At 37.6% G+C, this 72,089-nt stretch overlaps 1 pseudogene across 1 annotated transcript; it reads right to left on the bottom strand.

Moving 5' to 3' along the window:
- Window positions 1-31,457: 31,457 nt before the first annotated feature.
- LOC307102865 (small ribosomal subunit protein uS2-like) lies at window positions 31,458-67,171 on the bottom strand (annotated as a pseudogene). Its single transcript has 3 exons — window positions 67,156-67,171; window positions 32,316-32,945; window positions 31,458-31,668 (listed from the first exon to the last, which is right to left on the bottom strand). The product of its transcript is annotated as a small ribosomal subunit protein uS2-like (transcript).
- Between the last annotated feature and the right edge of the window lie 4,918 nt (window positions 67,172-72,089).

Below are 72,089 nucleotides of genomic sequence, written 5' to 3'. Positions count from 1 at the left end.
AAAAAAATTATTGAAAAAAGAAACAATTTAGCACCCAACTGCAGATGATAAGCTTTCTTTCCTGCTTTTGGAGCATACTTAGGGAAAGGGGGAAACATCCATGAATCCTCAAGTGACAAGAGGCCTTAGTGTTTTCAATAATTAATAACTTCTGGAAAAATACAAAATCATCATGTGGTACAAGTGATGTTGTGCAAACATGTCATGTTTAAAATACACTAAATAGAATACAAAAGTTTCCAGGCTTCCAGATTGAGGAGTCACGTCTTATCTCCAAATCCAGTTACGTGTAGCTTTCTGCTGGACTGATCAGGGAGAACAATAAAGCTGAAGGAATTTCCTGAATTAAAAAGAACAAATGGCAACTGTGTTATAATACCAAAAGTGAAAAATAATTAACTTAATGGGAGCTTTGGTATTGTGGAAGATGTAAAAGTATTAGGCTTGCTTTGAGCATGTTGGTGAAATTTTATTTGAATTAGTAATTTCCTGGAACTCTGCATTTGCATATAGAACATTTTAAATGTCAAAATAGTGCTTCACACAATGCCTTAAACATGGAGAGCCTTCAATAAATAATTATCAAATAAATGAAAGAATAAAAAACAATTCAGTGAATCTTTCTTATCTTTTGATTAAGAAATACGTTTCAGACTATATTATGTGTTTCTGATGAGTTCTTTTTTTCCTAGGACATGTTTTGAATGCTTTTCTTTCTTTTGTGGCATAGAGATCATTTTAATTTGTTCTGTTTTGTTTTGTGTCTGAAGTTTGCACATGTTGAACATCTGGATGTTGTAGCATCAAAGTCGGTTGACACGGCAAGCCAATACACACTATTTTTGCTCATAACCAAATGAGATGCATGATTGCCTTTTATCAAGCTTCTTCTTAACTCAGTAGAATCAGTCTCTGATCAATAAATAACAAATCATCTGTTTCATAAATCAGACCTGTCAAAGCAAAGCAGTGCCTCGTGCTGGGTACACTCTTCTGTGTTTGTTCTGGCCTGGTAGCATCTGGTTAATAAAAAACACTTCTTATACATTTGACAGTTGTTTGGATATTCTATTGCAGCACTGTTCAAGTTTACTAGCTATTTAGTCCTATTATCTTTCATCCCCCTTTCTCTCTCTTTAAATACCTCTGAACAGAGATTCTCATCTCATGTGAAGGGAAAAGAACTGGAATGGAGTGAATGAAAAGTGCATAAATGGTTATTAGTTTGATATTTTTTAGGTTGATCTTTGTTACAATTTCTGTATTTCTTCAAGTTCATTACAGTTTCCATTGTATGACCATGAATTTCCTGATATTTATGAAATTACTAATAATGAATGAAGTGTTAAAAACTTGTAAATCCATCTCATAATTTTCTTTCTCTCATAGTTATTCCTCTGTAAATAATAATATTAACAGCTAACATTCAATAATACCCTCTTGCCAGTCACTCCGTATTAAATTGGCCTCTTTTAAATTTTATAAAAATCATTTGAAACTGGTGCTGTTATTACCTCTACTCAGAAGTTGAGAAACAGAAGTTAAATTACTTGCTCAAGTTAGTGTATATCGTGTTAAAACCCAGAAAGTCAAATTCCAGAGCCCACACTGTGAATTGTTATCTCACATATTTACTCTTTCCATCTTGCCCCTCATCCTTTCTCACTCAAATTCAATACTTCCTCCAATGCCTAGATTATTTTTTTAAGAGACAATTCCATTCATTCTAGATGTGCCAAAATTCCTGCAGGCTTTATGGATACTATTTACACCAAACTACATCTTACTCTTGAATTGTACCCTACTTTATTCATGCATGAATTCTGACATATTGTGCTGTAAGTTTTTATTTTATTTTATTTTTGAGCAAGAACTACATTCATTAACTCCTTCAGTAATCTCAAAGCACCAAACAGTGAGCACTTCATTGAGTGTGTGATGAATATGTGTTTATGTGACACTTGTATCTCCTGTTACTGCCACGAAAGATCCTGAATATTATGGGTAGTTTGTTTCTTTTTTCACAGTGTGTCATTTCTGGAATATTCAGTGTGTTTTTTACTCCATATGCCTGACTTTTCAAGCATTTTTAGATTAGGATTATAGTAATAAGTAATTTTTAAAAATAATAGCATTAATTCAGTGGTTGAGAATGGAATGTGATGAAGCCCTCTACCACACACTTCATTTCCATTATTATAAATGTTTGATATCATTCACCATGGCAGAAGATGACCTAAGCTTTTGTTCTTTTTCCCCTTCTTTAAAGTCATTGCATTCATTTTTCAGCCTTACATTAAAAACTTTTAGAGATGACAGTTGGGCATCTTTCTTCTTTGATTTATTTTTCTAAAAATAAACTATTGCAAAAATTCTAGAAGAAGGAATCATTTCTTTTTTTTCTCTCTAGGATATCTATCTTTTGTTTTTCTCTTTTTCTTCTTTTTTAAAAATAAATCTTTATTGCTGAAAGTATTACATATGTCCTTTTTTTCCTCCATTGCCCTCTCCCACCCTTTCTCCCCCCAAGCCTTCACCAGCCTATTGTCTGTATTTATGGGTTATGCATATATGCATATGAGTTCATTGGTTGATCTCCCCCCAAAACCCCTTTTCACCCTCCCTTGCCTTCCCTCTGAGGTTTGACAGTCGGTTCAATGTTTCTAGGTCTCTGGGTCTATTTTTGTTCATCAATTTATGTTCGTTAGATTCCACATATGAGTGAGATCATATGATACTAATCTTTCTCTGACTGGCTTATTTCACTTAGAATAATGCTCTCTAGGTCCATCCATGCTGTTGCAAATGGTAAGAGTTCTTTCTTTTTTACAGCAGCATAGTATTCCATTGTATAGATGCACCACAGCTTTTTAATCCATTCATCTGCTGATGGACACTTAGGCTGTTTCCAAATCTTAGCTATTGTAAATTGTGCTGCTATGAACATAAGGGTACATATATTCTTTCTGATGGGTGTTTCTGGATTCTTGGGATATATTCCTAGAAGTGGGATCACTGGGTCAAATGGTAGTTCTTCCATTTTTAATTTTTTTGAGGAAATTCCAAATTGTTTTCCATAGAGGCTGAACTAGTTTGCATTCCTACCAGCAGTGTAAGAGGATTCCCTTTTCTCCATATCCTTGCCAAGACTTGTCCTTTGTTGATTTGTTATGATAGCCATTCTAACAGGTGTATGTGGTACCTCATTGTCACTTTGATTTTCATCTCTCTGATGACTAGTGACTTTGAGCATTTTTTTCATATGTCTTTTGGCCTTCTGTATGTCCATTTTGGAGAAGTGTCTATTGAGGTCCTTTGCCCATTTTTTAATTGGAAACCATTGGCATAAAAATCTCAGACACCTCTCCTAGCAAGATGTCCTTATGGATACAACTCCTAGGACAGTGGTTGGCAAACTCATTAGTCAACAGAGCCAAATATCAACAGTACAACGATTGAAATTTCTTTTGAGAGCCAAATTTTTTAAACTTAAACTTCTTCTAATGCCACTTCTTCAAAATAGACTTTCCCAGGCTGTGGTATTTTGTGGAAGAGCCACACTCAAGGGGCCAAAGAGCCGCATGTGGCTCGTGAGCCACGATTTGCAGACCACTGTCCTAGGATAATGGAAATTAAGGAGAAAATAAACAAATGAGACTACATCAAAAAGAAGAGCTTCTGCACAGCAAAAGAAATCATCAACAAAACAACAAGAGAGCTCACTCCATGGGAGAACATATTTGCCAATGATACATCCAATAAGGGGTTAACCTCCAAAATCTACAAGGAACTCAAACAACTTAACAAAAGGAAGATAAACAGATAAACAATTCAATCTTTTGTTTTTCATCTGTCTAGTACATCTCTACCCATTTCTCTCTCTTTTTATTATATAAATTTTAATTGATTTCAGAGAGGAGAGGAGAGGGAGAGAGAGATAGAAACACCAATGATGAGAGAGAATCATCAACCGGATGCCCCCTCTACAACCCCTATCAGAGATTGAGCCTGCAACCTGGGCATGTGCCCTACCCAGGATTCAAACTGTGATATCCTGGTTCATGGGTCAATGCTCAACTACTGAGCTACCCTTGCTGGTCTCTACCCATTTTTCATATGATTTCCTTTCAAAACTAAGAGAGAGAGAGGAGGTTAGAGTCATGAATTTGGATAATTCTGCCTGTTCAGCTATGTGACTTTGGACAAGCTACTTAAGCCTATTTTACCTCAGTTTTCCTCTATCAGGTGAGAATTATAATATCTGCCTAAAAACGTTGTGATAAGAATTAGGCAAACAAATATTTTTATAGCATTTACATCAGAACCTGGAACATCTTACCTAATAATAGACAAATATGTAAATTGACCGTACCTTCGCCATGCCCATAGCCAATCAGAGTGCGTGAGTATGCAAATTAACCCACAAAAGATGGTGGTTAATTTGCATACAAAGGCAGGGCGGGCAGCACCATGGCCTGCTTCCGGGGGTTCATCGGGGGCAGAGGAGGCCCTGTGGGCAGCGCCAGACACCGCCCACAAGGTACCAGTCCATCTGCCAGAGAGGCAGTGGGGTGGGCAGTGCCAGATGGCACAGGAGGGGTCTGGGTTCATTGCAGGCCCCAGGAGGGGCAGTGGCCTGCCTAGCCAATCCCTGGGGTCCCTGGGAACATCGCTGCCCCAGGGAGGTGAGGCCAGACTGCCTAGCCGCTCCCGGGGGTCCCTGGGAAGATTGCCGCCCCGGGGAGGTGGAGGCAAGGCCTGACCTGCCTAGCTGCTCCCGGGGGTCCCTGGGAACAGCGCCGCCAGGGGAGGTGAAGCCGGACCTGCCAAGCCGCTCCCCGGGGGTCCCTGGGAAGATCGCCGCCCCGGGGAGGCGAGGCCTGACCTGCCTAGCTGCTTCCGGGGGTCCCTGGGAAGATTGCAGGCATGTGGTTGCTGAGACTCAGACCTGGCCTCTGGCCACAGATTCATAGCTTTGCGGAGACCTAGGGCAGGGATCTGTCTCATCTGCAGAGAGACAGAGTTTCTGCAGTGGCCCCAAGATGCGGGTGGGCCCAGCCAGGGATCAAGGAGCATGGAAGGACTCCTGGCAGAGGGGCAAGGACCCTCACCCCTGAGGCGGGGGGGTTGAGGGGTGGTGCCACCTCAGTGGAGGATGCTGCACTGCAGGGTACTGGGAATTCAGAGAAGCTCCCAGTGCTAACGGGCCTCGCTCAGGCGGCCTTCACACTTCAGAGGCAGTAACTCCTGCTCCTGCCTTGACCCACTTAAAGACAAGATAATTATTCCCTCCACTATTCAAAGAAAGGAAATCTTGGTGTCTGGTCCTAATGATTCAATCATCAAGCCCTTATTGTAAAGCAGGGTTAGTAAAATTTCCTGTGCAGGGTCATACCGGGTGAGCCTGGGTCCAGGGTCCAGGTGAGGCCGTGGGCCCCTGGATCCGGGTGAGCCTGGGTCCCGGGTCTGGGTGAGGCTGTGGGCCCCTGGATCTGGGTGAGGCCACGCGACCCTGGGTCTGGGAGAGGCCACGCGCCCCTGGGTCCGGGTGAGGCCACGTGCCCCTGGGTCCGGGGGAAGCTAGATCCCGGGTCTGGGCCAGGCCGTGTGCCCCTGGATCCGGGTGAGGCTGGGTCCCGGGTCCGGGTGAGGCCGTAGATCCCCTGGATCCGGGTGAGCCTGGGTCCCAGGTCCGGGTGAGGCCGTGGGGCCTGGATCCGGGTGAGCCTGGCGCCGGGTCCGGGTGAGACCGTGGGCCCCTGGATCCGGATGAGCCTGGGTCCCGGGTCCGGGTGAGGCCGTGGGCCCCTGGATCTGGGTGAGCCTGGGTCCCGGGTCCAGGTGAGGCCGTGGGCCCCTGGATCCGGGTGAGCCTGGGCCCCGGGTCCGGGTGAGGCCGTGGGCCCCTGGATCCGGGTGAGGCCACGCGACCTTGGGTCTGGGAGAGGCCACGCACCCCTGGGTATGGGTGAGGCCACGTGCCCCTGGGTCCGGGGGAAGCTAGATCCCGGGTCCGGGCGAGGCCGTGTGCCCCTGGATCCGGTGAGCCTGGGTCCCGGGTCCGGTGAGGCCGTGGGCCCCTGCATCCGGGTGAGGCTGGGTCCCGGGTCCGGGTGAGGCCATGGGCCCCTGGATCCGGGTGAGCCTGGGTCCCGGGTCTGGGTGAGGCCGTGGGCCCCTGGATCCGGGTGAGCCTGGGTCCCGGGTCCGGGTGAGGCCGTGGGCCCCTGGATCCGGGTGAGCCTGGGTCCCGGGTCTGGGTGAGGCCATGGGCCCCTGGATCCGGGTGAGCCTGGTTCCCGGGTCCGGGTGAGGCCGTGGGCCCCTGGATCCGGGTGAGGCCACGTGACCCGGGGTCTGGGAGAGGCCACGCGCCCCTGGGACCGGGTGAGGCCACGTGCTCCTGGGTCCGGGGGAAACTAGATCCCGGGTCCGGGCGAGGCCGTGTGCCCCTGGATCCGGGTGAAGCTGGGACCCAGGCCTGGGAGAGGCCACACGCCACTGGGTCCGGGTGAGGCCATGCGCCCCTGGGTCCAGGTGAAGCTGAATCCTGGGTCTGGGCGAGGCCGTGTGCCCCTGGATCCGGGTGAGGCTGGGTCCCGGGTCCGGGTGAGGCCGTGAGCCCCTGGATCCGGGTGAGCCTGGTCCCGGGTCCGGGTGAGGCCGTGGGCCCCTGGATCCAGGTGAGCCTGGGTCCCGGGTCCGGGTGAGGCCGTGGGCCCCTGGATCCGGGTGAGGCCACGCGACCCTGGGTCTGGGAGAGTCCACACGCCCCTGGGTCCGGGTGAGGCCAAGTGCCCCTGGGTCCGTATAAAGCTAGATCCCGGGTCCGGGCGAGGCCATGTGCCCCTGGGTCCGGGTGAAGCTGAATCCTGGGTCTGGGTGAGGCCGTGTGCCCCTGGATCCGGGTGAGGCTGGGTCCCGGGTCCGGGTGAGGTCGTGGGCCCCTGGATCCGGGTGAAGCCGTGCCCCTGGGTCCGGCCGAGACCAAACCAGAGGGAGTCGGACCTGCATTACCACCATTTGTCCACCATCCAGAGCTGAGGGGTCAGTGCCGACATGTACTCATAAGGAACTTGTGGACATTGATATTGGGTCTCAAAAGAACTGTTGGTCCAGAAAGAAACTCACTACAGACTGATTCATTTGCCTGTCAGCATAACTATTATTGCTTGTCGCACATTCATTTCTTATAAGTATATCTCTAGTGACACATGATTTCGCTCATCTAGGGGAGATGATGAACAACATAGACTGATGAACAAGAACAGAACCAGAAACAAGAAGGCATCGATCGGACTATCGGGCCTCAGAGGGAGGATAGGGGAGGGTGGGGGGAGGGGGGAGAGATCAACCAAAGGTCTTGTGTGCATGCATATGAGCCGAACCAATGGTTAAGTTCAACAGGGGGTTGGGGCATCCATGGGGAGGGGTGTGGGATGGGAATGGGGGGATGAGGACAAATATGTGACACCTTAATCAATAAAGAAATTAAAAAAAGAAAAAAAAAGCCTTGGGGGTGATCAGGCCAGCAGGTGGGGGTATTTGGGGGGCAATCAGGCCCGCAGAGGAGCAGTTAGGTGTCAATCAGGCCAACAAGGGAGCAGTTAGGGGGCAATCAGGCAGGCAGGTGAGCGGTTAGGAGCCAGCGGTCCCGGATTGTGAGAGGGATGTCCAACTGCAGGTTTAGGCCCGATTCGGGCCTAAACCTGCAGTTGGACATCCCCCGAGGGGTCCCATATTGGAGAGGGTGCAGGCTGGGCTGAGGGACACCCTCCCCAGTGCACAAATTTCATGCACCGGGCCTCTAGTCCTATATAATAAAAGGCTAATATGCAAATTGTCCCCATGGGCAGAATTTTGACGGACCAGGAGTTAGGGGTGCGCTGATCATCAAGGGGCAGTGCGGAACATGGCAGGCATCGACAACGTGGCGCTGGCAGCGGGCAGCAGTGGAGGCACTGCCAGCCACGATGTGTCCCGACGAGAGCGGGACTGCAGCAGGGTGGTGGAGCAGGTGAGCAGGCGGCACCAGGCCAAAGCAGGTGCAAAGAGAGGCCCCGGCCAGCAGCCGGCAGCCTCTAGGACTCTACCCATGCATGAATTTTGTGCACTGGGCCTCTAGTTGTAAAATAAAAGTATTTTATAAATGAATAAATAATGTTACCTTTTGTTGAGAATTTATTCAAAGCCTTCTATGCACTTATAAACTAAGCTCCACAATGCCACTACAAAGTGTTTATATTGCTTTATATTTATTTCACAGTAGTTGTAAAAGCATAAGTCTCAAAGGGGACTTAGAAAACATTTCTGGTTTTTCACTGTCATTCCTATTCTCCAATATTTTCACTGCACAATTAAAGAGTTATTTTCTTGGGATATAGGACAAATCATATTTCATTGATATTTTCAACTGGTCTTCTACATCAAAACAAGCAGCTAAGGTCCGTAATACATGTGTTTCTGAACTTTAGGATGTTGGTTGCCTGTGAGTCTTGATTCCCTCAATTTCCTTTTTAAGAACAGAGCTCATTAGGGCTTTGGGGTCAAACACTGTATATTCCATGAACTCTGACAAACAGCTAATTGTATCTGGCACATGCCTCCTGTCTTCTTAGCTTTCTGATTTGGGCATCATTGCTATTGCCTGTCCTTTTTCTCTTGAATTTAATCCATCTTTAGAGACAACACATTACAATTATTTCCTGCTACTCATTGTGTTCTTTGAACTTAATTTATTTCTTATTAAATTTGGCTTCTGCCTCATTCACTCCATTCATTAACTCTCCAAGTAATAAGTCACTTTAAGCAACATCATATATACTCTTTTTAGATTATCAAACTTGATAGTTTCCCCTTTTAAGTCATAGAAGGGTTCATATATATATGAACTTCAGCATTAAAGCTGATTCCAAATGACATTCACAGAACAGTCTCACACAAATGACTCATGGCAGGTGCATAAATATGCACTCTCTTCATCCCGTTCAATGTGCCATGGCCTATTTTTCTTATCACTTACAGTGATGCTTTTCTACCAAGCCAATTTGTTCAGTATATCTTCATTTGGTCAGAGACTCAAATATTCCCCTGAATTGTCTAGGTCAATGTTTTTCAAAGGATAATACATTTTTAATCTCCTCAAGTATATTGTACATTTTTAAATCTACATTTGAAAACCTTCAAATATCTCATTAATCCCTGTAAGCTATAAAGGGGCATGTTACTACAACATTCCAGTCATTTGAGGCATGGCAAGTTTGATGTCTATAAAACCAGATTTTGCATGTTTTTTACAAGTGTATGGAAGTCTAGAAACCAGTAACAATGCGAGAGTTTGGATCATGTTCTGAAAGAATAATATAGCTAAACTAAGAAATTAAGGTTAGAACTAGAAAAATAGTAAGATCATATAAAATTCAAAAAAGTTATTATTCATTTAAGTTTTATTTTTTGGTGGGGGCTGGGGAGAAGATGTTCATCTTAAACATTGCAACTATATTACTTGGTATTTTAAAATCCTTGTATATCCTTATTGCTGCTTTTCTTTTCACCTCAAAGCCTCAAGTTCATCTCATCTTTTTTCTACTTTTACAATAGAAAACTTCAAAACACCAAAAAGTGTAAATAATGATTTAATAAATGTTAGTATTTCAATAGTTAGCTTTGTACAATTTTAATATTTGTCTTGTTTTCTCCAGATCTTCTTTTTCAGAAATAAAAACATTGCAGGTATATTTGGAAACTCCATATGCATCTCTTTGCAATCCCATTTTGCCTTCCTTTCTTCCTCTATCACACCCACCATCCTGACTTTGGTGTATTCCATTCACACATGTATGTTTCTACCTTTACCATATATTTCTATAGCCATAATATGCATATTATTGATTTGCATCTTCTCAAATTTAGATAAAATTTTTATTACACTAAATGTATTATTTTATATTAGAGGCCTGGTGCATGGATTTGTGCACTGGTGGGGTCCTTTGTTGTAATCTGTGGGGATCGGGCCGAAACCAGCATCCAACACCACATGCTGCTCCTGCCTGCCACTCCTGCCTGCCGCTCCTGCTCATCCAAGCTCCGCTGCACCTGTCGCTGCTGCTCTGTAGGCTCCTCCGCTGTGGTCTCTGGGAGCACACTGACCACCAGGGGGCGGTTCCTGCATTGAGCCTCTGCCCCCTGGTGGTCAGTGCGCATCAGAGCAGCTAGTTGTTCAGTCGTTTGGTCGTTTGGTTGTTTGGTCATTTGGGTACTTAGGCTTTTATATATATAGATAAGTTTATTTTCCATTCAGCTTTGTATTTGTGAAACTTATCCATATGGATATGCACAGTTCTAGTTTCTTTGGTTTAATAGTTTTATGGTATTTAATTATATGCAGTTGTCACAATTTACATATTCATTTTTTTCTTGAGGGATCATTGTCCCACTTTTGACCATTTTGTGTACAATGTTGTAATGAATGGTCTTGTTCATGTTTCCTTGTAGAAATGCTGCCCTGAGTTTCTAGGAGTAAGGCTATTGGGTTGAAGTGTATAATCTGGTTTTTCTGCATATTGCCAAATTCCTTACTACGCTAAGTGGAATATATGGCTCTGTCTACAGACATGTCTACTCTCTGGGTAGATAAGTCTGTGTTTATCCCATCCTCTCCATACGATCTGTGTTCTTTTCCAAAATGATGAATATAATATTGTACTTTTAACTTTGCATTTCCCTAATAATAAGAGAAGTCAACATTATCTGTAAAATACCCTTCAAATCCTTTGCCCATTGTTTTAATTAGATTGTCTTTTGCTTTTGATTTATAGAAGTGCTTTATATAGTCTGGATATTGTTCTTTGTTGATTATCTAATGTGGAAATATTTTCTCCCAGGCTATATCCATGATTATGGTGCATTAACATAACTTTTCTTTTGGTTACTATTGTTTTATTTAAATGCCGTCAAATATATCAACCATTTCTTTTATAGCAGTGGTTTCTGATTGTTTCAAAATCACTTTTATATGATCAGTTTAAAAAGATATCCCCTAGGTTATTTTAAAAGTTTAAAATTTTGCTTTTTACTTTACAATTAAAATTCATTTTCCCTTTATGATTTGTGATACAGATAACCAATTGATCCAGAACCACTTACTGAATAGTTGCTGTTTTCTCCTGTGCTATCACCATCACAACCTGATTTTGTATGTGCAAAATAAATCTTTTAAAGTTCTACCAGTCTGACCATCTAATTCAAAATAAATACCATACTGTCTTAATTTTTAAGGCCTTAAATTGTTTCGCTACTTATAAGGAATTCACTGTATAATTATTAAAAGTCTTTCTTGTTATTCATTATTTTTTCTCTTTGGTATATACATTTTAGAATTGGCTTATAAAGTTTCACAAAACATTTACAGAAATTTTGATTGAGATTGCATTAAATTTATGGACTAACTTGAACAAATCTGGTATCTTTAAAATTTTTTACTTTTCTATTCCCTGACTTGAAATATCTCTTCTTATATTTAGATTTTTTTATTCCACTCTATAATCTTTTATTTTATAAATAGAAAATATATTTTAGAATTAGTACTATATAAAGAAAAACATATTTTAGAATTAGTCCAATATATGTTTCATTGATGTTGTGAATGTAATTTCTTTTTGTCCATCAGTTCCTATACATTTATTGACAATATAGGAATGCTATTCACATGTATTTGCTAATTTTGACAAACTCACTTGTTAGATTTATTTATTTTTCTATTGATTCTCTAAGATTGTCTTGGTAAACAATCATAGCAATTGAAAATATTTTTTCTTTCATTTTCTAATTATCACATTCTTTTTAATTTTTATTCTCCTTTTCTCCTTTATTATTGGATGGGCAGGACATTGATGGAAATTCACCAGAAGAAAGGATAGTGAATCTCACTCAGGATTTTAATAGGATTACATTTACATTTCATGCTTAAAGGGAAATTTGGGAAATTCTTCCCTTTTGAAGAAGCTGGATGATCACTTCTGCTAATAGCCTTCTTATAATTATTTTCCTACAGCTTGTGTTGTGACATCTCTGGTGCTGGGTAACTGGAAATTGTGGCTTTTACCAAGGGCAGTAGGAAATCTGTGTGATTAATTTTAAATTATACTAATAACTTGGTACTTTTTAAAGTCATTATGCCTCTAAAAACACATAAAGTAGGTGGCATTATAATAAAATTTTACATGTGTAATAATGATTGCTTACTAGGGTAAGTGACGTGACTGTGGACACATATTAGGTGATGGACTTAGAACTCAAACTGTGTTACAACCTAGAACCAAATTATACTTTACATAACAAATATGTCCACTGCATAACTAACTTATTTTTGCTGCATAATGCTAAGTTATTAAAGGGTGATCTTTCTCTCCCAAAACTGGACAGTTAACTTTTCCTTCATGTTCTTTTCTCCAGTCTCTTCTGTAGGTCACTAATGGATATGTCCCACTCTCTCAAAAGATCAACTGATGGCAGTGATTTATGATACTATACAGACCCAACATTTCATGATACATTTTCCTCTTCCTGTCTTTTTATTTAAAAAAGTGGATGCCTGTAGCTCTTGCTTTGCAATTAGATTATTCTTATAACTTATTAACAAAGAAGGCATTTTTCTCTAGGCGTCTAGTTTTTCCACCTTATGACTGTCAACCCATTTTTCATATTTAATTCTATAATTAGTATCTTTATTCAATGTTTTGCCAAATTAGACTACTCACTTTCTATAAAGAATCCCTTTATTTAGTAATCTCCATACCTTGCCATCCTAATCTCCTCACCCTTATAAAATATTTTTACCTTTCTTCTCTGAATATCAAAATTTATCAGTCTTACAGGAATTTTACAAGACCCAATGAAATATGACTCCTTCAATAAAAATGTCTCATCTCACAAAACTTTCCTCCTAATGCACCCTTCTCCCATTAATTTCATTAATATTTCACTTAAGGATCCTATTACATTTTGCCCAATGTTAATCATTAGGTGTGCTTATTCCCCTTTTGTGACTAGATAAAATAATCCAGTTTTCATAGGACAGAGCAGTTACACCGGTTTTTTTAAGAGTTTATTGAGATACCATACCATTCAATTCACCCATTTAAAGAGTACATTTCAATGGCGCATATTCCTATAGTTGTGCAAGCATTACGAAAATATAATTTGGGAACATATTATCACATCAAAAAGAAACTTTATACCTATTGGCAGTCATTTCCTATTTTTCCAATTGCCATGCTCCAGGCAACTACTAACCTATTTTCTGTCTCTATAAATGTTCCCAATCAGGACATTTTCTATAAATGGAGTCATATAATATCTCAATGGTTTCTTTCATGTAGTATATCTTTAGGGTTCATCCATGTTATGGCAAGTATTAGTATTTTATTCATTTTTATTGACAATATTTCATTGTATAGATATGCAACAATTTGTTTTATTGAGATTTGGGTTGTTTTCACCCTTTGGCTATTCTAAATTGCCACTATGAACATTTGTGTACAAGCTTTTGTGTAGATATATACTTTCAATTTATTTGAGGATATAGTTAAAAGTTGAAATGCAAGATCATGTGGTAACTCTATGTTTAACATTCTAAGAAACTGCTAAACTATTTTCCCAAGAGGCTGCAAAAGTTTACGGTCTCATGAGCAATGTGTTAGAGTTCCATTTTCCCCTCATCCTCAGCAGCATTTGTATTGTCTATGCTTTGTTTTGTTTTGTTTTAATCCTCACTCAAGGAGTGAGGATATGTTTTCCCATTGATTTTTAGAGAGAGTGAAATGGAGAGGGGAAGGGGAGAAAGGAAGAGGGAAATATCGATGTGTCTATCACATCTATTGGTTGCCTCCCACACATGTCCCGACTAGGAACAGGGATTAGACTTGCAACCCAGGTGCGTGTCCTTGACCAGGAATTGAACCCAAGACCCTCTGGGACACAAGCTCTAACTACTGAGTGACATCAGCCAGGGCTGTCTGTGCTCTGTTTTTTGTGTGTGTGTGTGTGTTTTTTTTTCAGTGTAATCTTCCTAGTGGGTATAAAATGGTATGTTCCAGTTTTAATATGCATTTCAATAATGAATAATGATGTTGAAGATTTTTTTCATGAGGCTCCTAGCAAATTACATATCTTCTTTGGAAAAATGTCTACTCACATATTTGCCCTTTTATTAATTGTGCTTTGTTTTAATATTGAGTTTTTTTTATTATTGAGTATATATATAAAATAATATATAAAGTGTTCTTTCTACATCCTAAATACACGTCCCTTATCAAACATACAATTGGTTAATATTTTCTCTCATTTTCTGGGTTGTCTTTTTAACTTTTTTATTGTGACATTTAAAGCACAGAAATATTTAATTCTAATGAAATCCAATTATTCTATCTGTGTTCTGTCACTTGCACTTTCGGTCTCATATCTAAGAAACTATTAGTTATCCAAGTTCATAAAGTTTTACCCCTGTGTTTTCCTCTAAGATTTATTTTATAATTTTAGTTCTTACATATATTTCCATAATCCATTTTGAGTTCAGTGTTATGTGTGATGTAAAGTATGAGTCCAAATTCATTTTTTTTCCTGGAGATAATCACTTGTCCGGGCACCATTTGTTAAAAAGACTATTCTTTTCACATTAAAATGTCTTAAAATTGTCAAAATTCAATTCATCATAAATGAAAGAGTTTATTTCTGGACTTCAAATTATATTCCATTGATCTCTATATTTATTCTTAGACCAGTTATTGCAACATTTTGGTAAGTTTTGAAATTAGAAGCAGCCTAGGTAACTGCCATGTAAATAATTGCAGAATGTTTTCCAAAAACTCTCAGGGGATAGGTCTTTTCCTGCAGAGGAAGCTCCCAACCAGATACACTAATGACAACACAATATGAATGGGACTTTTCCAGGAAGAGGTCAGACAGGTCAAATGGTGACAATACTCTACAGATGAACCTATTTGAAAACTTGGTCTTCCCTTTGCAATATTTGCATAACTTCTGGTTTTGACAGCTGCTATGGTTGCAAGGCTTTTGGTTTTTAAGGGTTCTATAGAGCTGGGAATGGGAAGACATAAAGTTATAATGCAATAAAACCTGTTGTTCTTACCAGTATGAGCAGTTTTTCTTGAATAAATACTCCTCATATTTTACAAATCTTTGGCTCATTTCTGGAGTTTAAAAAAGTTGATTTTGACCATTTTGCCAGTGTTTCCATTGTTTTTAAGGAGGAGATTTATGAAGGATCTTTCTTTGTCATTCCAGAAGTGCTATTTCCAACTCTAGGGTTTTAAGAGTAATAAAGATATTCTATAGTTAAACTGTTCATAGTAGGCACTGGCCACTTTAAAAAGCTTTTGTTCTGAGACTAACAATACATAAAAATATAACAGCAGAGTCACAGCCTATAGCAAACTTATTGTTTAATTGGCAAAAACATAGCCTAAATATAAATTGTTAAATACTAATGTAAGGCAACATGAGCCCTGTAAAAAACAAAAAACAAAAAACAAAAAACAAAATAAAACAAAACAAAACAAAAAACAAAACACACACCCCTAGTCTTGTATGGTTAAGCTGGACAAACATGGATACATAAGTACAGGTTATAGTAGTGTTCTTTAGGGAAAATGCTGATCAAGAGTCAATTGGATTTAGAAGAAAATAAGTGTCAATTTATCACCTTGTTGTTAGAGTCAGGATACCATAGACCTACGAATTGTTAAGAATAGAACTGGCTCTGTGGGCAACTTATAAACACCAGCATTCTGAATAAATATTCCTGAATTTATACACTAAGTCATATAATTTCACCTCACTTACTTCATTGTTTCTGGTTTGTAACATAACAGCCCCTGGGCAGCCCAGAGAACATCAGGAAGTATAAAAGCAATTTTCAATGGAAATCACAAAGGAATTTTGTTTCAGGTCACAGAATGAGATTTTACTAAGTAGGCTATAATTCTGGTCTAATGCTATTTATTAGTCTTAGATATGACATTGGAATATTTTACAGGAGAAGTAATAGTCAAGATATAAGTATTAGTTATATAAAAATACTTTAAAACTTTTCAGCTAATATTAATCTTCCTGGAGCCCAATGTGCCATATTCCTTGAATGGCATAGCTCCTTATGTTTACTACAAATTTCCTTTTCATGTACAACCAGTTTTTAAGTGAAATTATTTCTTAAATAAAATGCCCTTTTTTAAGGTTTTTGGCCAATCAACAGACCAAAATTTGCTCAATATGTATATTTTAAAGAAATGAATGCTGGATATAAACACAACATTGTGTTCAAAATGATTATTCAGTTGAAATTAATCAAAATTAATAGTAACCAAATAATTGGTCTTTATCCTATATGAATGAATTTTATACCTGCTTTGCTGAAATTGATCATGTATTGATTCTATAGTTCTTGATGGCCTTCCTTTAATTGTTTCAGAACTTCTCATTAATGATCTTCAAAACATTTGGTAGTAACTTTGAATATATATATATATATATATATATATAAAAGCCTAAGTGACAGTTCAACCATTCGACCAGAAACTATGACGTGCACTGACCACCAGGGGGCAGACGCTCAATGCACAGGCATGGAAACATGGAACAGACTAATGAATATCAGAGCGAAGGGGGGAGGGGAAGGGCGGGAAGAGATTAACCAAAGATCTTATATGCATACTAGAGGCCCAGTGCACAAGTTTGTGCACTAGTGGGGTCCCTTGGCCTGGGCTTAAACTGGCAGTCCAACATCACTTGAGGAGTCCTGAATTGGAAAGGGCACAGGCCAGGCCAAAGGACCCCACCAGTGCACAAATCCATGCACCAGGCCTCTAGTCCTATCTAATAAAAGAGTAATATGCAAATTGACCATCACTCCAACACACAAGATGGCTGACCCTATGTGGTCAAAGATCCTGCCCTCATGTGGACACAAGATGGCCACCACAAGATGGCCAGCAGGGGAGGGCAGTTGGGAGGGACTAGGCCTGCAAGGGAGGGCAGTTAGGGGCAATCAGGCTGGCAGGGGAATGGTTAGGGGGTGATCAGGCTGACAGGCAGAAGTGGTTAGGGACAATCAGGAGCAGTTGGGAGCCAGCAGTCCTGGATTGTGAGAGGGATGTCCGACTGCCCGTTTGAGCCCGATCCTACCGGGATCAGGCCTAAATGGGCAGTCAGACATCACTCGAGGGGTCCCATATTGGAGAGGGTGCAGGCTGGGCTGAGGGACACACACCCCCGTGCACGAATTTTGTGCACTGGGCCTCTAGTAATAATATAATTAAGAAGGCTTAGATAACATGAGGAATATGAGTTTTCACTTTTCTACTTTATCCAATGTTTTTACAGAAAGTTCTGATAAAGTAGGACCAACAGCAGTGCAATTTTCTAAAGCAATGCTTGGGCCACAGAAGAGACTTTGGCATGCCTTGACCCCATTCTCTGTAGGCCACTTGAGTCAGGACTAGTGCATATGTCTTGCTCTGAGCTGTTGACTCAGAATACATTCAAGAGTCGGACAGGGTCAGAGCAACATTTTTAGCCTTTAAGATGTGACATTTTCAAATGTTTGAGTATGAGGATCATTTTGTCGAAAGAGCTAATTTGTGCATTTCAAATTATTCATACTTCAATGAAAACATATCTCCCTCCATAAAAATGTACAAAGAGTTATAAGAAATAGGAATGTTGTAAAATCTCCTAACATGAGATGTCCTTCTCTACTCTTGTTTAACAAGGAGGGTAAACAGTGAACAACTATATTGACTCATGCCCTAAGTGGGGAATGGTATGGCACTGTATGCCAAGCTATTAAGCTCCTTCAGTTTCTTTTGATCTATTTTTCCATCTTTCTTGTAACCTTTATGAAGAGTTGGATGTGTGGAAATTGAGTGCATCCCCAAATCAATGCCATTGAGTATGTTATGTGATCTTTCAAATTTATATTAATAAAAGGGTAATATGCTAATTAGACCAGGAGACCTGCCAGGAGACCTTCCGGACATCCTTCCGGACAAAGCCATGGTGGCAGGGCCGAGGCAGAGGCGGTTAGGGGCGATCAGGCCAGGAGGGGAGGGCAGTTGGGGGTAATCAGGCTGGCGCGGGGGGGGGGGGGGGCAGTTGGGAGTGAGCAGGCTGGCGGGGGGGCAGTTGGGGGCAAGCATGCTGGCAGGCAGAGTGGTTAGGGGCGATCAAGCAGGCAGGCAGGTGAGCGGTTAGGAGCCAGCGGTCCCAGATGGCAAGAAGGTGCAGGCGGGCTGAGGGATACCCCCCTCCGGGACACCCCCCTAGTATCATATAAAAAGAAGAAATCTAAGAGCCTTATTACCACCACAGCTGTATATATCATGTTTAAGAGTATTTAGATTGAATCTTAATTTTAGTGCAAAATTAAATGCAGCTAAAAGTTATGATTTAGCCTACCAAATTGTTAAATATTACAGAATTGGAATAATTGCATTGCTTTTTCCCAATAACTACAATAATACTTCAGATACCCATGTCATTTTTTACCAAGGGGTTTCAGAGTTCTTTATAAATGTTTATTTGCATATCTCACTCCCTGCCCGGTGTCTTTAACATATGCGAACTGATGGTGAAATTGAGGTATTGCATTAATATTGTTTTAATAGTGAGTTGGTAGATGAGCTAAAATATGAAGTGACTCAACACTCAAATCCAAAGCAATTCACATATTTACTGTTGAGTTTTAAGGAGACTTTGTCACACACACACACACACACACACACACACACACAAATTAGTTATACATTTGATTGCTTGTTTTTAACTTGTTGTTCTCTTTTATCCATCTGCAGAGCAGGGAGATATATTTGGCACTAGAAAGGGGAGCTTGAGTAACATTCTAACTAGAATGTGGGGGTTGGGGGCATGAGAAGAGATAGAAAGTGCTAAGCAATTTGAAAAAGCCATGCTTTGCATTTTTGAAATTAAAATTATAACTTTCCTTCCACCCTCTCCACAATTCTATATACCTTCTATGCACCAAGGTCTAAAACTTCAGTACAAGATAAGCCAATTATAGAAGGCTTTGTTATTTGTATTTAGTGATCTACTTTCATAGACATTGATATTTTGGGCCCATTCAATCATCAAAATGTTGAAATAGATATATATCTGTCTTCACACTGTTATTGAATTGCACTGATCAAATGAAACTAAAATTGAGTGCTTTTATAGAGAGAAAGTTTGAATTGGCCATGAGATATTGACTAGGTTTTTCTGGAAACTTGCTTACCATTAAATTTCAGATTCACATATTTTTGTGTTTTAAGGATTTTTTGTTGTTGTTTGTGGGTTTTCTTTTCCTTTTCTTTCGTTCTTTTTTTCCTTTGGTTTACTCAAGAGAGGGGCCCCATCAATATGTGGAACAAAAGATATTGAGTAGAGCCTGGCCAGCGTGACTCAGTGGTTGAGAATCGACCTATAAACCAGAAGTTCACAGTTCAATTCCCAGTTAGGGCATATGCCTGGGTTATGGGTTTGATTCCCAGTGTGGGGTGTGCAAGAGGCAGTTGATCAATGATTTTCTCTCATTGCTGATGTTTCTCTCTCTCTCTCTCTCTCTCTCTCTCTCTCTCTCTCTCATCATCATCATCTCTGAAATCAATAAAATATATTTTTTTTAGAAAAGGTGTTGAGTAGAAGTAGAAAACCTCTATGGTTTTGCCTACTAATTCTAGGTTTATTTCTGTTTGCTTTGTTTTGGTTTTCAATTGATTTCACTTTTCACTTCATGGATTGCAATTTAGTTTAGTAATGTTGTCATGATTAGCAGACTAATTTGAGTTTTAAATCCAAATCCTTCAATTCTCATATCTCATAGTTTTTTATCTTATTCTAGGATAATTCTGTTTTTCTTGTTTAAATTTGCTACCTAAAATAAACTGTAACTTAGAAAGTTGGTTGAGCATGCATTGATTTCCTGTTTACACACTTTTTTGAAGAAGGTTTTATTTTCTCAGCACTGAAGATGAATGGAACACTTGTTTTTGTATTTTGGCTCCTTGTGAGTAATCACCTGTTGATCACTAAAAAGATAAATAAGGCATGGAAGTAAAATAAGCAAAAATTCCTCCAAATTTATTTCTTAATATAAATCAGTAAACCAGAATCCAGGGTTTCTTTTTCTTACAAGTGTAAGATATATCTCTCTCAAAGAATAATAAGTTATAATGAAAAGAAAGAATATTTCATCCTTATTGTTATGAGTAGTCAAATCTGAAATTCCTATATGTCACAGACTATTATGGAAAAGGTGCTAGGGCATTTTTTAATGGTTTAGTCACCAAACATATGGTGTTTTATTGGTCTCCTTACTGCACACAACTCAAGTTAACATTTTATGAGGTTCAAGCAAACTAATGGGCAAGAGTTCAAGGAATGGTGCAAGTGTGAGTACCCAAATACTTTCATTACCAAAATTGGAAAAGTTACTGAGAGTGAAATGTTCTACAGCAATGGAGTCAAAGAAACCCAAATCCTGTTAGAAATTGATCTAAGGAGAATTTCCACTAATAAAATAAGTAATCAAAATATTATGCTAAGCTTATTATCTTGTGTTCAATTGTGAGACCACACTTTGGAAAATAAAACTACCATACTTACTGGAATTTCTATCATCATTTATTATGATGATTTCACCATAAATATGTTTTCACTTATATTAGGTTAAATGTCACTGGGCAAAGGTGTGTAGCAAAACTGTCAGCTTTTAGTTTCATGTCACAATATGCCTTTGGAAATGCAGCATGAAATCCAGAATTCTTTTTTTATTCTCAGATAACTTAAAAAATATGGAAGTAAATAAATGGAGCTACTAAAGAGACTTTTCAAGATGCTATTGGTAGTCACTAAATGTACAAATAATGCTTATGTTTTGAGAAGATAGGTACCATTCGCCTGATTCTAATCAAAATAAATCTCAATAACATGGAAGTCTCAGGTAAGGGGAGATATTTTTAGTATAAATTATCTATGCAATTACTTCAATTATAAATTTCACTTGAGAGCATCAAGCTGAATTTTGTGACTGAAAATATTATTATTAAAATAGAAAATGGAAGCATAGGGCAATGTTGTGATTGCTGTGGTGGTTTTTATTGTAGGTGTCTAGGAGTGGATAGCTAAGTTCAATATTTTCCTTATGAAATTCAACCTAAAATTTAAAAAATGGTCTTTTTCATATATATATTTGGAATTTTCTTCTCCTACAAATATGCAAAATCTTTAATAGGAGTGTAGACATGGGCACATTTCTTTAATATTTCTGAATTTGAATATCTGTCAGTGAATTTAAATATGTCTTTATATATTTACAGTGACCTATTTCTAATACAAAAAATAAATCTTGGCTTTGTCCACAACGAACACTGAAATATTTTTGTTTTATCACTCCTTAGGCTCATCATCTTCCAAGGTAGGAAGGCTGTCACTTTTTCTTCCATGATTTGCTGTGAAAAACTTGTGTTGGAGAAGAAAGTCTAGTTTGACAGATATTTCCCAATGTCTGATCCTAGTATTTTCATAAATCATGAAAGTGGGTTCTACTCCAATATTTATGCTCTTAGCATGCTGGACGAAGTTAAAGCATTCTCAGCACCACCATTCAATCTGCAAATGTGATCCTTGAAACTGCAGATTCTAATAACAAAACTTACAAGAACCTGTCTTCTGCAGAACATCAAACATATACCACATACTGTATTACTGGTGATCTAATTGTTTTCAGTTTTATTTAACCTTTCATTTTGGCCAAAGTGTCTCAGCTTTCAGAAGAAAAAATCTTTAATAGGGATGTAGACATGGGTGAATTTCTTTAGATGAGACTTTCTCATAACCTAAAAAGTAAAGCGCTTGGTACAGGGCATGCTGGGACAGATGTCAGTTCCCAATAAACTAATCACTTTTATTTTTTCAAACTGATATTTCTTAAATGCTTGCTCACCACGACTTTGGAACAATGGCTGGATTCTGTGCGGGGCTAGCAGTGGAGTCTGCTCCCTTGTCCTGCATATTTTAACCATGGTTCCACGTTTGCACACCCCATTCTTGAAAGCACTGCAAATGGCCTATCAAGTATTTCTTCCAACAACATGCCTTGCTATCCTTGACAGGAAATCTGTGAAATAGAATTTTCTCCATCTTTCTAATGTTACCTTAGCAATAAATTAATATTTTCAACCCTTATAAATTATCCTTAGAGGCAGTTGGCTATATTTCTTGTCTCTTCATGAGCTTTTGGCAGTATAACAAAGTGAAGAGAGCATGTAGTTTGGAATCATGCTTTGGTTGAAAATCATGTTCTTTCATATAATAGATGATTAATCTTAGAAAAGTTCTAAACTTTCATAGCCTTATGTTGACACTTGCAGAGAAATCCTTAGTAAGGTTTTTATGGAGAGATCACTCAATTTGACAATTGATAACAATACTAAAAACAAATATGGAACACCATGCCATGCCTTTGTATAGAAAATTAAGTATTTCTAGAATCAAGAAGGTAAAATCAAGGTAGAAAACCAAGACTTATTAGGGGAAAATCTAGACAATAAAATCATAGTCCGATTATAAATCAAATTATGGAACATTTAATCTTGCTATAAAATGTAATTTTGAAATCCTACTTTTTTAAGCTAAGCAAAAGAGAATGATATACTAAACAGTGGAGAAAGGAGGAGAGGATAGCATAGTAGAATAAGTAAAAGAAGTTTTTGACCAACCAAGGTTATGAAAGAAAGAAGTTGTTGATAAAACTAAATCTGGGTGAATACTGATCAAACACTGAGCAAGTAGACTTAGTGTAAAAAGCAATAGCATTTCATCTAACCTAAATGGTTAGGCTGCATATGTGATCCTTTTCCCTTCACAGCTGCACAAATGACTCCCAAGCCCAGATTTAAATGAGTCATAGTCAAGACAACCAATATTTTCATTAATTTGGTCAAAATGAATCTTGTTTTCTCTTTCCCCCAAATCCCAAAATGTTTTAGTGTCCATAGCTTAGTAAAAAAAAAATGTTTTGGACCCATAGAACCTATGATATAATTAAGTATAGACCTGGAGCTCAGCACAAGCTCCTAGGACTTAAGGGCTTGGAGTTTACTGGCCAGGCACCAGGAAATTGGCCAGGGTTTAAGACAGTGCAGAAGTGCTGGGTCTCTGGAAGTGTAGCTGAAGTCAGTTTTGACTGAATCTAAATGAAGCCATGGACATCTGGTAAAAAGGGGGGTTGGGAAAAGACTGTCAAAGGTCAATGGTTTTTAGAAAATGGGCTGAAGAAGGGGTCATTAATGGAAAGAAAGGGGAAGTTGGAGGGAGATATTTCAGTATTAGGAAAATATTTAACTTAGTGAAAAGCATTGTCCATAAACAAATGAGTAATATTGTAGAAGTTTTAAACAATGAAATATGAAATATTTTAAAGCTACCACATAGAGTTAAGGCACTCTTATTAGTTGGCATATTCATATTTTTTTTTCATTCAAAAAACAAGTACTGGGAATACTATAATGAACTAAACTTGCCTGGTCAAGTAGAGTTCTATGACAATAACCAACTAAGAAGACTTCTGCAGATACTTTGCCAAAAATTTAAAAAGATAATTGAGATGGCATGGATTGTTGATTGATAGCCTGAAGGGTCTCCATTAAGCCAATACATGCATATGGAGAAACCAGCCATCCAAAGGGGTAAAAGAGCCAGGCAAAAGTGAGATAGTATAAGTAAAATGCAGATTGGTGCTTAGCATTCAATAAATCTTAGCGATTATAAACCCCACAGTTCTACATACCCAAATCCAGCAAACCACTTATAAAGGATATTAGTAATCTTGTTCTTAATGTTTCCATTTCCTTACTAGTATTCAAAAGGCAAATGTGTCTGCATATGCAAACATGTTTAAGCATGAACTATTTGCTTGAAATTGTAACCTGTTCATGATTCCCGCATCCCACTTTCCCTGCTCTAAATTTTTCCTACAGTACATGTAACTTTCTAACATGTTCCATATATGTCATTGTTGCTCTCCCCCTTCTCAAATGTAACTTTAGTAAAAGCTGAGATCAGTGTTTCATTCACTGATATACCTAGAACAGGATCTGACACTTAGCATTGTACAATACATATTTGTTAAATGTTAAATAAATAATAATAAAATATTTTAAAACTCACATTGAAAAATAAACAACCCAATTATAAAATGGGCAATAGACATGCACAGAATACACAGATGGTAAATAAGCATATGAAATGATCCCCAACAAAGTTAAATTTGCATGAACTATCACTACACACCTATCACAATGGCTAAAATAAAAACTAGTAAAAACACCATGCTGCTGGAAAGAATGTGGAGAAACTGGATCACTCATTCATTGCTTTGGGACTTTCAAAAGTTAAAGCCACTCTGGAAAACATTTTGGCAGTATCTAAAAAACTAAATATGAAATTACAACATGACCCAACCATTGTACTCCTGGGCATTTATCCCAAAGAAATGAAAAGTTATGTTTACAGAAAAATCTGTACACAAATGTTTTTAAAATCTTAATTTAGAATAGCCAAGTACTAGAAATAAACCAGATATTTTTTAGTGAATAGTGAATGGCTAAAGAAACTGTGGAATAACCATATAATGGAATTCTTCTCAGCAATTAGAATTAATGAACTATTAATATACACAACAATCTGAATGACTCTCCAGAGAATTATGCTGCATAAAAAAATAAAGTCAATCCCAGAATGTTATATACAGTATGACTTCATTTATATAGCATTCTTAAAATGACTGAATTACAGTAATGGAGAACAGATTGGTGATAGTCAGGGATAAGGAGGGGGATAGAAGTGGTGTAGTTAGAAAAGGAAAATGTGAGGGATCTTTGAAGTAATGGAAATATTCTGAATCTTGATTGTATTAATATTAATATCCTGGTTGTGATATTTTACTATAGTTGTGCAAGATGTTACCATTGGGAGAAACTGGGTAATAAATACAGATTTCTCATTTTTACAGCTACATGTGAACCCACAATTATCCCCAAATAAAAAGTTTAATTTAAAAAGTGGACATGAAATGGAGAAAAATTTTGAGTTAGTATTTATGCTAGATCTTTAATGAGACAGGCAATAGTCTATGTGCATTAGTTACATCTATTAACTTATTTAGCTTTTGAAACAACAGATAACTTATTTTCTCTCTTTATTAGTGATGAACTGAGTATTAAATAGCTTGTATAAAGTCACAGAGCACTTATATGGTGAAACAAATTTTGTTTTGTTTCTCTTTAATTTTATAGAATTAAAAAGTAGAGAGAATAATAATATGAACTCATTGTCTGGTTTTAATAATTATCTGTTCATTCACCAATCTTATTTTATCCAAATCCCTACACTCTCACCATCCTTTGGCTTATTTTGAAGCAAATTCCCCTAGCATATATTTTAACTGTAAATATTTTAGAATCTAGCTCTAAGAGATAAGGACCCTTTAAAAATATATAACCCTATTACTTTTACCACACCTATAAAAATAAACAATAATTTATTAATATTATCTAATATCCTGAACAGATGTTTTAACCCAAACCATATGACTGCAGAATATTTTAACTAACAGGTCTTCTTTGATAAAAGTAAAGATCTAATACCTTATAGCCACCTAGGCTTAGATAGAAAAATGAACATTGGCTCTTATAATAAAATAGTATGGCACAGCATTGTCTGACACAAAAATAACTTTAATTTACATCACCTTATTGATAAGCTAGAGTATAATCATGAATTTAAATCCAATCCTGCTCTGATCATTGATTTTTTATGCTGTTCCATCTACCATTATTTTCCTAGTTAGATTAAAATAGTTTACTTAGTAATGATTTCTCTTTGTTCCTCTTTCACTTTCTCTTCCTCTTTCTCTTTCTGTACTTTCTCTTTCTTTTTAAAAATTTATCTTTATTGTTAAAAGTATTACAGATGCCCCCACTTTCCCCCTCATTGACTCCCACCACCACGCTCTTGCCTCCTCTCCAAGCCTTCCCCTCACTATTGTCTGTGTCCATGGGTTATGCATGTATGCATATAAGTTCTTTGGTTAATGTCTTCCTGCCTCCACCCCTTCCCTCAGATTCTTTAGTCCATTGCATACTTCCATGTCTCTGGATCTATTTTGTACATTATTTTATTTTCTTCATTAGATTACACATATAAGTGAGGTCATGCATGTTATATTTGTCTTTCTCTGACTGGCTTATTTTGTTTAGCATAATACTCTCCAGGTCCCTCTATCCTGTCTTAAAGGGTAAGTTTTACTGCTGCATAGTATTTCATTTTATAAATGTACCACATTTTTTTATCCACTCATCTACTGATGGGCACTTGGGCTGTTTCAGATCTTAGCTATTGTAAATAGTGCTGCTATGACCATATTCTTTCAGGTGTTCTGGGATTCTTTAGTTTATATTCCTAGAAGTGGGATCACTGGGTCAAAATTTATTTCTCTAAGTGATCTCTTTCAGGTCTCTGTTGTCTGCTTTTTGAGATTCCATGCTGCTCCCTAGTTATTGATCTTAAAGCATGTCACTCCAGTATTTTGTTTTTCTCTTAAACTTAGATCACTGCTAGACCTTCCTATCGTTACATGGTAAATAAAATAGAAAAATGTCTGGGGTACTTGTGCAGAATAACAGACTGGAATTTTGAAAATCTATGCCCTCAATTTTTTGTTTATATTCAAATTTACACACTCAGAAATAGCACCATATTCTAAAAGACCAACAGTTAAAAATAAGAAACTCACACTTAAAGGCTTTATGACATGATGTATTATTAGGAAAGTAAAAATGACAAATGTTTTTACTCACATTTCACAGAAACTGTAGTTCAGAGTGTCAAAGAGACTGACTAACTTCCTAATCTAAGAGTTCTGAGAATGAGTACAGTGTTTTAAAGCATATTCTTAAAAACAAATTAAATTTTAAAACTGGTGACAGTAATATAAAACATTAAAATACAATTCAAAGAGGAAGAGAAATTGGTAGTTAAGATTTAAATATGATTTGATTGAGCTGTACTCAGAAGTTCAGAATGTTTCCTACAATCCAATAATTTAAAATATCTATGTTTTATTAAAGTCAACCAATGAGCTGAATTTGGAGTGCCCTCTATAGTTAGCCTTTCTATAAAATGAAAGTCTCAGGCATCTACAAATCCTCGTCCAAAGGTGTAACTTGTATAACATGTATATACTTTTAAAGTTAAGTTACAAATTTAGATAAGGGAGACTTGAGTACTATTTGTTTTTATGTACAAAAAAAGTAGTTGGCTACTGAATTATGATTTAGCTAAGCAAATTAATACTATTTTAGGTTCAACAATTTCAACTGAGATTTCCTTTTCTAGGGAGCTCAAGAGACATAATCAATTGCTAATTGTTCTGATTATGACCTAGCTATCTTCTGACTCACCATGCCCTTTTCAAAGTCCATTTTCAACTTAAGGAGCCAAACTAGTGCAGTTTACACTGTCCTTTTGATAAGGATTTCTAGGATGTCTTTATGAATTAAGAAATGTTTCATTTGTTTGAATGATGCACCTTCATATTAAATGAGGTTGAAAAGTTGATACTTTTATCTTAAACTTTGCCAACTATTTGCATAATTATGTCTTGAATATGTTTATTTCTCAGGGAATATAAAACTCAATATTAAGAGTTTTTTTGTTTTCTGATTATTAATTTTCTATTGCATTTCTATGATAATATTATAAATATTTGGTGTTCAACATATACTAGTTCAAATAATGACCATGAATAAGAAATAAAATTTACTCCCATGCTTGAAATTATTAAAAACGGGGGGGGGATGAGAGGGAGGGAGTAAAATAACAGGATTCAATTCATCAGCATCAGGCAATGAAGGACAATAGTTCTTGAGTAATTTTGAAACAAATGGGTCCTGTGATTGCCCCAGCTTCCTGCTTGGAGAAAGTTTCCAGATAGTGGTTCAAGGAGGGGGAAGCTCCATGGGTCTTCCTGAACTAAGAAGATAAAGCTAGGAGTCCAGGTTAGAAAGAACAGTGAAGTCACAGGTCAGAGTAACAGATATGAGAGCTATACAAAAAGGAACTCAACAGATCTGCAGAGGTTTCTTCTGTTGCATTCACTTGAGAACTGATCAATACAATTGTGTGAAGAAACTGCTCTAGGATGGTATAGAACCACTAAAAATAACTAAGAGGAACAGTGCTCCCCAACTCATATAATTTCAGAAATTTCCAATAATTAGTACAGATAACCTCATAATTTAGGAGGTATTGATAAGAATGCTAAGAAAAGGTCCTACCTTCTTAGTAAGGAAGTTGGGTATTAAGTAACCCTAGATTAAAGTAAGCTTCAATTCTACCTGAAAACAAAACCTAAAAGGACCAGACTGATTCCAAGTAACTTAACCACCTCCCAAACAACCGTGTCCAACTGTCTGGGTAATGACATCACGTAGCAATGCCCAGCTTCCTTTCCCTAGCAACTAGCCTCCTTGCAGTTTCTTCAGCCAAAGAACACGACTTGCTTTATAACCAGGTGGAAACATTTCATACTGTAACCAAATGTCTGTGAAGTGTTTTCACATGCCTCGTCTCATTTGATCCTTGCAGAAGTTCTGGAGTAGGTAGATAGGAGACTTGGTAGAATCTGATTTTCTTTTCATTAGCCAGAAAATGGATATTTAGAAAGCTTAGAAACTTGGCCCGACTGAAAAGAAGTAAGAAATGGTGGACCTTGAAAATGACTTCAGGATTTCTCACTGCAAAGAATATAGTCAAACACTACTGCAGTTAAATATTTTACCCTTTTTTCTTCTTGTGTGATCTATAATAATAATCTGCTTCATGTTGATATTTGCTACTATGTGGCTGACAATTACCTGAAAGAGAAGTTGGGGTGCTTCACTGGGCTGGAAAAAGTTTAGCTAAATCAGAAAGCAGGTCTAATTAAGCAAGTTTATTATATATCTATAAAAGACTAAGTTGACTAGTGCATGCACAATACATATAAAGCTCTCGCTGGTGCCAATTGCACATGTGTGTTTCCATCTGTCATTGTCGATAGTGAATTTGTTTGATACTTCTATTATAGAGAAAGGACAAATAAAGATATTAAAATATTTCTTCTAATTCATTTCCTTTCAATGTGCATGAATTTGTGCATCAGAACACTAGTATTTATATAAACACAAACAAGGTAGAATTCCCAATGGCTCATATCCAATCAGACTATAAGAAATGCTAACAGAAAAGAACTATCATAATAATGAGGAATAATTAATCAATTATAACTACCTAAAAGAGGTACCAAATATCCCTTAGTAGACAATGATATTAAAACCTATAACTGTATTACACAAATTCAAAAATTAAAATAAATATATAAAAATATTAACAGCAAAATCAAACTTTTAGAACCTTTTATGTCTGAGATGAAAATTACACTGTATGGGGTTAATGGTAGATTGCAGAAGAAAATAGTAGTGACTTGAAAACATAGCAATAAAAATGATAAACAGATGCAATACCTTAATCAATAAAGACATTTTTAAAAATGATAAAAATAAAACAGAAAATGAAAAAAATTAACAGAGCTTCAGTCAAATGTGGGATAACTGCAAGTGGTCAACTACATGTACTGAAGTCCCCAAAGTAAGTGAAAGGCAAAATGTATTTGAAGAAATAATGGCTACAAAAAATCTCCAAATTGGAGAAAAATTATAAACTCACAGATGTAAGAGTCTCAAATATACCCAAGCACAAAGCTTGGGGGGGGGGGGGGAATAAACTTACATCAAATCACACCATAAATAAATTACTTAAAATCTGTGATAAAAAGCAAATCATAAAGACATAGGAGGGAAAAGATATTACTTACAGAGAAACAAAGATAAGGATGACAGCAGGTTCTTGTCAGAAACAATGCAAGCTAAAAGACAGTGGAGAAACATCTTTATTGTTGTTGTATTTTTTAAACTTAACTTAGAATTCTTTATTTAGCAAAGGTATCTTTCAAAGAATGAAGATATAGCCTTTTTTAGACATATAAAAGTTGAAAAAATGATCAACAGATATGCACTATAATACTATACATGACTATACAACTAAATAGTTTTAATTAACCATGATGATGTAGATGTAAACATTTCAGAATTCCAGAGTCAGCAGTTGAGAGCTGTCAGAGGAATGGACATGGTCTTGAGATTGTATTTTTCAATATGAAGAATCAAAACGTATTATCTATAGCTTAAGAAAGAGGAAATAAATGTGGGGTTATATTATTTATAACTTAAAAGAAAATTAATTTAATTAATTTCAGCTTAAGTAAAAATGGAGGCATACTATACTAGGACAAGAAAGGAGAGGAAAAGTGAACATAAGCAAAATTCATTGCAAGAAATAGATGAATCTATCATTTGTTTAAAATTGACAGTCTAGGAAAAGAGCTATAGAAATATTATTTTAATTGTTTCACCAATAGAGTAATAATAGGGAAAAATACATTGGTTGGGGAGTACAAATTGTGGGATCATTTTTTGTACTGATGATTTTTGCTTTACACAATAGTAGAAATCTAAAAATGCGCATGAAAGCTGAAATCATGTGAAGCTATCTAAATAATAGCAAAATTATAATTGTTCCATAACATTTAAAATGTTTGATCAAACGTTAAAACTCTCTCCTTTTCAGTTATCAATGGAAGGGAAAATGAAAAATATAATAAAACATATTTATTTAATACTGTAAATTAATACATCAGAAACATTATGATTTATAGTGTTTTATCTTTGTTAAAAAATGTTATCAAAAGTTATGGCAATTGGCTTGCCTTCTCATCATGTAATTTACAAAGAAAGTGCCTTTTTTTAAAAAAAATATATTTTATTAATTTTTTTTTTTTTTTTTTTACAGAGAGGAAGGGAGAGGGATAGAGAGTTAGAAACATTAATGAGATAGAAACATCTATCAGCTGCCCACTGGGGATGTGCCCGCAACCAAGGTACATGCCCTTTGACCGGAATCGAACCCAGGACCTTTCAGTCCACAGGCTGACGCTCTATCCACTGAGCCAAACCAGTTTCAGCCGTGCAAGCGCCTTTTTTATGTCTTGACAAATGATCATACTTCTTTCTAAGTTTGGATTAGTTCCTAACACTTTATCTGATGTGCTTTTCAGCGTCATGAAATATCTTCAAGAGTTTTTTAATGTGAAGATTTTTGCTCAAGTCACTTACTCTGGGACATCTTTGTCTTTCATGTCAAAATCATTTTTCCCATTTATGTCAATAAATTCACCTTCGCTAAGTTCCCATGGCTGCATATCCTGAGTTTCTGAAATGGCAACACTGTCAAACGTGATCAGCTATTTCTTCTACAACTCCACTTACATTCAATTTTAATTTCACTGTCAGCATTATCACTCTTTGGAACTTGGCTGCATGTTCATCTTTGTTGCCAATTGCCCCTTTCAGGTACTCATATTTGTGTACTGTCATGTGGGTTTTATCACTGGGAGACAAAGAAGCAACATATGGAGAGGCTTTGCTGTATATAAGTGAACTGTATAACAGATGAAAGAAGTGATGTGAATGCTTACTGATTATAATGTGCATCTGATATTTCTTCTTTTGTTAATCCTCACCTAAGGATTTTTTTCCATTGATTTTTAGAGAGAGTGGAGGGAGAGAGACAAAGATAGAGAAACATCCATGTGAGAAAGAAACATCGATTGGTTTCCTCCTGCACCGGGATCAAGCCTCAACTGAGGTAGGTGCCCTTGACCATAATCGAACCCATCAGTCCACGGGCCAATGCTCTATTCACCAGCTAGGTTGCATCTGTTATTTCTGTAGCAATTTGTGGACTGAAGAGTCAACAGGCTGTTTTGTACCATATGAAATACTCATAGTTAATATAGTATGGTACCTGAATTTTGAACCATGTTGTTGAGGAATTGACTTTATTTAAGTAAATGTAGTCACTGAAATTTGTTTATTATTGAACTGTGCAAACCCAGAGCTACCTGTGATTGTCTTTTTCTTTAGTTGTACTAGTATGTTTATTCATTGATTCTCACATGTTGTTGTCTTTTGTTCTTTCAGTTTTATTGAGATATATTTGATATACAGCACTGAATAAATTTAAAGTGTACAATATAATGCTTTTTTCCCCCACCACTTTTAGAAACTGTTTATTTTCCATCAAACTTTTCAGCAGCGGCCTGCTCTTCCTTTTCAATCGCTTCAGGATCTCTGTAGAAGTAAAGATCAGGCATGACTTCCCACGGGTGTTCACAGGAGATGGTGCCACGCATGTGCAGTACTTCCCCGGCCAGCATCCACCGCATCAGCCCCACTGAGTGAGCCCCCTTGTTGTTGCAAGGGATGGCAATGTCCACATAGCGCAGAGGAGAGTCTGTGTTACACGGAGGCTGGTGGTCAGCCCTGGGGTCAGGAACCACCAGAGGTCTTGGCTCCCGGAAGGCTGCCGGGATCTGGGTGGTGAAGGTCCCAGGAGTGAAGCGGCAGCAACAGGAGTGGCTCCAGGGGCAGCAGCAAACTTCAGCACAGCTCGCTGGCCGATGATTCCGGACCATGTGGCACCGACATCAGCGGGGTGTTCAAGGCAACAACGGCACGAGCTGCCAGCAGGAACGTCTCCCGGGTGCTCCTCAGGTTCCTGCTGTGGAGCCATCGCGCTTCCTTCTGTAGATGCACTGCTCCGTTTGGAAGTCAAGGTTGGTGCCACCTAGGTGGGCTTCTGCTGCACGGAATTTGAGGACTCCTCCTCCTTCATCGGTAGGACATCAAGGGCTCTGGACTTTGTGAAAAGTTTCCCTTTAAGTTACATGAGAACCGAGAACAACGCCGTATGGATAAGGTGACTAGACGTCCCGCTTTTGGCGGGACAGTCCCGATTTTTAACAATTTGTCCCGCATCCCGCGGCGTTTTAAAAAAGTCCCGATTTTTGGAAAGAATGCACGACAAGCTAGGGAATGGCGGGAGAACGGGAAGGGAATATACGGTTTTCGGCGGCCATGTGGCTATTTAGCCAGGATATGAGTTTTATATTTGGGCAATTTGCATATTAGCCTTTTATTATAAAGGATTAGATTTTTGGAGCAACAGTAATATATATTTCTGCCAATAAATAGTCACTATTTTCATATGTAAAATCACTACTGGAAAATGATGAAAATACTAAGGAAAATCCAGATAGTATTCCTGAAATTGTGTGTGTGTGTATGAAGTGAAAACTAGAGATATTGTTGAATATGGTTACATTTTAAATGCTTTCCTAATATTATTTTTGTTAATTTTATAATGTTAAACTTTAATAATAACAAATAATTGTTGAGAACTGCTTATCGAGAACTGCTTATCAAAGTTCGCATTGTTGATCAGTTGTTAGAATTCGACCACCATTGTTTGGACTTAATGAACAATGGCATTTTTTGGGATTGGCAATGACGAAAACATTTTGTAACTGTCTCTCAGACGATACACATCGTACTGCGTGCTAGGAAGCTAGTTAAACAAGTGATGTCATTACAAATCAGCTATTCAGATAATTTAGGTAAGTAATTTATTTATTTCATAAATACATAAATTTTCTTGAATTTAGCAGACAGTACTCATATTATTTATATTTTATAGTGGCGGCAAAAAGTCTAGTGCCGGCCTTGAAAGTGACACTTGTGACTTACGTTACGGCAAATTCAGAGGAAAAATAATACAAGTTACTATTGTTATTATTTAGAAAGAAATATAGGATTAAAATAATTTTTAAAATATAGTTACTTTATAACAATCAAATTAATTTAATTTATAAACTAACAATAAAATATGTTCATGTAATTATGTACCTACTTACTGTGTTTTTAAGCAATATGTATATAATAATTTATAATATAATTTTAAATTATTTTTTTTAGATTTTTAACATAATGAGTAAGAAAAGAGGATGCAAATTCAACGATGACCTAAGAAGTGAATTTCCTTTTATTAAAAAAACCAAAAGCGATTACAATATAGACCAAATTTTTAATCAAGAACCCCCCCCCCTCTCCCCCCAGCCGAAACCGGTGTGGCTCAGTGGATAGAGTGTCGGCCTGCAGACTCAAGGGTCCCAGGTTCGATTCCGGTCAAGGGCATGTACCTTGGTTGCGGGCACATCCCCAGTAGGGGGTGTGCAGGAGGCAGCTGATTGATGTTTCTCTCTCATGGATGTTTCTAACTCTCTATCCCTCTCTATTCCTCTCTGTAAAAAATCAATAAAATATATTTTTAAAAAAAAGGACCCCCCCTCCACACACACCCGGTCAATGGTGTCCCGCTTTACCAATGTTAAAATCTGGTTACCTTACGTATGGAGCCCTCCCAGGGTAGCGTTGGAAAGCCAGCATAATGCCTTGACTTACATATGCTGTGATATGCTTACCACAATAAGTTCAGTTAACATCTATATGTTTATTGTCTTTAGGTTTCATGAGGGCAAAGACTATACCTGCTTTACTCACTGCACATCAGAAACACATATTGTAGAATCTCAGCAAATAGCTGAGAATTAATAGGAAAAAATTTTGACTTAACTATTGACCTATGTAAATATTTTTGAAGGCATTACAGTGGTTAAAAGTGTGATTCCCACAGACAAATTAATATAATTAAATAAAATCCTGGATGAAAATCCCAGCTCTGTCACTTACTAGCTGTATAATCTTGGAAAAATCACTTAACTACCCTGTGCCTCAGTATTCTCATTTATAGAAAGTACATAATAATATTACCTATTTCATAGGATATTATGAATATTAAATGAGTTAATATACACAAAACAATTTGACAATGCCAAAATAGTAGCCACTGTACAAATGGTAGTCATTATAATCGAGACTAGAGACCCGGTGCACGACGTTCGTGCACTGCGGGTGGAGGGTCCCTCAGCCCAGCCTGTGCCTTCTCCAGTCTGGGACCCCTCAGGGGATGTCCACCGAGGGGTCCTTAGCGCTGGCGAAGGCAGGAGAGGCTCCTGCCACTGCCGCTGCACTCACTAGCTGTGAGCCAGCTTCTGGCTGAGCGGCACTCCCCCTGTGTGAGCGCACTGACCACCAGGGGGCAGCTCCTGTGTTGTGTCTTTCCTCTGGTGGTCATTCCGCCATTTGGGCAATTTGCATATTAGCCTTTTATTATACAGGATTAGATTTTTGGAGCAACAGTAATATATATTTCTGCCAATAAATAGTCACTATTTTCATATGCAAAATCACTACTGGAAAATGATGAAAATACTAAGGAAAATCCAGATAGTATTCCTGAAATTGTGTGTGTGTGTATGAAGTGAAAACTAGAGATATTGTTGAATATGGTTACATTTTAAATGCTTTCCTATAAACTGAAACCTGACATTGAACTTAATAACTAGCATGCTTGTATCTTTTTAATAAACATTTTCATGGAAAAGTATAATCTACTTCTTTCTTTGGTGATAGAAGGTAATTTCTAGAGCTTCCTGTAGAATAACTGAATTAGAAAGTAGCAGTGAGTGTGTTTTCTTTTTCTTTTTTTCCTAAAGAGAAACAAATGTCAAGCTTCTGTTTTAATTAAGCAATTAACTAAAATGTTATATAAGGGTGGAAAACAAGAAAAATAGTTCAGTTGTGTGATTTAATTTTAATTGAATGAAATAAGTTAGTGAAGACTAGCTGCTGTTTCATGAGTCTTTTCATAGAGCAGAGAATAGGTTCTGACAGCAGAGACGGCGGATAGCATTGAGTTTAATTCTATTTAATTAGCAATGTCCAACCTTTCTCAACAGAAAAGCAATACTCTTATTAAATAATACCAAAAGTGCAATGGGTTCTGGCCCAAAGTAATGAACATGTGACCTCTACAAATAAACATTTCCCAAGAGTGGATTCTACATGCATCCAAAGGGTATGTTCAAATTTTTAAAAGTAATTATATCACCTCCAGTTACTCAAGGACTACAGAAGCAGAATAAATTTTTCCCTCTATCCCCAGCACAGATGAAATATGCATTTTTACCAAGTTCAAACAGATTTTACCATTTAGCCATACTATGACCATAACCAGCTCCCTGTTTATTATTTGTATTTTTAAGTAAACTTTTTTATTGAAATATAATTTAAAGATTAAACATGTACAGATGACTGGATTTTCAGAGTTAACACACAATCAGTATCAAGATCAAGAAATAAAATAACATTTTTGCAATGGCAACTACTATTTTGACTTCTAACACCAGACATTACTTTTGCTGTTTTTAAATTTATGTGAATTGGACCATACAGTGTCTACTCTTTTGGGCCTGCTTTCTTTTGCCCAAAATCTTGTTTAAGAGATCTCCCACATTATTGAATGCATTCAAAATTATTGATTGCTATCTTCTATTGTTTTTACATACTACAATATATCCATTTTAATATTGATGGACATTTTGGTGATTTCCAGTTTTGTGAACTATTAGGAATAGTGCTTCTATACACATTCTTGTGAAAATCATTTTGTGAACAAATAAATGGATTTCTGCTGGGTATAAGCTTAGGAGTAGGACCACTAGCCATGGACATATCCAGGAGTCTTTGATACTTCCAGAGAGTTTTCCGATACTGTTATAATAACTTACATTGCATGCAAGCTTGGTTGTTCCACATTCTAGTCAACACTGAGAACGCATGTCTTTCATTTTAGGCCTCCTGCTAGGTGTGGGCTTCCTTCTCTGATCCCAAAGGACAGAGCCTTACTCTTGAGGGAAAATTGCTAAGAGCAGAGTGCAAATAGAGTATGAAAAGAAATTTGGGAGTAAGACAAAAGTTTTAGATAACCGAAGAGAGGGGAGCTGTTAGTGGTCCTGAAGAGACTGATCTCAACAAGTATCTTAAGAGAAAAATACAAGGTATAAAGCGAAAAGCAGCCCTAGCCGGCTTGGCTCAGTGGATAAAGCGTCAGCCTGTGGACTGAAGGGTCCCAGGTTTGATCCTGCCCCAGGGCACATGCCTGGGTTGTGGGATTGATCCCCAGTAGGGGGCGTGCAGGAGGCAGATGATCAATGATTCTCATTGATGTTTCTATCTCTCTCTTCTTCTCTGAAATCAATAAAGAAATATAGTTTGTTTTTTTTTTTAAGTGAAAAGCCCCATCCTGTAGTGGAAGCTACCGTTCTCCTCTTGGTCTCTGTGAGTGTAATTATTTTAGGTATCAGAAGTTATTTTTATGGCCTTCATAGGACCAGAAAGGGCATCATAAATGTTGGAAAGGTATCTTGGCCCATTTCCTGGCCCATTCCCTCCAACTACCCCAAAATCTGTTTTTGAAAGTCCAGGAAACTCATTGTTGTTTAAACATAGGCAAAATTTAGGTGTGTGGGAAACTAAGATTTATATCCAATTGGTCAATAGGTGTCAATATATTGGTTGCTTAACTCCCAATACATGTATGTAATATAATACTTATTTTATATTCAACATTTGACACATTTTATACATTTGAAAATATTTCTCCATGGTTTTGACTATTAACAGCTAATATATAGCAACATATTTAACTTTCAAGAGAAAAATGCCTTTGTAATTTATTTTCTGTAATATCTACATTAAGCAATACCACCTTATTTGACGGCACACTCAAATTATAGAGTGAATTTCTAATGGTGAAGTAATGTCACAATTTTCTATGCTGTGATTATTCAAGATGGTGAGTTACATACTTTAATAAAAGTTTTTTGTTGAGTTTTATTACTTGCAGTTAAAATCTTATGCATTTGTCATCATTACAATTTTCATTTCATTAAATTAAAAATCCACATTAAAATAATTTATGTTATGACTAAATATCTCAAGAAGTAAATGACAATGGGATATGATAAAAAATTTCTTCTCTTTTTTCCTCTTCCTCTTAGTGAATCACATGATAATTACTCAGAAAGAAATTTAAGATAAATTGTTGTAAGACTATTCATTACAATTTTTTTTTTAGATAATTAGCAGAAATTCTGTCATCGTTATGAGAGGTTTGCTTGGCCATTATGAATCTAAAATGATAATGACATCCAAATGAAATACTTATTTTTGTAGGATTTAAAAGATTAAAGGTGGCACAATTATGTTTAATTGACTGGCTCTCTTGTCATAAAATATTAGATAGAAGAGAGTGTTATTTCTGGAAAAAAAAGTATTTTATATAAGAAGAGTTGAGAAGACCTAATGTGTGATTAAAAGAAAACTATAAGTACCTTCAAGAATGAGATTATATTTCTACTTCTAATACAAAGGGTAATCATTGATTAAGTAAAATGTAATACTTTGCTAGAGTCTTCTGCATTGTCTGTATCCACCACTAAGAATAAAAGAATCACAGGAGTAACCACTTTAAAGAAAAATGTTTTTCATTGAGTTTAGAGAGAGAGTAAGGGCGAGGAAGTGAGAGACAGAAACATCAATGAGAGAGAAATATCAATCATCTGCCTTCTGCAACAACCAAACCTGCCAGGGATTGAGCCCATAAATATGGCATGTGCCCTGACTGGGAATCAAACAGGTGACCTCTTGTTGCATGGGTCGAAACTACCCCAAAATCTGTTTCTATTAGTCCAGTATCATGTCCCCAACAGTTGCTGATATTTTTCTCTAATATTAATTATAAAAACAATGCAACCAAAATTAGATGGGTGAGGAGTATAGCCACCTATTTAAAATTAAAAATCCTTTCATCTTAAATCTGAATCACAAGTAACAATATGAATGTATTATTAATTTTTAGGAACAAAATCAGTGTTGTTGCTAGGTTTGTCCTCTAAAAGCCAATCATGTAGCAATGAATGCACCCAGCACTTGTAATGTGGTCTTTGAACACCATGTGTAACAAAAGGAGACAATGTTCCCTAGAAAAACAAGTTACCCCAGACTTGGAGCAAAAATTCTACAAGAAAAGTCTAAAATGTCCCATTTCACTAAAAGAGAGGGAGCTAAGATCTCTAGGATTTTTTGAAATATCCTAGAAGCCAACTTTGAAAAGTGAACAATTTAACCATTGAAAGAGCAAGGAGAGAACTGGATTTAAACATCAAATACAGAGGTGGGCAAAAGTAGGTTTACAATTATAATACAAACAAATAATGCAATAATATATATATATATATATATATATATATATATATATATATCCTATCTAATAAAAGAGTAATATGCAAATTGACCATCACTCCAAGACACAAGATGGCCACCCCCATGTGGTCAAAGATGGCTGCCCCCATGTGGACATAGATGGCCACCACAAGACGGCCTGCAGGGGAGGGCAGTTGTGGCCAGTTAGGGGTGACCAGGCCAGCAGAGGAGGGCAGTTGTGGGGGAACCAGGCCTGCAGTGGAGGACAACTGGGGGGGACCGAGGCCTGCAGGGGAGGGCAGTTGGGGAGGACCCAGGCCTGCAGGGGAGGGCAGTTGGGGGGACCAGGCCTGCAGGGGAGGGCAGTTAGGGGTTACAAGGCCAGCAAAGGAGGGCAGTTAGGGGTGACCAGGCCAGCAGGGGAGGCCAGTTGGGGGCAACCAGGCCTGCAGGGGAGGACAGTTAGGGGTGACCAGACTAGCAGGGGAGGGCAGTTAGGGGCATTCGGGCCAGCCAGGGAGCAGTTAGGCATTGATCAGGCTGGCAGGGGAGTAGTTATGGGGTGATCAGGCTGGCAGGCAAAAGCAGTTAGGGCAATCCGGCAGAGGGATCGGGCCTAAACGGGCAGTTGGACATCCCTCAAGGGGTCCCAGATTAGAGAGGGTGCAGGCTGGGCTGAGGGACACCCCTCCTCCGTGCATGAATTTCATGCACCGGGCCTCTAGTATATATATATATATATATGCCCAGTGCCCAGAACAGTGGAACGACCAGAATGACTGGTGGCTATGATGCACACTGTGGCAGCCAACCAGCCTGATCCGGACCCTGATCAGCTCCCTCACCCCGGGCCGGCCACCAATCAATCCCGAACACCCAATTGGGGGCAAGGCCAGCCGGCAAACTGTCCACAGCCCCTCCCCCAGGCTGGCCACAGCCCCTCCCCTGACTAGCCCCACCCCAATGGGCTCCCACACCCCCATGGCTCCTCCCCCCCCCACTGGCCCAGCCTGATGGGGCCCCATTGGGGCGGGCTGGCCAGATCCCATCCATGCACGAATTCGTGCACCGGGCCTCTAGTAAATAATAATACACAAATAAACTGTGTTTTACATACTCACAATTGTAAACCTATTTTTTCCCATCCCGGTGTGTTAAAATTCCTGTGTTTATAATGATACTGAAAGAAAAACGAACTTTAACTTCCAATTCCCTGTCTCAGGGAATTGACTCATTATTCTGCAAACATAAATATAGAGTAGGAATTAAGCATCCCATCTTTCCTGAACAAACATATTGAATCTATCTTTCCTGACAAAATTCTTTTCACAAAAAACAAACTAATTGATAAAGATATTTGTTCTTTACAAAAAATATATATAAAATGCAAAAATAATATAAGGATTGAAATTATTGCCCTAACCAGTTTGGCTTAGTGGATAGAGCGTCAGCCTATGGACTGAAGGGTCCCAGTTCAATTCCGGTCAAGGGCATATACCTTGGTTGCAGGCATGTCCCCAGCGGGGAGTGTGCAGGAGGCAGCTGATTGATGTTTCTCTCTCATCAATGTTCGGATTCTCTATCTCTCTCCCTTCTTCTCTGTAAAAAAATCAATAAAATATATTTAAAAAAAAAGAATTGAAATCATCATTTTATAACAACTAATGAATTAATGGATTATAGGCAATAATTATTATGGCTCTTAAAACCATGAAATAAAGCCAATGGAAAACTTTATAATGAACAGGTCAAGCTGAAAACATCTGAGTCCAGCAATCAGTATTAACATTGTTAAAATACCATATCTATCCCAGAATAATGCAACAGGAAGTATACAATACCATTTATGAAATAGGTTTTGGAAAAGGGGGGAAGAGAGCAGCCACTTTTGATTGTTTTAGTCATCACTGTATCCCCACAAATAAGTATAATATATGACACATAGTAGACCCTGAATAAGTATTTACTGAATGAATAAATGAATGGATGGGTGAATGATTGATTTAATGTGGACACAGGGCATTGTTAAAACTATAAACACAAGTCATTTACTTTCTGTCACTGATCAATTTATACAACTCACAACATTATACATTAAACAAATGAAATACTTTACAATAAATTTGTAAATAAGTTTTAAATAAGGGTGTTTTTTAAAAATTGTTAAGCTATCATATACTTTTATTTGGCCTTTAGATGTAGTCCCAATTCTCTCAATGAAATGAATAAGGATTAAGTTCTTACTTAAAATTTTTATCGTTAACACCATTTAACATATTGAAGTATCACAGATATATTATTTACATCTTCATTGGTCCCATCAGGGATGTCATATTTATGTCCTTGGAGAAAACTAATTGCCCCAAAGCATTCCTTTTTTCAGTATTTTGTTGAATTTGAATTAAGATTCCCTATAGTAAACTGCCAAGTTGCTCAAATTTGGCTCCAGGCATCCTAAGAACCATGAAGCTTTCAAGGGACTTAGTAAAAATCTAAAAACTCAGTATTTCCTGAAGGAAAACCACATCAGACATATTACTTTGTGTTATTGTGGGATTTATTCTAATTCAATTTTAGATGAAAAAGAAAGAATCATGTTCTTAACAGTTGCTGTTGTTTTTCTCTAATATTAATTCTATAAATAATGCAACCAAAATTAGACTGACTAATATAATTAAAATACCATAAAATTTGACACATTATATTTATAATACATATTATTATATGATTCTAGGTCACATTTGCAAATAACCAAAATCTTTGATTCTGTTGTTAGAATACTGACACACTAAAATAATTTTAAAATGAAAGTGATTAAACTTTATCATAGTATGTTATAAATGTATTTTTCATTTTCATGATTTATATTCACAACCATATTGCTTTAATAATGGTATGTTTATATTTGGCCCTAAAATAAAAATATATTTTTTAAATTTATATCAAATTGAAATGTATAAGTGAAAGAATACCAAAATATATTTTTTCAGTTCTTATTTTTTTAAATTTCTTTATTGATTAAGGTGTCACATATTTGTCCTCATCCCCCCATTCCCATCCCACACCCCTCCCCACACATGCCCCCACCCCCTTGTGATCCTTAACCGCTGGTTAGGCTCATATGCTTGCACACAAGTCCTTTGGTTGATCTCTTCCCTTTACCCGCATCCTCCCCTACCCTCCCTCTGAGGCCCGACAGTCTGATCCATGCTTCCTTGTTTCTGGGTCTGTTCTTGTTCATCAATCTATGTTGTTCATTATTTCCCCTAGATGAGTGAGATCATGTGCTATTAGAAATACATTTATAAGAACCGAAAATGAGACAAGCAATAATGGTTATGGTGACAGGCAAATGAATCAGTCTGTAGTGAGTTTCTTTCTGGGCCAACAGTTCTTTTGAGACCCAATTTCAATGTCCAACAGTTCCTTATGTGTACATGTCAGCACTGACATTTCAGTTCTGGATGGTGGACAAATGGTGGTGATGCAGGTCCGACTCTCTCTGGTTTGGTCCTGGGCAACCTGCAGTGATGCACAGCTGCTAACTGCTAGTATGGGAAGGCCACATCAGCGTCTTCCATCTCTGGACTGCTTCTCTTCTGTCTTCATGGCTGGAGTAGTCCTGTCGATTCCTCTCTGTTGCTAGAATTCACATGGTCTCGGAGTTATTTTCTGAAAATATACAAACATATTCTCAATCAAAAGTTAATAAAGGAATATTTTCTATAAATTTGACTTGGGATCCTATTTCATTTTTTGCCCAAATGATTTTCCTCTGGCTTGTTTTGACACCTTGTGTGTTTTTCATGGGTGTCTTGCTTTTAGCCTTACAATTAATTTTCTAAAGTATTAATTTTCTAGATGTAATTTACTTACAGGATATTTTTCCTTACATGATATTCTTCTACTGTCCCCTCCTTTTTTGATTTAAATGTTAGGAGGCTTTTGAAAATTTTATAAAGTAGTCTTGATGGTTTTTAAATTTTAATTTTTTGCACTATAATATTACTGTTTTAGGTTCATTACATGGTGCACAATTTTATCATGAGATGAAATACCAATAAAATTTTAGTTAACACTTTAGGAACACCTTTTTGTCCAGTACAATTAATTTTTCTAGAATATTCGCTTGTTTCAACTAGCCAATTTAAATTTGCCTGAAAACTTGACTACTATTTTACTGTCAAATTTATTACTCTAACAACAATCTTATTTTACCCTGTAAATATTAGTGGAAAGGATTATTTGCCTTCTTGAGTAGGTCCTGAACATTCCTGGTGGTAGGCTGGATTTAGATATCATAAACCCACTTCCCCACACCATGGGTACAAGACAACTCAAACAATTCTTGTTGGAGTGAGAGGGCAGCTGCTGTCGGCCAAGTCTCTGTCTATCACCTGGGTCCTGATCTGAGCTGGGCATGGGAAGCACGAAGCAGCCATGGGGGCAGGAAACCTTCCTCAGAAGGGGCTAGGGTTCAGGCCCCTGCAATGTTGGGGGGGTGAGGGTCTGTGCCCCACCTCTGTTGATCCCCAAATTCTCTCCTGATGGCCCCTCTGCGACTGTGCCTGTCTTAGGTTGTTCCTTCCTTCAGGAATCTTACCCGTCTCTGGCTAACCAGGCATCCTCTGGGGCCAAGCAGGGTGACGTGAGGTTCAGTTTTGTCTCCTTGGTAGCCTATGCCCCCGTGGCCTCCATGCCCAGCACCTGCCTTGGGATCCCCTTGCCTGCTGGCGGGGTTCAGTTCTTATTTATAATAAGTTTTACAGGTTCTAACATTATATATTGTATTATATGCAGGAAGAATATAAAGCTAAAAGAAAAAAAAATATATATATATATATATATATATATATATATATATATATATATATATTCACTTTGATTATAAATTACTAAATGTCCCTGGCCAGTGTGGCTCAGTTGGTTGAAGCGACATCACATGCACTCAAAGGTTGTCCTGTTTGATTCTCAGTCAGAGCACATACCTAGGTTTTCGGTTCAATCCCTGAAAGGAGGCAACCAATAAGGTGTTTCTCTCATACATTGATGTTTCTCTCTCTCTCTCTCTCTCTCTCTCTCTCTCTCTCTCTCTCTCTCTCTCTCCCCCTTCCCCAACTCCCTCCTTCTTCCCTGCCAGAAGCCAGTTCCAGCATGTCATAATTGCAAGAATTTCATCAAAAGGATGATGGAACTTGGGGACTCAAAAAGGGCTGAGTCACATATCTTGTCACCTATTGGGAATGCCTAAAGGCATTTCCCTGAACCTGAAAAGGATGATTGTTTGCTGCCAGACAGCTCAGGGCATCTTAACCTACATGTTATTGCCTCCTACTGGCCAAGCACCTGAACAGCCATAGGCTATTCCCCATTCTGACAATGGACTCTGTAGACGAAACCCTGCCCTTTGAAGTGTATATCTCCATCTGCCTTAGGACTGTGGTCGGCAAACTGAAGCTCACGAGCCACATGCAGCTCTTTGGCCCCTTGAGTGTGGCTCTTCCACAAAATACCACGGCCTGGGCAAGTCTATTTTGAAGAAGTGGCAATAGAAGAACTTTAAGTTTAAAAAATTTGGCTCTCAAAAGAAATTTCAATCGTTGTACTGTTGATATTTGGCTCTGTTGACTAATGAGTTTCCCGACCACTGCCTTAGGACAATTTGTGTTAATAAAGGGGTCCTGAGACAAGGAGAACTTAGCTCCTTTAGCTAAAGCTCCTCTGACCCCAAAATGCCTTTCAAAATTATCTTTCATCTCTGGACTCTTACTTCAGTTACACATGAATCCTTTCCAGAGATTGCTGAGCTCTTCTTAATGCTGGAACAAGAACCCCGGCACTTCCCCTCTTTCTAAAATCAATAGATATATCCTTGGGTGAGGATTAAAAAATATATATATATATACTAGAGACCCAGTGCACGGAATTCGGGAACGGGGGTGTGTGTCCCTCAGTCTAGCCTGCACCCTCTCCATCTGGGAACCCTCGAGGGATGTCCAACTGCCCATTTAGGCCCGATACTATAGGGCACGGAACTAAACGGGCAGTTGGACATCCCTCTCACAATCCAGGACTGCTGGCTCCCAACTGCTCGCCTGTCTGCCTTCCTGATTGCCCCTAACCGCTTCTGCCTGCCAGCCTGATCACCCCCTAACCACTCCCCTGCCAGCCTGATTGATGCCTTACTGCTCCTCTGCCAGCCTGTTTGCCCCTAACTGCCCTCCCCTGCAGGCCTGGTCACCCCTAACTGCCCTCCCCTGCAGGCCTGGTCCCCCCCCAACTGCTCTCCCCTGCAGGCCTGGGTTCCCCTCAACTGCCCTTCCCTGCAGGCCCAGGCGCCCCCAACTTCCCTCCTCTGCCAGCCTGGTCCCTCCCAACTGCCCTCCCCTGCTGGCCATCTTGTGGTGGCCATCTTGTGTCCACATGGGGGCAGCCATCTTTGACCACATGGGGGCAGCCATCTTGTGTGTTGGAGTGATGGTCAATTTGCATATTACTCTTTTATTAGATAGGATAGAGGCCTGGTGCACGGGTGGGGGTTGTCTGGTTTGCCCTGAAGGGTGTCCTAGATCAGGGTGGGGGTTCCCTTGGGGTATGGGGTGTCTTGGGCAAGGGGCCTGTGGTGGTTTGCAGGCCAGCCACGCCCCCTGGCGACCCAAGTGGAGGCCCTGGTGTCTGGGATTTATTTATCTTCTATAATTGAAACTTTGTAACCTTGAGTGGAGCCAAGCCTCCTGCTTGCTCCGTGGCTACAGCCATTTTTGTTGGGATTTTTTTATCTTCTATAATTGAAACTTTGTAGCCTTAAGTGGAGGCCAAGGCAGGCCAGGGCTGCACAAGCTTGGCTTCCTCCATCACCGGGGCCAACTCAAGCCTCCTGCTCTCTCTAGTTCCATGGCTGCTGCCATTTTTGTTGGGATTTATTTATCTTATATAATTGAAACTTTGTAGCCTTGAGTGGAGTCCACGGCTGGCCAGGTTGTGCAGAAAGCTTGGCTGTCTCTATTGCTGGGGTAATCCAAGCCTCCTGCTCACTCTGTGGCTGCAGCCATCTTGGTTGGATTAATTTGCATACTCGCTCCTGATTGGCTGGTGGGCATGGCTTGTGGGTGTAGCAGAGGTATGGTCAATTTGCATATTACTCTTTTATTAGATAGGATTGATGCCAGAACCAGGAATTAAATGTGGCATGTGTGTCTTTACCGTCCTTAATGTATATCTCACATTGCCCATTTTGCTAATTGGTAACCCCTACTGGTCTTCTTTTAGTCCCTCAACCACACTAGCTTTGCTCAGGCTGGTCTCTGGGTCAGGAATGTTCCTTCCTGCTCTTCCAATTTTTAGAACATCTTTTCTAAAAAAATGACCACAGAAGCAGACTTCGGCTTCTTGCCCCAATACTCTTTATCACCTGTTTGTTTTCTTCCTAGCACTTTTCATTAGTTGTAGCTTTGCATTTTTTTCATTTATTGTCTGTTTACCCTACTGGACTAAAAATTACACCAGGGAGGGGCTCATGTATGTTTCTTCACCACTCTCACTGAGTACCTTACACATAGCCATTCAAAGACTGTCTGAAAAAGTTAATGAAAGGCTGACATCTCTCCTGCATTTTGCACATTCTTTTAGAATTTCTGCATATTCTTTTTGAACTGAGGACCATGGAAATTTTATAAGTGATTCTCTTTTCTTCTAAATATCAAATATTAGAAAGTTTAGAGGCTGTTTTGTTTGTTTGTTTGTTGTTAGGGCCAGGTCTATACCTGGTATGTAGATTCTTCTAAATGCTAATTAAACGATTTAATAAATTACTATCAATAAATGAATAAATAACTGAAAAGAGGCTGTCTAGGGCATGGTAACAAGACAGAAACTCAGGAGAAATCTCAAATTAGAATTATGACATATTTACTAAGAACCACTGCTGGGATGGTATCTGCCACCCTTGATGGTTTTAAATTCACTGTGCTTAAAAAATTCAATAAAGTAGATACACTGCGCAGTGGCTCTACTTTTTTACTATTAACAGTTCCGTTTTCTACTGCTTTGCACTTAGACAAATGCTCCCCAGGTATGTTTCTAAGTGTCTCCACTTAAAGCACACCATACAAACTTCCAAGGAGAGACAAACCAGAAAGAACTCCATGCCATTTCTCATTAGGCTCCTTGCCTAATTTTCATCAGGCCTGTTGCCTCTCTCATTAGGCCCGCTGCCTGGCTTTCATGAGTCTCACTGCCTAAGAATCATTAGGCCTGTTGCCTAACTTTTATTAGGTACATTACCTGATTCTTATTAGGCCTAATGCCTGATTTCTTTTGGACCCTCGGCACATGAGGCCAGCACTTATTGTCCTGAATGGTCCATCGGTTGCTGACTGTCCTTTTCCAGACCAGTGATAACCAGAATTCACAAGGTCCTTACCCCTGATGAGAGAGAGGTACAGGTGAAGGAGAGTTTCATAACAAAAGCGATTTTAAAACCTAGCCTTTTCCCCACCCCATCCATTCAAATTCATTAGCTTTTTTAGTTTTAAGCTGATGTAACATTACCTTTTTCAAATAAGAACATGCCACATAAAACATCTTTTAGGTAGAATGAATAGACTTTTAAAATGCCATAATTTGACTTCATTTGAATTGGAACAAAAATAATTTAAATTATTCTATTAAGTTAATTAAATAGTTTATTTTCTAGACATTTATTTATTATACATTGTGAAATCAGTGACCTTTGTCACTATGTCTCTCTTATAATTGCAAAGGAGAATATAGTGTAATGTCATTAATGTATTCACATGAAACTGGATTGATAGAGTTAAGCCATTTCAATCCAAACTCAATGTATCTATAATAGAAAATGGTATATTAGACACATACATTTTTATGTTTTTTTGAGACGTCATTCTACATATAACTTACATAAAAGCAGACGGCAACAAAATAGTTGTTTATTTCATATAAAGCAACTCTTTATACATGCTTAGATTAATTATTTTAAATACAACTTAGCATATTTAAGCAGTTAAAAATCTCTATTCTCTGAATATAAACAAAAATATAGTTGTACAACTGGCATGTTCCATATATTAATCAATAAAGTTTATATAATTTTTATCATAATCATGCACATATTTTTCATAAATAAATATGTATTGGTTATTAACTTCTAGGTGTCAGTAATGTCATAAATAATACATTGATATACTCAGAAAAGGCTTGAATTCAAATCCACATTTTGAAAATGTTTAAAGTTAGTGACTACTTACTAACATTAAATAATAATATTCAAAATTTGAAAGTTGTCCACTTGAACATTTAGAAAAAATATTGTTATTCATTCTTATCAAGAGGTCATAAACATTTCTTTGACAATCTCTGAGATTTTGAATTTCATATACTCAAAGCATAAAAATGTTTCTATATACTATAACAATATTGAGTATAATAATTAGAAAAAAATAAATATACTTTTAAATTTATGAATCTAAAATAATAGTTGCCATCATTTCTGATTCTGTATCAGGAATTAGCCTGCAATTCCTGGTTAGTACACATTTGAATTATCTTCCGTTTTAGTCCAGGCAACATGGTGAGATACTATCATCTAATATCCAACCGGTATCCTCAAATATTTTATGCAGTGTGCTGACAGAAAGGAGGGAACATATTTTATATTGGATAGGATGCTCACCTGAGCAGATCTTTTGAACAATTCCTGTTCAAAACCCAGGTCTTACACACTCACTAAATCTGTCCTAGACCTTGTGAGCTTTGATCTTAAATTTGTCATTTTATTAATCACTTACATGTGGGAAGCTGACAGCCAATAACATTCTCTCTTGACAGTAGTGTTTAGATGAACTGTTCATTAAACATTTGGCCCAGGAATTATGACAGACACATTGGTTTGAAAGACATATTTTGAGGAAATGTTTTATTGGGGAGACTCATGCATCACCCGTGTCCACATGCATTGATTTATTTCTTGTCAAAACATTAGCTTGCCAACACCTAGTCACAGGCTTCTCTGGATTAAGTCGTATTTAAGCACTCTAGAAAAATAAGCACTCTCCTTCGAATTCTTCTGGGAAGGAAATGCTAAAAATGGAGTAATAAACTACTGATGTTGACTTTGACACCCACATTGAACTGCATATTGTACACTTCATGGTTGTGTTGATTTAAAGAGGACATTCTGATATACTTATACCCCTTTATGTATTTATAGAGAGCTTAAAGAGATCAAATCACATTCCTTAAAATCACCTTCACCTTTAATAGACAAATGTGATGAGTTACATTTGCTTTTAGGAAATTTGTATCCTCCAATATGTGTTGGTGTTTTGTTTTATTTTATTATTATTATTACTTGCTGTTTCTATAATACTATAGTAGGCAAAATTTTATCTTTGTGAAATTTAGCCCAGACTCCAAAATAATTTGAGATATGAAAAAGAAATCTGAAATGCAATATAATAAGAGGAAAAGTTCCTCTCACTCTACAGTTTAATTTTCATACTTGTTAACATCAAGTCCCCATAGTTCCTAGAAAGGCTTTCCTTTTATTTAATTTATTAATTAGTTTTTAAATATTGGTCAAAGCACCATATTCAGGAAAGTTGGCTGCTGAACCAGGAAATTCTTTGTGCCAGTCAGCATCAAAATCAAAAGTCAAATCAATTGCTTGAAATGCCAACTAACAGAAATCACTTAATGTAGTTACAAGGTGGCCCCATCGTCTCCAGGTGCACCATGCTAGGACTAATTGCATTGAATGGCAGGTTGTTCAGAGTTAATGTAAAGCAGCTGAGTGTATGGATCATCCCCAAAAGGCTTGTTACTGGTTTCTGACACTTAGAGAATCATCCCAGGATGTAGACATAAAGATAGACACATTTTAGAAAATAAGAAGAGGAGAAAAAGAAAAAAAAATACTTAAGACTGATACATCTGCTTAGACTTCCAAAGGTTGGAGAGGGCCTAGAGTTCTAACAAAAGCATTCCTCTTGAACCCTGCTCAACACATCAATGTAGAACTTCAACCTTAAACTAAGATCATGTCCAGATGGCTTTGAAAATGAGATGGTTCCATCATTTTTTTCTGCTGGGAAACCTTGCAACATTGATTGAAAAAGTAATTCTGTTATAATTTTTACTACAGGCCCAGTGCACAAAATTTGTGCATGGGAAGGGTCCCTAGGCCTGGCCTGCGATCTGCAGGATGACTGGCTGGGCGATCGGGGGGCCCCCGCTGACACCCACCTTGGCAGGTCTGGGGCCTATGGGCTGGGAGCAGCTTCTTCATTGAGCATCTGCCCCCTGGTGGTCAGTGCGTATCATAGCGACCGGTTGTTTCACAGTTTGGTCAATTTGCATATTAGGCTTTTATTATATAAGATGTGTCAAATGTATTAAAAATGAATAGAATAAATTATTCTATTTCCTATCCCCCTTATCCAGTGTATAAATTTCATTTTTTGGGAACATATCTCTTTTCTTTTTCGTATCTCCAAGTCTACCTATCTACCCCTTCCCACTGTGTCCTGGTTGACTCCACCTCTCGTCAAGTCAAATCTGGAGGAATTTTCCCACTTCTGGATCTTAGATGATGTTTCATTATCTCAAACTTTGCCACCAGCCAGGATTTCCGATTTTCGTCATTCAACTCCACTTGTATCCTTTAACATGTTACTGTCACCTCTGTCCACTGCCAGGTCGTAATGGAAAATATATCCAAATCCTTTCCAAAGGTTTGAAAAAACAAAGAAATGTTCTAGGAAGAAAAGAATGCAAGCAAAATGACAACGCACCTATTTTGTTAGTTACCCTAATCCAATCTTTTTTCTCTCCAATAAGATTTAAATACATGTACCATCAGTGTATTCCAATTAATGAAAATCCTTAATCCCTCCTTATTCTTTCTGTGATTTTTTTCTGTTTTATAACATCTCTTGCTGTCTTCTGGGAGAGGGAGCTCTTATTTGGTTTCACCCAATAGCAAGTTAATCATTCCCCTTTCAATAATTCAAGCTCTCCTGATTATCGGTTTACTCTTCACTTAATTTCTATTGCTTGAAATTTCTCAACAATCTATTGGTGATTTTATATTAGTTTGTGGACAGCATTCAGTATCTGATTTATATTGGCTCATTCTAACATTCTGAGTAATTCCCAAACTCCCTTTTCAATTTTGACCAGAGCTGTTTGGAAATGTTAACAGAAGTTTTAGCATAGTCAGTCAACAATAACTTACAATTCAACAAATAGTTGTTGTTCACTGTGCCAGGCTAATGATAGTACTGAGTGAATGATAAGTAACATAATAGATATCTTTATAGTGCAGAAGCTTACAATTTTCTTCTAAGACTGCCTTGTAAGAATCCTTGAAAATTGTAAACACATTATATGAATTTTCATGTTCAAAAGTAATATTTATAGATAAATATCAGTTCTTTAGTATTTCGTAAAGTGAAATTACACCTAGTTGGATAATCTAATATGAAAAAAATGTGCTTTCTAAAATTTTTATTTTACATGGATGAGTCAGTGATATATCCATGGGGTATTCCTGCATATCACCCTTCTACAGGAACATCCTCAGGCTGTCAAATCCTAATGGATGGTAATAATTGGTTAAATTCTCTTAATTTCCTCACTTCTAGAATACTATGTTAACTTCAGGAATCCTGTGTTAGACAGTTTGACCAGTTAAAATTCACCCTCTTTAAAACTACTGTCTATATCAATGTGTGGCTTTAATATGGTTCTATAAAGACTTGATTCATGGAGTACAAGGCATTCAGTGAAAGCTCTTCACTGTAGTTTGCTAAAGTTACAACTTTAATATTGTCTTTTGACTGTGCTTTTTTTCTGTTTTTTTTTCTTATTAAAAGAAAAAATACAAGAAAAATATGTCATCGAGATTGATAATAATGGCCAGCTGTTATGATCTCAATGGAAGTATTAGAGCCTTGCCTAAGGTGCACTGAAGAGTGCCAAGCCTCAGAGCAACTCTGCTCATCCTAAAAAGCACCAAGGCCTGGAGTGGAAGCTGCAATTTAAAAATCTCCTGGAGACCCATTATTTGCAAATCATTGACACAACAAACTGTAACAACCCTGGTCCTCCTTGTCAATGCATGCTTAGGGAGCTTTTCATCCGCAGAACCTTGCATGCTCAATAACTTTCCATACTAAAAATCCTTATGAAATTTCTGAAGAAAATGAGCAACTGTGCATGGGCCAGAATTCCTTTTCAATGTTCAAAAAGAATCTTAAAACCGGCTAGATTGGCTGGTAGCATCATATATGGAAGAAAATCCTCACAAGTCAAAAGTGAGTGTTCATGTTACCCTATGGCTTAAAGCCAACTAGTTATTCAATTTTCTAGCAATAAAAATCATCTGAGACATCTTGGTTGGCACTCCCTCTCCTTGTCTTCCTGTTAGGATCTTAAAAATAAACTAATGGCTCCTCTAAACTTGAGGAGAGGAAAATATCACTCTGGAGTGTCAACCTTTCTGCCAAGTTTAACCACAAGGAGAATTTTCACAGCTGAGACATTGACTTTTAAAACAAAAGATTTATACTATAAACATAATAAGCTTAACTGTTAGTAGCCACTGAAGGAATATGTTTCTTCAAAGAGAAACATATTTGGGTTTGAATCATTAATATTTTAATACATGGTATGTACTAGCTATTTACAAAAGCTCATTTGGTTTATTACTAGAGCTGATGCTATTTCTAACTGTGCTGTCATTTAGAAGCCTCTCCAAAATTTGCAAATAGGAGAAATGTATCCTTGTGTAGAAGATATTATTGATAGAGAATAGAAACTTAGGGCCACAAACAGGGAAATGAGTAGTGTGTTAGATTGCTAGGTGTTGAAGAAAATGGAATAGAGAAAGTCGACAATATTTAACCAAAAGCACTACAGAAAAAAGTCAGGCTTCAAAGAATACGCTCCAGAATGTTACAAGAAAGGGGCATGGATTTGGAGTCTACAAATATTTCTTCTCATACTTACTATGGGCCAGTATTTTTAGCCACTTATGACAATGGATTTATCTCTCCCCACAATTCTTCTAGGTCTGGGTTACTATTATTCTCACATTAGCAATTAAGAATGGAAACTTTGAAACTATGAAATAAGTGATTTTCCCAGTTATATCTATCACCAAGTAACATATTATTATTCTATATCGTCTCTTGACTTTACTTCTTATCTTTAATGTACCATTTCAATGTACACATAATATTAATTTCTGTGTTAGATTATTTTATTATCTTTATCTACTACTAGAAGCCCAGCGCACAAAATCACACGACCCTGCCCATCTCCTCCATCGCCGCTGCCACCATGGGCCTCAGGAGCTCAATTGTGCCTGGCTGATCCTCATTCCTCTCTCCCCAGTGTTGAGTGTCTGAGCCATTGGCTGCTCCAAACATTTGGTTCTTTCCCTTAGTAACAGCTTTTACCTTCTGCCTCAATTCCTCTCCCAGCTCACGCCCTTCTCCCGCCCGTTCCCGCCCCACCCTCTGTGGCAGGAGCACCTCCACTCGCCACCTGGGGACCTGCACCGTGCTCCCTGCCCCCGCCCACCTGGCGCCCATCCCCTGTGCCCTCTTCACTGCGCAGCCCCAGGAGAGCTGGTGCTGCAGGACTCCCCCGAGTCCCAGAGTCCCGCCCTGTGGGGTCGGTGCCACAGGACTCCCTCAATGTACCTCCTGGTCAAGTCCCTGCCGGCGCCTGTGGGGATGCAGCAGCATCAAGTCCCCGCCCACCGTGTGTGCCTGCCATGCACGCAGCCTCCTGCTGACCGGTTGTTATGGTGTGATGGCATGATAACCACAGGCTTTTATAATATAGGATAATTTTATTTTTGTCTTGCTAGCACAGATTTTAAAAGATTTTCATATCTACTATATCCTTTTAGCACCTAAACAAACCACACAGAAGATAAGGTAGAAATTACTGTCTCCATTTAATAACAACAACAAAATCTTCATCATAGGTGGGGTAAGTCATTAATCAAATACTATGTGAAAACTCTGGTTTCTTAGCTCTAAGATCTTTTACTAGGAAAATAAAAGATAAAGATACAGTTTACACATCTATAACTATAAATAATATGGTTGACAGTGGTTCTCATCGGGAATTATTTTGCCTCCCAGGGAACAGTTGGTAATGTCTGAAGAAATGTTTTTTCTCCTCTGGAAAGGGGATGCCACTGGCATCTAGAGGGTTGAGATCAATGATTCTGCTAAACATTCTAAAACGCAAAGTATAGCCCTCATATAGATATATAGGTATAAATATAGATATAGGTACAGATACAGATACGATACAGATAGACATAGACATAGACATAGACAGGTATAGGTATAGATATAGGTATAGGTATAGGTATAAGTATAGGTATACTTATAGGTATAGCTATAGATACGGATATGGATACAGATACAGGTAGATATATAGGTTATAAATATAGACATATATATATAATTACATATAAAATAGCTATAGATATACACTGAGTGGCCAGATTATTATGATCTCTGAACGCATAATAATATGGCCACTCAGTATACTTCTCTTGAGTACCTCATTTATTTGATATCAAAGATACTATAAATCGTGCACCTGATCAGTTTTCCCCTTTGCACTGGCTGATAGAAAGCTCAGGGCAAATAGGTGGTTGATCTCCAGCAAAAGTCTATAATATTTTTGGTACCCATTTGAGATACAAATACACTGAGTGGCCAGATTATTATGCGTTCAGAGATCATAATAATCTGGCCACTCAGTGTATGTAGATGTAGATGTAGGTGTAGGTAGAGATATAGAGATAGCAATAGAGATAGAGATAGAGAAAGATAGACATGGATTTAGACAGAGATGGTATATAGATCCATATCTTAGGTATTTGTTCTGGTTGCTCTGAACAGATAGAATCAACTTTACTGGAAGTTTATCTGTTTTACCTGTCTTCTAGGATAACCAACTTTTCTTTTTATTCTTCTCCCCTATACCTCATGCTTATTGAGATATAATTGAAATATAACATTTTGTAAATTTAAGGTGGATGTGATGATTTGATAACTCTATATATTGCAAAATGACCACCACAATAATGCTAGTTAATACATCCATATTTTTTTGTTGACATTTTTTATGGTGACAATTTTTTAAATATACTCTTTTAGAAAATTCCAAATACATAATGCAGCATTGTTAACTATAGTCATTATATAGTACACTAGAGGCCCGGTGAATGAATTCATGCACCAGTGGGGTCCCTCAGCCTGGCCTGTGGGATCGGGCCAAAACTGGCTCTCTGACATCCTCCCAAGGGATCCCAGATTGAGAGAGGGTGCAGGCCAGGCTGAGGGACCCCACTGGTGCATGATCGGGACTGGGGAGGGATGCAGGAGGTTGGCAAGCCAGGGAGGGACCATGGGAGGGCTCCAGGGTGTGTCTAGCCCATCTCGCTCAGTCCTGATTGGCTGGACCCCAGCAGCAAGCTAACCTACCAGTCAGAGCGTCTTCCCCCTGGTGCTCAGTGCACATCATAGAGAGCGGTTGAGCAGCCTTAGCATATCATTAGCATATTATGGTTTGATTGGTTGAATGGCCAACTGGATGACCTGACACTTAGCATATTAAGCTTTTATTATATAGGATTGCATCCCCAGAACTTACTCATCTTATAACTAGAAATTTGTACCCATTGAACACCTATACCCATTTCCTTTACCCACACACCCCTTCCTCCTCCACCCAGTCCTGGCAACCACCATCTACGTACATCTGTTTCTATTAGTCTGACGTTTCAAGTTTTATATTATACATGAGATCATTACAGTATTTGTCTTTCTCTGCCTGATTTACTTTACTCAACATAATCTCTCAAGATCCATCCATGTTGTCACAAGTGGTAATATTTAATCTTTATTATGGCAGAGAAGTATTACAATGTGTATATATATATACACATACACATATACATATATATATGATGAGTTTATTAATTTGTTCAAAATTATCTCATATTTATTGTTCCTAATATTACATGTTAAAAATCACAATCAGATTGTGAATTTAGTGATTTATTTTTGTAATTTTCTCCTCTTTTGGTTAGCTAAATTCAGGTAATATGGTTAGGACACATTACAATTTTTAGGTATTCTAGTATGTGGTTCCCTTAATTATTATGCAATGTCCCTCTTAATTATAATTTACTTGAAAGTAATATTTAAGCAGCTTACTTTTTCCATAGTGTTTGACAGGTGTTTTTATTTTCATTCATTATTTCTGCTCTTTCATGGAGGAGGGTCCTTTTAGGTGTGAATCAAGTATATAGCATACAACTAGATTCTTTTTTTAAAAAGAATGAAATATTTTTGGTCTTTATAAGTAGGTTTAACCCTTTGCACTCGCTTGCTTTTTTCTCGATTCCTTTATTCTACTCGGGATTTAATTTTTTAAATACCCCAGATTTTACAAAGCGCAGCAGTAGAATAAAAAACTAGAGTTTCTTTTCATACAAACTTATTTATTTGGATTTTTTAATATTTCAAATTATTGATACATTCAAAGAGTATAAAAAGAGCTGCTACCGATGCTCACCCTGTCGAGTTACACTCGACATCTAAGTGCAAAAGGTTAATTGTTTACATTATTTTTAGTTAAATATATTTTCTATAATTACTATTTTGTGCTTTCAGTCTGCTAGCCTTTTTATTTCCTCCTCATTTTCTTCAACTCTTTCTCCTCCTCCTATCCTTTCCTATGTCTTCTTGGGATTGATGAGGTTATCTCTACTAACCCCCTTGATTTTCTTCTACTGCTAGAAACTAAACATTGTACATCTGCTCTTTTAAAGAATAACCTAATTTTTTAAGATATTAAATAAACATTTCTTACAGAATCTAAAATTGAAAATACCACACATGCAGTCACTGGGCCAGCAGGTGGCTTAGCTCAATTCCCTCTTGTCCTTAGGTTTCCCAAGTCCCATAGAGTCCTTTGCAGCTGTAGTGCTGGGCCACATTCTAGTCCATAACTTTCAGCTTCAAGTTCCCATCCCCAATTAGGCATGGGGCGCCATTGGTTCTCAGTATTAAGTACATGCCAAAGTCCCAGTACCATTGTATTACCCTGGTCTAAAGATAAGGAGGCATGTGACTTCAGCCTTGTTTTCTGTGTTTCATTTCTAGTCCATTTAGGATTGAGGAGGATGCATCACAGTATGAATTTCTTGTACCATCTTGCTTAATATCCCTATTTTCTTTACTTACTTAAATAAGGTTGCTGTTAATCTTTTAGCAAAACTAGTTTATACTTAGTTTAATATAAAGCATGATAAGAGATCTAGGTTAAGATTGAAGCACACAACAACACAACTGTTGGGGTGCCACTTAGATTCTTGATAGTAGCCCAGGAAGGAAGAGGAACACCGAGGAGCTATCACACAGTTGTCAAATGATGAGCAATTGCCTCTGGGAATGGTAAGGAAGAAGAAAATAATGGGACAGTGACCCTCTACTGAATGGAGAAATAAGTCAACAGAGTATTCAGAACCAAGAAGAGAATGCAGTAGTTCACAACAGCAAATAATTTTGTTTCCTTTAAAATCAATTTTACATATAACACTGTTACTATGGTGTACCCACTTTGGAAAAAATAAATGTTGTTTTTGAACTAGAAGGGTCTATGTATCATTCTGATACAGTTTTCCTTTTATTTGCTATATGCTACTATTAAATTTATTGTAAATCTTTGTTAAATAAATGTGTGAACTTTGTTTTACAAAAAAAAAATGAGCACATATGTAAATATCAGTGCCCATATTTAAGGAATATTCTTTCCTTTAAAATTTGCAGAAGCCAAGTGGAGGTAAGAATTGGGAGGGAAGAGGCTTGAGAAAATTTTCCAGATGAAGAGTCTGGATCTTATCAATTTCACAGCCCAGGAAAGTTCTTCACATTTGGGAGTTATATTTTATTATTGAGTTGAAACAAACAGTGGGAGGTGGGTCATATTACAGAATATATTTTAAAACTTTTTCCCATGCTTAAGATCACATTTTCCTCCCTAAAATTATAAAATGAATTTCATGCTCACAGAAGATGTCAAACTGATTGCCCATGAAAAATCTGCTTCCTATTTGTTTAACAGGTCTAATAAAACCAGCTAGATCTTTACTCTCTTACTTAGAAACATTTTCCAATGTTGGATTCAAGCACATCCAGAGGGTATGGTGATCTCAAACAAAACATATGATTAAGTATCAGAAACTTCTACTCATCCATGGCAGGATGTGTTCAAAATGACAATAGTACCAGCTGGGATAGCAGGGCTCAGTGAATTTAGTTTGGAAAAGACCAGATAGCAACTAATTTTGGCTTTGAGGTCCACTTGGTATCTGTTGCAACTACTCAACTCTGCCATTGTAGCATGCAAGTGACCATAGATAATACATAACAAGGAGGCAGGGCTGTGTTTTGACAAAACTTTATTAACAAATCTAGATGTAGGGCTGGATTTGGCGTGTGAGGTTTACTTTGCTGACCATTGTCTTATAGCTCTAATGCATCACAAAATAAGGCATTATGTGTCTTCAGGCAGGTAAGTTTATCATCACACCATTCTATTGGTTATGAAACTTGTAGTATAAATTTCCCCACCTTCTAATACAAATACTAGTCGACTGCCAAGTCCTGATTTCCAATTTGAGAAAAATCCAGAAGGTAATAATTTTTTAAACCATTCATGCCATGTCCCCTGTGACCTTTCAAATATTATTTCTACCACTTTCTGTTTAAAATTTCCCTTTATCCAGATTATAGAACCTGAAGTAATGTGAAAAACTGGCAATTTTATGGTGCATTTAACTGATAGGGGAAACCAATACAGATCATTTAGGTCCAAAAGTGACTATATTGTCCTTTAATTTCATGCTTTGACTATCTACATTCCCCAAATGCACAGAATAATTGCCAACTTTATGTTGTGCTTACTACATTATGTGTTTTATACTTATCAAAGCAAAGTAGAGAATTGATAGAACTGTTCAAATAATTTGTCTGCTGAACCACAGTCAAGTGTTAGATTGAATAATTACCCAGATTTATCTCTTAACAATAAAGACATCACCACAATTTGTTGTTTCCAAATATTTGTTGAGAGGATATCAGAATACATTAAAAATGCCATCTTAGCTATGTGAACATCAAAGTCTCAGCCAAGTTAAGTGTATACAGCAGAAAACAGCAGATTATTACCAGGTGATCCACCCTATATGGTCACACTCATACAATTCTTCCCTACATCCCAAACATCAAAGGCATAATGCATTTTTAAGATTTGAAAATATGATAGATTACAAAATGTGATTAAAAATTATACATATTAGGTTGTAAAACACTTTTTTTCTCTGATACTTGCAATTATGTAATTTTTATTGTTTTCCTTTTTTATTGATGTATAACTTACACAACATTGTATTAGTTTCAGGTGTACAGTGTAATGACTTGATGCTTGTAGATATTGCAAAATGATCACCACACTAAGTCAAATTAATATGTCACCATACATAGTTACAATATTTTTTTTTCATTATGGGAACTTTCAAGATCCAATTCCTTAGCTCTTTTCAATTTTCAATACAGTATTATTAACAATGCTGTACATTACATTCTTGTGCTTTATTCATTTTATAACTGAAAATTTGTACCTCTTGCCCTAGCTGGTTTGGCTCAGTAATTAGAGCATTGGCACACCCACCGAAGGGTCACAGGTTTGATTACGGTCGAGGGTGCATACCTAGATTGCAGGTTCAATCCCTGGGTCTGGTTGGGGCGCATGTGGGAGGCAACTAATCAATGAGTCTCTCTCACATTGATGTTTCTCTCTCTGTGTCTCTCATCCTCCCATCCACTCTCTCTACAAATCAATGAAAAAAATACCCTCGGCTGAAGATTAACAAAAAAAAAAAAAGGGAAGAAAATTTGTACCTCTTGACCACCTTCACCCATGTTGCCCAGCCCCACCTCAGACAACCACAAATCTGTTCTCTTTATCAATGAGCAGGGGATTTTTTTTTTCTCTCATCATGTCCTAAAGGTTCATCTATGTATCACACATAGTAAAATTTCATTCTTCATTCCATATATATTTCTTTATTCACTTATATATTGATAGATACTTAGGTTGGTTCCATGTCTTAGCTATCCTATATAATAAAGAGGTAATATGCAAATTGACCCCCACACCCTCGCGTCACAAGAAGGCAGCCCCCACGTTGTCACAAGATGGCCACCCCCATGTCATCACAAGATGGCCACCCCCACGTCATCACAAGATGGCTGCCACAAGATGGCCACCCCCACATTGTCACAAGATGGCCAGCAGGGTAGGACAATTGGGGGGGACCAAGTCTGCAGGGGAGGGCAGTTGGAGGCAACCAGGCCTTCAGGGGAGGGCAGTTGGGGGTGATCAGGCCATCAGAGAAGCAGTTAGGTGTCAATCATGCAGGCAGGGGAGTGGTTAGGTGTCTACCAGGCCGGCAAGGGAGCGGTTAGGGGCAATCAGGCTGGCAGGCAGAGTGGTTGGGGGCAATCAGGCAGCCAGGCAGGTGAGTGGGTAGGAGCCAGCAGTCCCGAATGTGAGAGGGATATCCGACTGCCGGTTTAGGGCTAATCCCTGTGGACATCCCCCGAGGGATTCCAGATTAGAGAGGGTGCAGGCTGGGCTGAGGGACACCCCCCCACCCACTCAGTGCACGAATTTCATGCACTGGGCCTCTAGTTATAAATAATTCTGTAATGAACAGGAAGGTACATATTATCTTTTTTTAGTTTTATTTATTTATTTATTTATTTATTTATTTTTCTGAGATGAAAAACCCATTTAATTCAGACACTATTTTGATTATAACATTATCTGGGTTATGAGACCAGGAGCAGGATTCTTTGCTAACTTATTCTTGAAACATTTCAATGAAACATTTAAGACATTTGCATGTAAAAACCTGGTGTATTTCAGTAGAACTGCACTTTGCCCGAAGCTGATTTTTATGCATTATTGTTTCCCAGATGACAATATGCTTAATAGCAATGCTCCAGGGTGAGTAGTTTTCCTCTTAGTGACATGTTCAGGAGAATGTTATGAATAGCGTGATTGCTGCATATACATATTTCAGTGTTAAAGATGATCTGAGAGAATCACTAAATGCATTTAAGTTAAATTTTGAAATTTTTTCTTTTTATAAAAAAATGTTTAATTGAAATAAATTATGTATTTTCTCCCTTTTACCCCTTATAGCCTGCTTCCAAGCATTCCAAGCATGCCGCTCCCCCCCCCCCCCCCAGGCCTCCACCAGCCTATTGTCTGTGTCCATGGGTTATATGCATATCTGCATACAAGTTTATTTTATTTTTTTAAATATGTTTTTATTGATTTTAGAGAGAAAAGGGAAGGAGAGGTAGAGAGAGATAGAAACATTTATGAGAGAGAAACATCAGTTGGCTGCCTCCCACATGCCCCCTGCTGCAGATTGAGCCCACAACCTGGGCATTTATGCCCTGACTGGGAATCAAACCAGTGACCTCTTAGTGCATGGGACAATACTCAACCAACTGAGCCACACCAGCCAAGATAATTTTTTTAATTAATGCTTTGTTTTCTTTGGCTAGATTCCAGAAGAGCAACTGCTGAATCATGTTGTAGTTCTATTTTAATTTTCTTAGGAACCTCCACACTGTTTTCCAGTGGCACAACCAATTTAAATTCCCACCAACAGTGCACAAGGGTTACCTTTTCCTCACATTCTCACCGGCATTTGTTTCTTTTTGTCCTTTTGATAATAGCCATTCTAACAGGTGTAAGGTAATAACTCACTGTGATTTTTATTTGCATTTTCTGGATGATTAGTGATGCTGAGCATCTTTTCATATGTCTGTTGGTCATCTGCATTTTTAAAAAATATCTATTCAGATCCTCTGCTCATTTTTAATCAGATTTTTTGTTATTGAGTTGTATGTGTTTTTTATATATTTTGGATAATTCCTTACCAGGTATATGGTTTGTAAATATTTTCTCCCATTCAACAGTTTGCCTTTTCATTTTCATTGATGATTTTTATTGCTTTGCAGAAGCTTTTTGGTTTAATATAATCTAACTAGAGGCCCAGTGTGCACGAAATCGTGAGCGAGTAGCTGGCTTCTGCTTGTCTCAGCTGGCTGCCCCGCCCATCCATCAGCGCTCATAGCTTGAACCCCACCCCTCCTTGCCGTCCTGCCCGCCACGAAAGCCGCTGATGCTGTTACAGTGTCAAGACCACAGGCCTTTTGTGATATAGATTGCTTGCATATGAAAGTTTTTATGTTTTTGTTATTAATCCTCACCTGAGAATATTTTTCCATTGATTTTTAGGGAGAGTGGAAGAGAGAGAGAAAGACAGAGAGAAACATCGATGTGAGAGAAACACATCAATTGATTGCCTCCTGCAGGAGCACTGACCAGGGCCTGGGCCAGGGAGGAGCCTGCAACCAAGGTACATGCCCTTGACTGGAATCGAACCCAGGACCCTTTGGTCTGCAGGCCGACGCTCTATGCATTGATCCAAACTGGCTAGGGCACATATGCAAGTTTTTAAAAGATAAAATCTATGGTTAGATATTCAGGATATTGAAGAGAAAAGGCTCCAGGAGTGAAACACCCTTTTTATATACTACCCACCCCTTCCCACTGTGGGCTTCTGCTATAAAAAGGGAATTGTATTCTTTCATAGAAAAATGAAATGACCAAGATTAGTAAAAATTTTGGGGTGAAGTGATAAGAAATTTGCTTTACCAGAAGCAACAGTAAAATTTTGCCTTTTAATCAAATCTGTATAGAAAATTTAAAAATGGCTTCTTTTTTAATTTGAATCTTACAAACAATACCACCATATGTAATCATTGGGTTTCTGTTTCCCTGAATCTTACATAGATTTTGTTGTATTGTGATAGTTCCACTTTAAAAAGAAATAAACACATATACAATTAATTATTCAGTAAGTTAGGTCCAAAACATATTTTTATTAAAACTATAAAAGCCAAACTATTAAAAAATTACCTGGGTTCCTTGGGTAATTGCCACAATACCTTTGAGAGATGTCATTCCATCTAAAGAGAAGATGAGCTATTTATTTCCACAGATTTCCATAGATATCATATACAGGATATGAAGGAAACTGTACACTTGCAAAATACCTTGGAAAATAAGGTGATTATATGGATGGGTAATAGCCAGCCATACTTCTTAACATTAATCATTTATGTTCTAGGTAAATTAAATCTTCAGTTTGCTTTTGCAGTGTATCTCTGTGCTACTTCTCAAATAGCTGATAGAGAATGTGGCTTGCTGTGTTATACAAATTTTATTAAGGTGATTTCATGGGCTTCACAATCAAGCCAATAAAGAAATTTGTGTACAATGTGGGAAAATCACCAACTTTGAGATAATTTATTTTTATATCTTGTGGTTTACATTCTTTATACAGATAGACCTGCACATCTATAAGCATTATTTTCTAGAGACAGATATAGCTAAACCTATATGAACATTGTATCAAAAACTGTGAGTGATCTGTTAGAATCTGTTGTCCCCTTTTTAAATATTAACTTTTTTTTTTTAAGTCTCCTGGTGATCTTGAGTAAAGACTATTTTTCAGCCTCAAACTGTAGCAACCTTTTAAAACAAAAAGTGTACTTTTGTTTCTCTTTCAGATCCTGGACCAGCCCGCCATCCTACCATGATTGAATATGGAGAACGGCGGCCACGTGACAGAGAGCATAGGTCCCTGACACTGGGAAAGCCACAGCAGCCCTGGGCTGATGGTGTCCAGAGCTTTATGTGAAACAGAAATAAGATTCTGTCCTCTACAAGCCACTATTTTAAAGTCATACTTGTGGATATATACATACATGCAAACACACCACAATGGGAACATACTCCAAAGAATGTTTTGTAACCACTGTAGATTAAATGTGAGTGCATTTTTAATGTCTGAATAATGCAATCACCATTAATAAGGTAATTACTATTAACATTAGGTGTGTAGCCATGGCTCCTGAAGGGTAGATTAACCTCAATGTCTCTGGGGAGGTGCTGGCTAACCCATTGTTTAACATGTTTGAGTTCTCCTGGGTTATGGTGTCCTTGACAATTCTTTGTCTTTATCTTGGAGCCTTCTTCCCTTCCCTCTTCCTCTGAACACCTTCCTTTGGGTCTTTATTTTAACCGTTCTTCCTCTTCAAGCCCATCCTACATTCAAATCACAAGTGCTTGCTGTATTTATTCTAAAATTGCAAATGTCATAATACAGTTAAATTGCCTGTTCAGACTCATGATGAAAAATTCCTTAAGAGCAAGAAATGTGTCATACATATAGTAGAGCCCTGATAAATATTGTAGGATGAATTAAGGGTTACATTTAACTAAGTTTTATTAGTTTAACTCCTGCCACCATACCAGAAAAATAATATTTTTTTTACAGAATACTCTGATGTTGATATTGTGTATATAGCCTTCCTTATCTACGTCTTAGAATGTCATTCCAAAGATTTTAACTTCTCCATTGTACTTAGCCTTAAGTAACTTCAAAAATAAAAAACATTAGTGTACTAATTTATGGATCACTTTCCTTTTGTTAAACTGGAGACAAACATAAAAAAAGTAAAGGATAAATGCAAATATCCAGCTACAGATCTATATGTTGAATTGTGTGAATGAGCATCTCTTCTGATTCTCAGCATCCTGACTGGTCAAGTGATGAGTGACAGCAGTGTGATAAGGCATGCAGAAGAAAATATAGAGAATATATCATTCTCATTATTGAAAAAAGAAAGCAAGTTTCTCAAGAAATTTTCCAGGTCCTAAATTCTGAGAGAGACTTATCACCTTAAACATTTTATAGAGGACAATGTGCACTGTAGTGGGCAATAACATCCAAATTGTGTGGAAAGAGCAGAAATTAGACTTGTATAGCCATCTTTGTGGCTGCATTTGATAAAAGTGAAAGGTATAGCAGTGGAGTGAAAGTGACTAGTTGATGGTGTCTAATTCAATCAAAGAACATTTGATTTTCCAAAGACCTGGACAGGTGGCAGGCACCTTAGAGATGTCCCTTAAGCTTGGCTTTGAGGGACTGTTGCTAAGAGCCAAAAGCAATTAGTTCAAGGTTTTCCTACAGAAGAAACCTTTCTGCTCTGGGGCACCTAATTCACAATGAGGAATTGATGTAGACACATGGGAACACATTCATTGCTCTCCTTTTCACTCTGGTGGGGAAACAGGTACTGGTAGCCTTCTCCAGATGAGGCAACCTTAGAGAACTAGCAAATTCTCTGAAAGTGGTCAGCTTTCAAGAGTGGGAGAGTTTTGGTCATTGCACTTACAAGGATAAATGATTCCAAACTCAAGTGCCACTAGTTATGTTCCTGATGCTCAAATAAAATCATTTGCCCTTTATAACATGCAGATTTCCTGCCATTTTGCTACCATATGAGCTGCATGTTAGAAGTAAATCAACATATCACACTTTGCAAAGTGTGCTCTCGTATTTAATGGATTTTATACAATATAGTTCACATTTCAACAGTGATAGAGAAGTAAAGTAAATATTAATCTCCCTAGTCAATTAATCTAAACAGAATTGTCATCCTAAAGTAAATGAGTTTTTATACAGCTGTGTTACCCTGTGTCAAAGGAACAGCATAAACAAAATCTGTAATTATGGATTTGGCAGTGTGTCAAGCATCTCAGATACAGGGCCTTTATGACCTTTAAAAATTTTTTTTTGCCATATCCAAATTATTTTAAATTTTATACAAGTAAAAATACAAAACTAGGCACAGAACAATGTAAGCAACATTAGTGTTTCCTGTCCAAGAGAAAGACACTGGTGATGTGCATAGAAACTCAGTAACAACCTCTCTTTTTTGTTAGCTTGAGGCTAGGCTGTAATAAGCATTGGTATTTATGCTTCTGTCCTGAATGTAGCTGGAAGCAGAAGATTGTGATTACAAATCTAAGTAATCTGGAATCAGTAGAAGGCAGCAGGCATAAGTAAGGAGCACCGAGAAATGTATGCCAAGACCTATGAAAATTAGGAGAGGGTATAGAGATGGTAGAATATGTTTACTGTTTATTAAATCATATTTTAATGTTGACTTTCAATGATTTCTTTTTATTATTATGAATTTAACTAGAGGCCCGATGCACGAAAGTTCATGTAAGAGTAGGCCTTCCTTCCCCCGGCTGCCGGCACCAGCTTCCCTCCGGCATCTGGGACCCGGGCTTCCCTCCTCCGGCCACCCGCAGGCACACGGGAACCGGGCTGGCTTCCCTCTGGCCCCGGCTTTGTCAGGAAGGACATCCGGAATGATGTCCAGAAGACATATGGATTAATTAGCATATTAACCTTTTATTATTATAGACATACAGTATTGTACCAATTTCCTATGGCGGTTGAAACACCATAGCTCAAATTTATTATCTTACACAACTTTAACTTAAAGAATTGTTTACCTTAAAATGACACACCTTTATTTTTTTGTTCAGGTATAATTGACATACAGCACTATATTAGTTTCAGGTGTATAGCATAATGGTTTGATATTTTTATATGTTGTAAAGTGATCACCTCAAGAAGTCTAATTCATATCCATCACCATACACTGTTTTTAATATTTTTTCTTGTGATGACAACTTTTAAAATTTACTCTCTTACAACATTCAAATCTACAATACAGTATTATTAAATATAGTCACCATGCTGTACATTTCATCCTCAAGACATTTTATTTTATAACTGGAAGTTTGTGACTCTTGACTTCCATCACCAATTTTGCCCATCCCCACCCCTACTTACCTCTGGCAAGCACCATCTTTTCTCAGAATTTATCAGCTTTTTTTGTTTGTTTTGGAGTTTTGTTAGGTTTTTCTATTTTAGATTCCATGTATAAGTGAGATCATATGGTATTTGTCTTTCTCTTTCTGACTTACTTCACTTAGCATAATGACCTATGAGGTCTATTCATGTTGTTGCAAATATCAAGACATTCTTTTTATGCTTGAGTAATATGACTAAGTTCTGTCACTTGGGTTTTGTAAACAATGCCTCAATGAACATGGGGGTACATATACGTTGTCAAGTTACGGTTTTTATTTTCTTTGGATAAATGCCCAGAAGTGAAATTGCTGAATCATATGGTAGTTCTATTTTTAATTTTTTTAAAGAACCTCCATTCTTTTTTTCATAGTGGCTACACCAATTTATATTCCCAAGACAGGGCATGAGGGTTACATTTCTTCACATCCCTGTCAACATTTATTATATTATTTGTCTTTTTTGTAATAGTCAGTCTAACAGGTGTGAGGTGGTATCTCTTTATGGTTTGGATTTACATTTCCCTGATGATATGTGATGCTGAGCATACTTTCATGTTTCCGTTGGCCTTCTGCATGTCTTCTTGAAAAATTGTCTATTCAGATCATCTGCCCAGTTTTTGATTGGATTGTCTGGTTTGTTTGTTTTTTTATATTGAGTTGTATGAGTTCTTCATATATTTTGTATATTAACCCTTTATCATCCTCAAGGCATTTTATTTTATAACTGGAAGTTATATATGATTTATAATTTATAAATACTTTCTTCCATTCAGTAGATTGCTTTTTCATTGTCTTTATGGTTTTCTTTGTTGTGCAGAAGCTTTTTAGTTTGATGTAATCCCACTTAATGATTTTTAATTTTTTTTATTCTTCTTTTGGTGTCAAATCTAGAAAATTATCAGCAAGACTGATGTCAAGGAGTTTGCTGCCTATGTTTTCTTCTGTGAGTTTTATGGTTTCACATCTTACATTAAATATATATAATATGTATATATATATATATTTTAATTTTTAATTTTTTATTGAATTGATTTGGATGACATTGGTTTACAAAACCATACAGGTTTCAGCTGTACAACTCAATAGAATATCATCTGCACACTGCATTGTGCACTCACCACCTCAAGCAAAGTCTTTTTCCAACCACACTTCACCCCCCCTTTGCCTACCTTCACCTCTCCCCACTCCCCTTTCCCTCTGGCTGTCACCACCCTGTTGTCTCTGCCTACGTGTTATGTGTATGTTTTTTGGTTAATTCCTTCTCCTCTTGCATCCAGTCCCCCAAACTCCCTCCCCTCTGTCAATTTGTTCCATGTATCCATGCCTAAATTTCTATTTTTTAATCAGTTTATTTTATTAATCAGATTCTACATATAAGTGAGATCATATGGTATTTTTCTTTCTCTGATTGGTTTATTTCACTTAGCCTAATAATCTTCTGGTCCATCCATGCTGTCACAAAAGGTAAGATTTCCTTCTTTTTATAGCCACATAATATTCCAGTGTAAATGTCCCACAACATTTTATCCACTCAACTACTAAGGGGCACATGGGCTGTTTCCAGATCTTGACTATTGTAAATAATGCTGCAATGAACATAGGGATGCATATATTCTTTCAAAATAGTGTTTCAGGTTTCTTAAGATACATCTCCAGAAATTTTTAATTCACTTTGAGTTAATATTTGTGTATGGTGTAAGTTAGTGATAAAGTTTCAGTATTTTGCATGTGACTGTCCAGTTTTCCCAACAATCTTTTATTTAAAGGACTGTCCTTTCCCCAATATATATCCGTGGTCCCTTTGTCATAAATTAATTGACCATATAATTTTGGATTTATTTATAGGCTCTTTATTCTATTCCAATCATCCATGTGTCTGTTTTTATACCAATACCATACCATTTTAATTACTACAGCTCTGTAATATAGTTTGAAATCAGAAAGCATGATGCCTCCAGCTTTGATCTTCCTGAAGATTGCTTTGGCTATTTGGGGATCATTTGTGGTTTCATACACATTTTTGATTTATTTGTTTTAATGCTGTGAAAATTGCCATTGGAATTTTGATAGAGTGCATTGAATCTGTAGATTGTTTTGGGTACTATGGGCATTTTAACACTATTAATTCTACCAGTCAATGATCACAGACTATGTTTTCATTTATCTGTCTGTGTTTTCTTAAATTTTTTATCAATATCTTGTAATTTTTAGTGTATAGATTTTCACCTACTTGTTTAAATTTATTTCTAGGTATTTTATTTATGCAATTATAAATATAATTATTTTATTAATTTCCTTTTCTGATAGTTTATTGGTGTATAGAGAAGCAACAGATTTCTGCATATTAATTTTTCTATTCTGCAACTTTACTGAATTCATTTATAGTTTCTAAGTTTTCTTAGTGGAGTGTAATAGATTTTCTATACATAGTATCATTCTTTCTGCAAATAGAGATAGTTATAATTATTTATTTTTAATTTGCTTTTTTAAATACAATATGTAACCTTTTTCTTTTAATGTATGTATTATTGAGTTCAGAGAGGGAGAGGGAGAGAGAGAGATAGAAACATCAATGATGAGAGAGAATCATTGATTGGCTGCCTCCTGCACAACCCCTACTCGGGATCGAGCCCACAACCCGGGCATGTGCCCTTGACCGGAATCAAACCTGGGACCCTTCAGTCTGCAGGCTGATGCTCTATCCACTGAGCCAAACCAGCTAGGGCTGGAAGCTTTTTTATTTCTTTTTCTTGCCTAATTACTGTGGCTAGAAGTTCCAATACTATTGTTAAATAAAAATGATGAGAGCGGACATCTTGTCTTGTTTCTGAACTTAAACGAAAAGCTTCAGCTTTTGATCATTAAATAAGATGTTAGCTGTGAGTTTGTAATTATAGCCTTTATTATGATTACATTTACTTTATACTCACTGTATTGAAAGTTGTGAGGTTTTTTTAAAATCACAAATGGATGTTAAATTATGTCAATATTTTCTGCATCTACTAAAATGATTATATAATTATTCTTTTTGTTGTTGTTGTTCATGTTGTGCATCACATTGATTGATTTGCAGATGTTGAACCATTCTTGCATCCCTGGAATAAATCCTACTTGTTCATGTTGTATGATAATTTTAAAATATATTGAATTTGGTTTTGCTAATATTTTGTTGAGAATTTGTGCTTCTATGTTTATCAGGAATATTGGTTTGAAGACTTTCTTAGGTGGTATGTTTAGATTCCTTTCTTATTATATTCTGTATATGTACTATAGGTTTTTGCTTTGTGATTACTATGACAAATTATATTTACATTTAACAAATTATATATAACATTCTATTTTAAGTTGATAAAAACTTGTTTAAATACATTCTAAAGCCTTACATTTTTATTCTCCCCAACCTTCACATTTTATCTTTTTGATGACATATTTTACATCTTATTATCTTAAGTATCCTTTACCTAATTATTATAAGTATAATTATTTTTACTGATTTTGTCTTTTAAACTTCATACTAGCTCTATAAGTAATTAATCTACTTCTTTGACTATATGCTTACCTTTACCAGTAAATTTTAGAATTTCATGTTTCCCTATTAATAATAAACACCATTTTTCCAGCTGAAGACATTGTTTTAACATTTCTTACACAATTGCTTTTAGTGATGATGAACACCTGTAGCTTTTTTTATTTCTGGGAAACTATCTTCTTCCATTCTGAATGATAACTTTGCTGGGGAAAGTATCCTTGGTTTGAAGTGCTTCCTTTCAGTATTTTGAATTTATCATGCTACTATCTCTGATCTGTAAAACTTCTGCTGAAAAATCTGCTAATAATCTTATGGGGGTCCCCTTTTATGTAACAAATTGATTTTCTCTTGCTTTGTTTAAGATTCTCTTGTTGTGTTTAATTTTTTAAAATATATTTTTATTGATTTCAGAGAGGAAGGGAGAGGGAGAAAGATAGAAACATCAATGATGAGAAAGAATCATTGATCGGCTGCCTCCTGCACACCCCCCACTTGGGATTGAGCCTGCAACCCAGGCATGTGCCCTTGACCAGAATTGAATCTGGGGACCCTTCAGTCCACAGGCCGAAGCTCTATCCATTGAGTCAAACAGCTAGGGCTTGTGTTTAAATTTTGACATGTAATTCTAATAATGCTTGACCTGTGTTCAAGCTCATTTTGGAAAATTCTGGGGAGCGGCAGTAAAGGATTATGAGAGCACAAAGATGGCCTACCCCAACTTCTGTTCCCTGAAGGCCCCTCCAAAGCTTCTACCTGTGTGCCAAACTTTAGGCTTGCCCCTACTGGCAAAGCTCCAAACTAGCAAGTAGGCCTCTTGCACAGAAAGACTAGAAGTGTGTTTCAGTCTACTGTCTGTGCAGTACCTGGGGACAGTCACCTGCCTAAAACTGTCTCTTCAATGTGAGATCCAGAAATACAAGCCCCCCTGGCATCAGAGACAGGTGAGCAAGGGCTAGACCCTGAGCAGCAACTGTAAAAAAAGGACACCAGACATTTAAAAAATAGGGTCCCAAACATGTATAATGGCCCCACTCTGAGAGATGCTGGTGCTCTGGAGATCAGCAGAGAGAGAACGTGAAGATAATGCCCATACTCTTAAGTTTCAGCAAAGGTTTATAGTCAGCCCTTAGATGTGTGTTTAATTAGAAGCCTGCTCCTTAGGCTGCATCTATGATGGTTAGCTAATAAGCCTCTTTTACAGAAAGATTAAACTCTTGTGTCTGTTTCTTCTTGCTGTGCCCTGGAGGTGGTAGCTATTTAAGAACTTTTTCTCTATTGGTTATGGCCCTGTAGGACCCAACAGTATAAGGTCTGCTGGGCACCAGAGCCGGGGAATGTAAAGGTCTGCCAGTAACAGCCACGGAAATCAGGGCACCAGACAAGAG

Source organism: Cnephaeus nilssonii (genome assembly GCF_951640355.1).
Source record: "Cnephaeus nilssonii genome assembly, chromosome: 7".
NCBI classification, from domain to species: domain Eukaryota; kingdom Metazoa; phylum Chordata; class Mammalia; order Chiroptera; family Vespertilionidae; genus Cnephaeus; species Cnephaeus nilssonii.
The sequence above is the reverse complement of the archived record's forward strand: the minus strand, read 5'-3'. Positions and strand labels throughout refer to the sequence as shown.